This window comes from Onychostoma macrolepis, chromosome 23 (genome assembly GCF_012432095.1).
Source record: "Onychostoma macrolepis isolate SWU-2019 chromosome 23, ASM1243209v1, whole genome shotgun sequence".
NCBI classification, from domain to species: domain Eukaryota; kingdom Metazoa; phylum Chordata; class Actinopteri; order Cypriniformes; family Cyprinidae; genus Onychostoma; species Onychostoma macrolepis.
In genome coordinates, this window is record NC_081177.1 from 1500176 (window position 1) to 1572264 (window position 72089).

General features: G+C 35.8%; 3 protein-coding genes across 3 annotated transcripts in view; 2 read left to right on the forward strand and 1 right to left on the reverse strand.

Annotated features, from left to right (window-relative positions):
* Positions 1-8613: 8613 nt before the first annotated feature.
* LOC131531657 (apolipoprotein L4-like) lies at positions 8614-34897 on the forward strand. The gene is made up of 6 exons (XM_058762588.1): positions 8614-8702; positions 15803-15871; positions 19960-20427; positions 33071-33097; positions 33192-33290; positions 33370-34897. Exons 2-6 carry the CDS (start codon positions 15828-15830, stop codon positions 34316-34318), a joined length of 1587 nt encoding a protein of 528 aa, XP_058618571.1. The 5' UTR covers positions 8614-8702; positions 15803-15827; the 3' UTR covers positions 34319-34897.
* Positions 34898-51365: 16468 nt separating this feature from the next.
* On the forward strand, positions 51366-57720 carry hmgb2b (high mobility group box 2b). The gene is made up of 5 exons (XM_058762627.1): positions 51366-51504; positions 54692-54879; positions 54962-55113; positions 57103-57277; positions 57354-57720. The coding sequence occupies exons 2-5, from the start codon at positions 54730-54732 to the stop codon at positions 57516-57518; spliced, it is 642 nt and encodes a 213-aa protein (XP_058618610.1). The 5' UTR covers positions 51366-51504; positions 54692-54729; the 3' UTR covers positions 57519-57720.
* An 8068-nt stretch (positions 57721-65788) lies between these two features.
* Positions 65789-72089, reverse strand: part of sh3gl2b (SH3 domain containing GRB2 like 2b, endophilin A1) — a 17403-nt gene continuing 11102 nt past the window's right edge. Inside the window, exons 5-9 of the mRNA XM_058762615.1 lie at positions 71141-71274; positions 70903-71061; positions 69107-69210; positions 68367-68491; positions 65789-66830 (exon numbers count right to left, since the gene is read on the reverse strand). Coding sequence (XP_058618598.1) covers positions 66634-66830; positions 68367-68491; positions 69107-69210; positions 70903-71061; positions 71141-71274 — 719 coding nt within the window. The 3' untranslated portion in view covers positions 65789-66633. The remainder of the gene's footprint in view (positions 66831-68366; positions 68492-69106; positions 69211-70902; positions 71062-71140; positions 71275-72089) is intronic.

A 72089-nucleotide genomic window follows, 5' to 3' on the forward strand; every position in this document is an offset into this window, starting at 1 on the left:
CCTATTGTTGCCAAGGTATCTCTTTAAAGTGCTTTGTTATATGGAGCTGTTTGGTAGATAACGATCTACCTAATTCGTTTGTCTAATGCTTCAGTGACAGATCAGATGTATGAAAGTATACAAGTTACACCGTAATTAAAATGTGGCAGACTTTAATGGACAGTAAAACAAAGGCAGAATACCGTATAACTCCAAGCCGGCACTGTAACTTCATATTGACGCGCGGCAAAAAAAAATGGCAGAATGCTGTACCTCAATTTGAGCGTTACAAACAAAGTGAAAGAGCGGTAACTAGTGTTATACGGTGTTCTGCCTTGGTTCCTCCGGGGCTTTTCAAAGTTACGGTTAAGACAACCCATTATTTTCTCTGAAAAACAACTAAATTGACTCAAGATGCTTATGCACATGATAAAGGATGTCTTGAATGTCCCAAAAATATCCATAACTCATTTTCGACCAAAATCGAAGTTACAGTCTTTTGCCTTTGCACGGCAGTACAGCCCTTGTATGTGGCCCAGGGAGGGCTACAGATCCCGAGTCTAGTCCAAAGAGAGCTCCTGTGTTCACGTTCAGCCCCAAGAAGACAGCTGTTCCCGCACATAACCCAGGGAGGGCCCCAGACCTAAGGTCCAGCCCTGAGAGGGCTACAATTCCCACATATGATCCAGAAAAGGCCTCTATTTCTACGAATGGCCCAGGGAGAGCCTCGGACCCCAAGACCAGCTCAGTGAGGGCTCCCGTTCTCATGTCATGCCCAGAGAAGGCTTCCGTCACAGAATTGGGCACAGAGAGAGCCTCCATTCCTGAATTTGTCCCAGAGAGTGTTCACGTCCCCAAATCCAGCCCAGATAGAGACTCAGTTCCCGAGTGCCACCCAGAGAGGGCTTCTGTCCCTGACTCCAGCCCCGAGAGGGCTTCCACCCCCAAGTCCAGTTCAGAGCCCAAGAAAGCCTCCCATTCAATATCGTCCCCGACACTGCGGTCATCTGCCTGCCTCCCTGCCAGTGCTCCTCTGACTCCTTGCCTACGTTTGGCACATCTACGATATCGATACCACGAGATCGCGCCTTCCGGGAGGGGGGAGTACTGTCACCACTGGCAGGGAGTCTCAACTACCTCAGTCACCCCAGTCACCACAGCCATCAGCCCCAGCGCACACCAGATCCCAATGACCAGAATTCTGATGGCCCGCACCTGTCTCAGCTTTTTAAGCTCCCTATATAACTGCACTCCCCCACTGCCTCAGCGTCTGGTCTACAGTTTGCCTTATAGCCTGACTACTTTCCCTGTGTTTCCTTACCCGTAGATGCTCTGCCACTCCACCGTTCTCGTTCTCCACCGCTCCATCAGATCACCTGCAAGAGACATACCTCCGTTACCATTAGCTAAGACATTTCAAACCTTACATTCTCAGATTACTTATCTTCAGTTCAGACTGTCGGTTCTCGGGCCTCATTTATAAAGCAAACAAATAAAGAAAACAAACAGGGTGCACTGTCTGCCGCCTTGGTCGCCGTGATCTTCATTTAGAACACGTCACTAAAATGAACTGAAACTCAGCGAATACTCCACACAAAGACATGACAGACATATCTATAGAAAGCTTGACATGTCTACCTTTATAGCTAGTCTTATCGAAAACAAATATTCCATGATAAAGTAATGCAATTTATTACCAGTCAAAAGTTTTTGAACAGTAAGATTTTTAATGTTTTTGTTAAGAATTCTCTTCTGCTCACCAAGTTTTTTTTTTATTTATTTTCTTCTCATCAAGCCTGCATTTATTTAATCCAGAATACAGCAAAAGCAGAAAATTGTGAAATATTTTTACTATTTAAAATAACTGCTTTCTATTTGAATATATTTTAAATGTAATTTATTCCTGTGATCAAAACTACATTTTCAGCATAATTACTCCAGTCTTACTCCACGTGTAGCAATATACACTACACCATTCAAAGTCAGTATTTTTTGGGAGTGGGGGGGTATAGAAATTAAAACTTTTATTTAGCACAAAAGTGATGATAAAGACATTTATAATGTTACAAAAGGTGATGTTCTGCTGAATTATCTATTCATCAAAGAAACCTGAAAAAAATTGATGTAATGATGCTAAAAATTCAGCTTTGAAATTCAGATTGTTCCTAATAAACTGCACTCGAAAGTGAATCTCAAGTAATTTTTTGTAATAGTTTAATATATTTTATTTTAATTAATAATTAATAATTTCTTTTGTCCTCACATTATTTCTTGATTATTTCTTGGAGCCCTCTCATTCACAAACCTGACTGAAAGGCTCATTATGCAGCTCATTATGTGTGCCTTTGTCTTCTCAGGTGTGAATAACAGCATTATTCATGATCATTCACACCTTCTCGCATATGTCCGTTCGAAACAGTGCATTCGAAAACTTAGTTCACTCTTTCAATTTAGTAATGTATTGTTTTCTTTGAGTGAGTAAACAAGATGATTTTCACATTATTTTGAAGCAAAAACTCTAGGCTACAAGATCAAGTTCTCAAAAGTCTTGTGAACAAATGTTCTGTATGTGTTTTATAGCCTTATTTCAGTGACTTCAACATTTTAGTTTTTCACTAACCACGCATGGTTTCTCAAACACACAATCATGTACATACTGTCACGGTGCACACACGAGGGATGAACGAGGAACACGCAGACGAGGATAAACTCAAATAACACAGTCTTTAATGACATCCAAATAATCCAAACAGGGCAAGACCAGGCAGGGTAGACACACAGGAACACAGAGGAGTAACGAGTACACCAGCCAAAACTGAACAGACCATAAATAAACAGGTAAATCATAGATAATTGACAAACACAGCTGGACAAGAATGAACTCAATCCCACTTAATAAGGACAGGAAACAAACCAAATATGGAAACATGAAGCGGGAACACAAGACACACATGACAGAGGGCTGACAGATACATGCTGCTCACATATTATTGTAGCCCAGTTTGTGCTGAATACAGTGTTTTCAGACTTGATCCATTTATATGTTTATAAGCAACTGAAAAAAGCACAAATGTCAGGGCATGTCAAAACTTCTTCAGGCCCCCAAAACACCCTCAGACCCCAGAGGGTTAAAGGATTTGGACGATGACTGGTGATCTTTTATATGTTAATGACATTAATTAAGAGTCGTTTACAGAGAGCTGAAACCCCTGAGTTGCGCGCAAGTTCAAGATTATTTGTGATTCATAAATTTCAATAAAAGTCAATAAAAAAAAATGCACACTGCGGTGTTCAGTGCGGTACTGAATGAAATTGTGTTTTTTGAACGTGTTTTTGAATCAGTGATTCACTGATTTATCACTTCGACACAAACACCACCAAAACTTTATGTACTAAACAAGCCAATTTGCACATGTTTACATACTGTTTTCAAAACTGTTAAACTTAAATTCAAAACAAAAATGAATAAGACAAATTTGTAACATTTCGACAGTAATATCATATAGAAGAATATTCTGAATGTAAAAAAATCAAATACTATCAAAGCAGTTGCATGTAGCTGAACATCTTCACAAGTGTTACAGTTTTTCCACTTTCATTACCATCTGTACAAATGGGGAAAACTTAGGAATAGTTTTGTACTGTAATGTAAGCATGGACCTTGTAACATATACTGCAATGATTTATAAACAGTAGAGAGTATCATTCTTGTTTTGTAAAGACATTTTACAAAAGAAAACATTGTATAATGCTACCTGGTGTTAGTGTTTTTTAGGTAGTTGTTTTCTGAGTAATAAAGTTGGTTTGTTTTGTGAAAACCCTTGCTAGAGTTATGTAAGAATGCGTTGATTTGAGGCATTAATAAAGTGTTTTGGTAGTTTTAGTGAAATGAACTGCTGTGTCAAGTTGAAAGATGGTTAGTTTTGAAAAAGTGACTTTAGTATTGAGAGATATGCCCTAACGATTGTAAAAAATTGTAATATGCTCTACATGTTTACTGCCATTATACGATATTAGACATGCTCTGTTTTAGACTTTATACAGGCTATTGGAGCACATATAGACTTGTTCAAAAAATAATTATAATAAAAAACTCTAGTAAAATTGACCTTATTTAGCCTCTTTTTTTTTATATTAAACATGCTTCATTAAATTGTTTTGTGCCCCATAGAGATTGCATAATTTACACCAAGTTTAGACAATACAATACATTATACAGTTTATTTCTATAGCACATTTAAAACAATTGCCTTTGACTAAAGTGCTTTCCAGCATCATTACATAGTTACACAAACAAAGTTACAAATTAGAAAATTAAATCCTGATCAATCAATCAATTCTAAAAACTATACATAAAAATATACAATTTCAATCTAGACTTAAAAGCATCCAGAGATGGGGAGGATTTAACTCAGATCATTGCAATTCATTGTTAGCTATAGCACACATGTATGTACTCAAGAGATCATCACTGTATCAGCAACGCCACAGTTACTGTCTTTAAATAAAGCAGCAGAACATCATGTTTGTGGCTCATCATTGACTGAAGCACAGGCTTTACTCTACAGCACAATGGTGACCCACAAAACTAAATTAAACTAACAGATCTCTCTTGTGCAAAAAGATATTAATACTGTTCCGTTAAATGTTTACTCTCCTCATCAGTTCAAGACTTTGCATAACTGTTTTCTGTGGACCTTCACATTTCAGTGAAAATAATGTTTTTACAGTATATTGAAATAACAGGAATTAAGTAACTGTTTTTCTACGGACGCTGTGAATTAATCACAGATTATTGCTGTTAAATCACAATTCATGCTGTTTTTTTGTTTTGTTTTGTTTTTTACATCTTACATCTTTAACCCTTTAGACTCAGCTAGCTGCAGTGAGAGTCCCCCTGGATGCTTCGACGGTGATCTCAAGGAGAAGATTTACCTATAAAAGAGCAAAATATCTCTGAAAGAGCTGACACGGTTTCATTATGCCATTCCATCTGTGTCCTTCTGGTTGCAGTTTCTACCTTTCCCCTAACGATCATTGTCTTCAGTGTTTGAAGCAGCGTTCGCTGAGGGTGGTTGTCCTGCTTGCGAGGACATGCCCTTGGCACACTCTGCTTGCGAGTCGTGCTCTTTATGAAGAAGCCGCGGCTCACTTCAACTGCAGGGGCTGAGTCTCAGTCGATTGCGGACGCTGAAATGGCGGCCGTGCTCGAACGGGTAGCCAAAGAGATCGGGCTTGTGTGGAATTCTTCGCCTCGTCCCGAATGCTCTAGGCTTGACGATTGGTATTTGAGGGATGACCGTGACTCCAGGCCATGCTCTACCCCGGTGCCTTTCTTCCCGGAAGTGCACGAGGAATTGACGAAATCTTGGAAGGCTCCTCTTTCGGCCAGAACACGGTATACAAATTCCTCCTCCCTCACCAAAGCTCATAAATGCAAGCTCTGAGACTCAGGAGACTGGCACGGTGTAGAGCTTGCTACAGCGTTCCCGTACACTCGTGAGAAAGTCTGTGAGCTATTGGTGCTTTCCCTTGGGACTCCTAGTCAAGTCAAGTCAAGTCACCTTTATTTATATAGCGCTTTTACAATACAGATTGTGTCAAAGCACTTAACAGTATCAAATTGGAGGATAGCGTGTCAGTAATGTATAATGATAAGATTAAACACTCAATTTTAAATTTTCAGTTAAAGGCATCTCATTATTGTGTCCTAGTGTCGTACATTCGACACAACGTCGAAGTGGATGATAGAAAGGGAACGTCTCAGTTACGTATGGTAACCCTTGTTCCCTGATGGAGGGAACGGAGATGTTGTGTCCTTCCTGCCACAACTCTGGACTGCCTCTGAGTGGGTTGAGACAATTCTCGACTCCTCAGAACAGAACCAGTGAGCAGATGCCATTCTGAACACCCAATTTCATTGGCCTTTTCTCAAAGATGTCAGAGGTGTCTGGGCTCCCAAGAGAACCCCTATTTTTGTACATTCGACACAACGTCTCCGTTCCCTCCATCAGCGAACAAGGGTTTCCATACGTAACCGAGACGATTTTTTTTTTTTTTTTGTGGACTCTACCATGATGAAGATCAATGTTTGCTTTAGTTGGGCTCTTGAACCTTTGGACTTTTTAACATTGACTTTTCTTTGGCTAACAGTGTGTTTTTCAGCACAACTGGGCCAAAGCACAATATGTTATATTGGTGACTATGTTTTGCTAATGATACAATCCGTTTTAAACACCAGGTTCAGTGGTTTTCAGTGTTACTTCTCTTACCAAAGCAATGCTCTATTTTAGCCATTTTAGCACAAGAGCAGGATATTATGAAAAATCACACACATTACTCATAACAAAAAGCTCTGACATGCTATTAAACACACAAATCAAGAATCAGTGTATGAATCTAAACAATGGTGGCAATCAACAAAATAAACAGATCAACTCTGAAAATCACAAAATATGCTATTAAAAAAAACAAAAGCAAAAATAAAAGCAAATAGTAAGAATTAAAGAAAATAAGGACAATTCAGCAGCATTATTTATTCATGCAGCAATGCATGCTGGGAGTCATGGATGAGTTTTGTACTCTGCTTGTACCCAACATGCATTGCAGCATGAAGCTTTTGAATGTCACCATTGTTGAGATTCAAATGCTGATTCTTGATGTCTGTGTGTGTCTGAGTGACACCGTAGTTTTAAAGGTTTTGTGCATATGATAAACTTTCATAATAGTTTGTCATCTCATAGTGTCATACAGTTATTGTAAATAACATGAAACTAATAGAAAAGCACTCCATGTCATTATAGATTAGCCACTGAATGAGATCAGTGAATCAGGCGACTAGATGATGATTACACCATCATTAATAATTAACCAAAAACATTTAATCAGAATTTTTCTTGCTATAAAAAAACATGCTTTACAAACACAAATACAGCAGCCAGAAAAAAATCTAGTATTAAAAATCAAGGGTCAAGAGCACAAGTGCTCAGAGAAAATTGGGTGGGCCTAGCCTAAAATGCATCTGTTAACAAAATAGGCCAACGCAACTACACCTGCTTGAATACACACCACCGTTTAATCAGAGCAAGCCTATATGTCATCATAAGCAGAGCATAACGATAAGGACAGCATGAGCACGGCGGCCACACCACACACACACGCGCGCACATCTGAAAGACGCAACACAACACCATCTTGCCACAAAGCACTGGCAAAAGTAATTCCAATGCATGTGTCGAGGGGAAATAGTAAAGAGATATTTGAATGATTTTCACCTGTAGAGAGAAATTCATCTTTACGGATTACATAATGAAAGAGTTTTTGTTTTCGATTTGTTTTATTTTAAGTAATAATTTAAAGCTTTATATATATATGTATTTATCATGCATGTATTCGTTGAGTTTCAGTTCATTTTTGTGAATTCAAGTATGAGACTGCAGGAAGCGCATCATGTTTGTTTTCTTTATTTTATAAAAGCACTGTTTGTAAAGTTTTGTTGATATTGTGATATATAAAAGTAGATCCTTTACAGGTCCGAATGATGTATTGCTCTTACCTATGTAAGCAAAAGTGATGGATAATTTTAAATTGTTTTGACTGAAAAAAAAATGCAAGTGATCCCGCTGGTGCCTCCAAGTCCTGCAAAGCGGCTTTAGCTTCCACTCTCCACAAAAATGATTGGATATGCGCCTAATAGCGCACATTTATCTGGGTTTAACGTTTAAACTAACATTATTTTATAGCTACTTGAACTGTTTTATATCTATAGATTTTATTTTAGGCAAGTCGGGATGATTTGAGATGGCAAATTGATCAAACAGATTATGAACAGTCTTCCAATGGCCGCTGTTCGTTACTTTAAAAAACAAAAACGTATATTTAAAGAACAAAAAATGCTACAAACGTTTTTCTAATTTAACTTAATAAAAAAACGAAACAAAATATAATCACTTTGCCATTAAATTCAAAATTGAACTATTTTAATAGCTGTAACAGTAGTATAAGCTACTTTATAAACTATAAAATATATTTTCCTGAATTATTCTGTGATAAAAATGGGTAAAGGGTGTTTGTAGTAGCCTTTATAAACCAATCACAAAACTGTCATTAGGAAAACATTGAACAAACATATTGTAGCCCCTTGCTGCAGCTAACCTTGCTTCCACAGGCTACACACAGCAATATAAACAACAGCTGTGCATGATCTCTTCATGCCGTTCTCGTAAAATAATAATAGTTCAATAATATAATATAAGTTTACAAGCACACCTCTCCGATGAGAACTCCACTTGCCGGCAGCCGTGGACGTTATTGAAGGCATCCTAAAGGGGTCTGAAGGTGAGGGATCATCCCGGATGAGATCGTCAGGTGAAAGGTCATCATGTGGATAATTTAATTTAAGCCTAAACTATTGTTAATTAATTTGACTAATAGTTACATTAGGCAGGCCTTGACAAAAGGGCGTTTAATTACAAAAAGAAATTAAAATTGCCTTGACAAAAGGGCACTTTGGGCATCAAGTGGAAAAGGGGCAGGTGCTCAAGCACCCACCGCACCCCCTCTGAGGGAGGGACATTAACCCAAGGGTCCTGCATAAATACCAGACCATAAATATAAAACTCCCATTTCCCAGATCTTCCAGCTTTCACTTTTTATGCTTTTTGTGATTTCTCAATCTGGATTTGATAATACTAAGGCATGGACTTAGTATTATCATGGACATGGTGAGTTGACAATGTCAATTTGCTATCTGCAGGCAGGCAAGAAGATCTGTCAAGTAAATATTTGTATTATGCTACTTTTAATTTAAATGCTAAAGATAAAATAAGTAAAAATAGACAATTAACAAAACAGAGGCTCTCACTCACTTTCCCTAGCTGATTTCCCTCCAATGAAATAATGTCAGCCATTTGATATGATTTACTTTCTTTTCACCAAATTTCATTTAAAGGGCCAGTAGTAAAATATAATAGGTCTGAATTTGAATGTGGCTACTGTTGAAGCACACCTGATCTCTTCTGGAAAGCAGGTTACAACTATGTGTGGCATAATCGATAAATAGCCAAAAACTTGCGTTTATGTCCCCACCAATGTCAAAAGCAAATATGCCCTTGAGTAATACTACTTTAAAATCAATCCTAAATGTAACTGGAAGGCAATGTAAAGACCTGAGGACTGCTGTGATAGCCTATAGGCTTTATAGATTTTCTAATTCTACTCCGAATAAATCTTTTGCATATAAATAAATATTAATTTCATAAGACTGTTCATCAGAACACAAAAATGTGTTTATTTTCACTGCAATAGGCATAGATTTGACAGAAGGTTTCATGGGATTTAATGCTTTTCAAGTCCTGACTAGTTCTAGCATGGATGGCATGAAAAGGCAAATTTAGTAACTTTGTTTTCTGCTCATGATGAGAGCATTTCAGTTGTTCCTACATTATGTTCAGTAGTTTTTTATTTTAAAATCTCAGACTTCTTAACTTTCACCGTCCCTTTGGTGGGACGCCCAAGTTTACTTACAATATATTACAATTAAATCCTAATCAAATCATGACAAACTATGGTAACACTTTACAATAAGGTGTCATTTGTTAACATTAGTTAATGTATTAACTAACATTAACAAACAAAGGACAATGCATTTATTACACTATTTATTAATATTTGTTAATGTTAGTTAATGAAAATACAGTTGTTCATTGTTTATTCATGTTAGTTCACAGTGCATTAACTAATGTTAACAAACACAGCTTGTGATTTTTATAATGCATTATAGTAAATACTGAAATGAACATTAACTAAGATTAATAAATGCTGTAGAAGTATTGTTCATTCTTAGTTCATGTTTACTAATGTTATTAACTAATATTAACTAATGAACCTTATTGTAAAGTGCTACCCAAACTATATGTCATTGGAAATGCCTAAGACACCTAAATAGATATCGAATGTCACATAGACATTGCATTACCATGGAAATGGTACTTTAGAATCTTTTAGCGGGCTCCTCCCCCTTAGTGGAGGTGTCATATTACAAAATATATTACCTCCTTTTAGAATCAAAACTTTTTATAATCTTCCATATTTGGTAGTTATTGTGTGTTAGATGTAATATTGACAGAGAAATGTATAGATTTGTGTCAGAAAAAATGCATCAAACAAATTCAAAGGAGCAGTGGGGTTGTGGGTTTGTGGTATAAACAAATTTGCATAGGAACCTCAAATTTGTTTTATCAACTTCAAATTTGGAACACATCTATATTCTATTATATAAAATAAAAATAGTACAGTGCATTTTCTTTACAGTAAATTTAAACTTCTGTAACTTTTTTATCCTTTTTAAAAAAAAATGATTTCACTACTGCAAAAATTTGCTGATTGTCTTCTTTAAAAACAGACCAACCCCAGGTCTGTATTCAAAAGCGTTCATGAATTATGACAATTTCAGTTTGAATAGTGCACTTTCACTATGTTAAAAAAGGGGAAGGTGACACTTAAGAGGTTAAAAGTGCAATCCTATAGACAAGCCCTGTGTCCAAAATCGCCTATACTTCCATATATAAGTAGTATTAACATAAAATTAATGTCAAATTTGTTTGACTTATGACCCTATGACATTATTTATGGTATATGGCCCCATGTCAGCCCTGATTGACATATTGGTAAAATTGGATTAATTGTTTACATGTGTGTGTGATGATGTCTGGACAAACCAAAAGATCAAGCAGATGTAGGATTTGACTTTAATTGGTTTTATGACTGGTTTAATAACCTCTAACCTCTCAGTTTGTGGTGATGTTTTTTATGGTGTTGCTGCTTCCTGACCCGGTTTTTCACACCTAAAGACCCTACCTACATCCTGAAATGATATTTAAATAGGATTTGGAATATAGTGATTTGAACACAGAAGACATTCTGCACTCTCTCTGTTACAATTGCTGCCGCTGAAGAGAAGAGTGATGTGTATTTCACCGACAAGAGGCCCTGTTGAAATGAGAAAGGAAAAACAATGAGTTAGTTTGACAAAGTTTCTCCATGAAGATCTGAATATGGTGACTTGTGATTTCGTGTAGGGAGATATGTGTTTGACAAAATGATGTGGACTATAGCCAGGTTTCCATCCAGAGTTGCACATTTAACTTCTGCACAAAATTGAAGTATCGCATAAAACATTTGTAAATAAGCTGTTTCCATCCAATGAGCCAAAGAGAACAAAATCGGCACTTCCTGATAAACTGACACTAAATATCACAAAGAAAAGTAGAAGAAGGCACTGAATATAATAATTTTCATATATAATACATTACTAGCGCTTTATGTCAAGTCAAGTCACCTTTATTTATATAGCGCTTTTAACAATACAGGTTGTATCAAAGCAACTTTACAGTATTAAAAAGGACAATAGTGTGTCAATAATGCAGTATTGTAAACAATCAATTTTCAGTTAAAGGCAGTTCATCATTGAGTTCAGTGATGTCATCATCCAGCTCAGTTCAGTTCAAATAGTATACGATGTCGCTGGAAATTAAGTGTCCCCAACTGAGCAAGCCAGAGGCGACAGCGGCAAGGAACCAAAACTCCACTGGTGACAGAATGGAGAAAAAAACCTTGGGAGAAACCAGGCTCAGTTGGGGGGCCAGTTCTCCTCTGACCAGACGAAACCAGCAGTTTGTTCCATGTTGCAGCAGAGTCAGATTGCAGAGACTTATCAGGTTCCCATGGTCTTGCGCCGATGGCCGTCTAGGTGACGAGTTCCTTACTGATGATCCATCTCTGGGGCTCATCTAGTTGACGTGGTCTCCGCTGACATTCAGGGCTGTAGAGGTCGTCTCTAGGTGCTGATCCACCATCTGGACTGGATACGGACTGGATCCGGGAGACTGCAGTGACCATCTGATCTGGATACAAACTGGATCTGGTGGCTACGGTGACCTCGGAATAAGAAAGAAACAGACTAATATTAGTGTAGATGCCATTCTTCTTACGATGCAACGAGTACATCAGGTGTTATGGGAAGTGTTCCCGGTTCCGGTTGATCTAATTGATGCAGCCTAACAATTTGAATAATAGAAGTATATTAGTGTGTTATGTGTAAGCCAGGATAAAGAGATGGGTCTTTAATCTAGATTTAAACTGACAGAGTGTGTCTGCCTCCCGAACAGTGTTAGGTAGACTGTTCCAGAGTTTGGGTGCTAAATAGGAAAAGGATCTGCCGCCCGCAGTTGATTTTGATATTCTAGGTATTATCAAACGGCCGGAGTTTTGAGAACGCAGTGGACGTGGAGGACTATAATGAGATAAGAGCTCGCTCAAGTACTGAGGAGCTAAACCATTCAGGGCTTTATAAGTAATTAACAAGATTTTAAAATCTATCCGATGTTTGATAGGGAGCCAGTGCAGTGTTGACAGAACCGGGCTAATATGGTCATATTTCCTGGTTCTAGTAAGGACTCTAGCTGCTGCATTTTGGACCAACTGTAGTTTGTTGATCAAGCATGCAGAACAACCACCCAATAAAGCATTACAATAATCTAACCTTGAGGTCATAAACGCATGAATTAACATTTCTGCATTTGACGTTGAGAGCATAGGTTGCAATTTAGATATGTTTTTGAGATGGAAAAACGCAATTTTACAGATGCTAGAAACATAGCTTTTAAACAAAAGATTGCTATCAAACAGCACACCTAGGTTCCTGACTGATGAAGAAGAATTGACAGAGCAGACATCAAGTGTTAGATAGTGTTCTAGGTTATTACATGTGGGGTTTTAGGTCCGATAATAACAACTGTTTTTTCAGAATTTAGCAGTAAGAAGTTACTCGTCATCCAGTTTTTTATATCGACTATGCATTCCGTTAGTTTCTCAATATGGTGTGTTTCACCGGGCCGCGAAGAAATATAGAGCTGAGTATCATCAGCATAACAGTGAAAGCTAACACCATGTCTCCTGATAATATCTCCCAAGGGTAACATGTAAAGCGTGAAAAGTAACGGCCCTAGTACTGAGCCTTGAGGTACTCCATACTGCACTTGTGATCGATATGATACCTCTTCATTCACTGCTACGAACTGATGGCGGTCAGATAAGTACGATTTGTACCATGCTAAGGCACTTCCACTAATGCCAACAAAGTGTTCTAGTCTATTTAAAAGAATATTGTGGTCGATAGTGTCAAACGCAACGCTAAGATCCAGTGGAACTAATAAAGAGATACAACCACGATCAGATGATAGAAGCAGGTCATTTGTAACTCTAATGAGAGCAGTCTCAGTACTATGATACGATCTAAATCCTGACTGGAATTCCTCACAGATATCATTTTTCTCTAGGAAGGAATATAATTGTCAGGATACTACCTTTTTTAGTATCTTTGACAGAAAAGGGAGATTTGAGATCGGTCTGTAATTAACTAGATTTTTGGGGTCAAGTTGTGTTTTTTTAATGAGAGGCTTAATAACAGCCAATTTGAAGGTTTTGGGGACATATCCTAATGACAATGATGAATTAATAATAGCCAAAAGAGGATCTATGACTTCTGGAAGCAGCTCTTTTAGTAGTTTAGATGGAATCGGGTCTAACATACATGTTGTTGGTTTAGATGATTTAACAAATTTATACAATTCTTCCTCTCCTACAGTAGAGAATAAGTGGAATTGTTCCTCAGGGGGTCTATAGTGTGCTATCTGATGCGATACTGTAGCTGACGGCTGCAGGGATACAATTTTATCTCTGATAATATCGATCTTGGAAGTGAAGTAGTTCATAAAGTCATTACTGCTGTGCTCTTGGGAAATGCCAACACCTGTTGATGCTTTATTTTTCGTTAATTTAGTCACTGTATTGAATAAATACCGAGGGTTATGTTTGTTTTCTTCTAGAAGAGACTAAAAGTAATCAGATCTAGCAGTTTTTAATGCTTTTCTGTAGGATAGGGTACTTTCCCGCCAAGCTATACAAAATACCTCTAGTTTTGTTTTCCTCCAACTGCGCTCCATTTTCCGGGCTGCTCTCTTTAGGGCGCGAGTGTGCTCATTATACCACGGTGTTGGACTCTTATCCTTAATCTTCCTTAAGCGTAAAGGAGCAACCGCATCTAGAGTGCTAGAAAAGAGAGAGTCCATAGTTCCTGTTACAGCATCAAGTTGTTCTGAGCTATTGGATATGCTGAGGAACTGAGATAAATCAGGAAGATTACTTACAAAGCAGTCTTTTGTGGTAGAAGTGATGGTTCTACCATATTTGTAACAAGGAGTAGAATTTACAGTTTTAGCTATATGGAATTTACACAAGACTAGATAATAATCTGAGATATCATCGCTTTGCTGTAGAATTTCAACACCACTAACATCAATTCCATGTTACAGTATTAAATCTAGAGTATGATTTCGACAATGAGTAGGTCCTGACACGTGTTGTCTAACCCTAATAGAGTTCAGAATGTCTATGAATGCTGATCCTAATGCATCTTTTTCATTATCGACATGGATATTAAAATCGCCAACAATTAAGACCTTATCTGCAGCCAGCACTAATTCTGATAGAAAATCAGCAAATTCTTTAATAAAGTCTGTATGGTGCCCTGGTGGCCTGTATACAGTAGCCAGTACAAACATCACAGGGGATTTATCATTAACAAGTGTAAGCTGGTAAGTTGCATATTCTCCCTTTTCAGATCTTGAATGTCTAACCTGTGTCTAACAGATGTGAATAAAACCTCATCCTCTTTTATTATAAAGAATTATAATAAACATATATTATAAAGAATACTATTCTTTATAATAATTTATTTATTTAAACATTATTTTTAAGGAATATCATGTTTGTCCATGTCCAGGTACTTCTTGCACATTCCTGCTTATATTATTATTTAAGTCTACAGTATACTGTCCTGCACATTTATTTTATTGCACATTTTATCTTATATTTCATTCTATTTTTTTTTTTTTTTCATACCTATATTTATATACATTCTCTTGTGTTTGTGTTACATATAATTGCACTGTCCAGGAGCGGACCTGACTTACATTTCACTGCTGATTATATTCTGTACAACTGTGTATGTGACGAATAAAAAATCTTGAATCTTGAATGTTTGTTTTAACTTAGTATACCTCTGTTGTGCCAAAAATAAGTTGTTAAATTTTCATTTGATAACATTTTAAAACATTAATTAAAATGATAAATTGTGATATAGATATACATAAGGCTTATAGCTTTATTTTTTATTGTTTTTAATTCTTTTTTTTTTTTTTCAGAAGGGAGACTTCAATACTTTCATTAAAATGGTTTCAAGTTTGTTGCAATAAAGGATTTGTTCACTCAAATAACTTGTTCTTATTCTTTTAAGAGTCATTGTTGCTGATAAGAATTATTGTTTAATATAAACCGTAAAATCGTGATATTTTCAGAGACGATTATCATACTGTAAAAATCGTATACCGTTACAACCCTATGGAAGTGATAATGTTAAGGCAGCGGCTATTTGCACTAAGTTAAAATAACAGGATTTTCTGCTATTTATAATAGTTATTGCAAATAGAGGCAATTATCTCCACCTCAGTATTGTAGTACATAAAACAATATGCAATAATAACGCATTGTGTAAATTATAGTCATAATTAGAATTATTAAATGGATGCTATCTTATTTAGACAATAAACCCTCCCTACACCTACAACCGATACTTTATTTGCACTTAGTATAAATAGACACTCCGTAATGTTAATGTGTTGGTCTCCTTGTGCCCTAGCTTAGCTAATGTTAAAAACCTCTGCAATACAGATGTGTACACCTTTGTCTTTTTATGTGGTTCCAGATCAGTCCTGTGCAAAATACTCCTGATGGTCATATCCAGATCATTCACAACTGCGGTGGCAGACGACAGGTACATCATTTCAGTGTGTTCTATAATAAAAAAGACTGCAACACTTAAAAGAGGAAGAAGAAACCCTCCTTGTTGGTTAATCAACTGTCACTATCTTTTGACTCCGACTTTCTTATCAGCAACGAATTTATTTCACTTATTCTTCTTTTCAGCTTCTGGTATTGCTAATGTGTGAGCGGGATATTACTCTGGGAAACATTAAGAGCTAATTCACACAAACAATAAATTAACTCATCTGTGGCAGCCTGTAAACAGGTCTTTGTTTGGACGTTGCTTTTAATAACTTTAAAAGTGAGTGGTTTCTTAAAAGCCTTGCAGACATTTTTTCTTTTTCTTTTCCCAAATCAGCAGAGTCACTGTCTTTTCTTTTCTTTTTTTTCTGGAGGTATACAACAGGATCAGGGCTTGCAAAATTTCCAAATCCCTGGTAGCCCTTCGGGCAGGTACTCTTCAGATTTTGGTAGCCCGAAAATACATTTAACTAGCCCAAAAAAAGACCATTTATTAATATAGAAAATTAGATAGGAGTTTTTCCAATACACAAATACCAATGAATATGAAAGAAGGAATTTTATTTATTCCATAACCATCGCCACGTTTAGCCTACTTCTCGGTATCGACACTTTTAAATCCAATCTCTCATCAAACTGGACATTATGGTTACTCTGCATTATTTTTTCAGGCTGATTTATAAACTGGTCTAGACCATGATCATCGTCAGCTGACAAAAGCGTGTTAACATCAGTTGTCAAGCTCAACACAGAGCCGTAGTTCACTGACAGGTTATACAAAAAAAAAAAACGCAGATGATATTATTGCGCGTTTATGAAATCGAAAGAAATTGTTCGCGATAATGACAGCTGTTTGTGTAGCTTCTCAGTGAACTACGGCTCTGTGTAGTACATCTGAAAGCATGTGAAAATACCACATTTAACATGTTTTTACTCCAAACTCACTTTATAACATCAATCGAGTGTTTTGAAATAATTCCTTCTGTGTGATGATGTGGCTTCTTACACAGAATGGCACACAACATATTTCACAGTATTCTAAGTAGTGATAAAGGCATTGCATTATAAAATACTTTATTATAATGAAAATTATAATAATAAGAACTCAGATAAACCATATATTGTCGTAGTCGTGTGTTTATTAGTCATGTTGAATCAATGAAAGCAGTTAAATCTTCTGTTTATTCAGCTGCAGTGATCAAACTTTGTCGCTGCATGTACTGTAGATGAGGTTGCTAGCGGGCGTTATCGCTACTGTTTGCCTTGACAGAGAATGAAGATTTACTGCTGATCACAGAACTGTGCTTCACTGAAAGATACATATGACAATCGCAGCTTCTGCCTTATTGCGATTTCATTTAGATTCAGCCCTAATCCCCACCTAATAATCGGAATAACGACATTATTTCAGAAAGTGTGTCGTGTAAGAACTTGGTGTAGGCCGCTAAATCTGTAGAAGATTTTTCCCTCAGATTTACAACACTGTGAATTTCCAGACCATTGAACCGATTTCGGGGGACTACAGTGTAGGCTACCCAGCCACATCGCCACCATCTCTTATAAGAGATTCTATTTCACCTTGTGTGAGACCCATGCTTTAATCCACCTGTGATGCCCACCATCCACTACAACAATAGACAAAAAATTTGGTTCACAGTTCATTAATAATATACCTGCCCACTTGATCGCAAAAGGGAACTTGCAGAGCTCTCAAGCCAGAAAGAAAACAACGTTACTGACTGCACATAGCACAGTTAACATTAAATAATGAGTTAGTGACTTTTGCAGTAGTAGCTGTTGTACTATTGTATGTACTGTGCTATGTGAGTTAAAGTTATATGTGATTATTACTGTATGATTTTATTTGAAAACAATATATATATATATATACTGTATATATATTATAATAAACAATTATTTGCAGTACATTAACTGCTTGGAAGCGAAACCATAAATAACATCACAATTACTTAATAAAGTATATAATAAGCAAAATCATATGATACAGAACACAATAATAAAATATCCAAAAACTACATTTTCAAAATGCAAAATAAAATTAAAGAGTATATTTTCTGTGATAAACACAGAGACGTCATACCATAACTTCTTAACAAAGCTACAGTGCCAGAAGATGTGAGGTGCACAGAGCAAAAAGAGCAGTTAGCATCAATATCCTTCTTAAACTTACTAAGAAAATGTTTAACAGGATAGAATTTGTGAATCAATTTGAAAGACATTTCTTTTACCTTGTTTGTCACAACAAAAAAAACTTATGAGGTAATAACCAAACACTTTCCCACTTAGGGTTTCTAACAAAGTTAGACCAATAAGCAATAGAGCAAGGCTTGGTAGCAACCTCCTTTAAAAACAGAGAGCGAATAGATTTGTTATTTTTAGTCTGTGAAAAACTAATTTTACCACATATTGCATCAGTTAGATTGACTAAGAGCATATCAGCCAATATCACATCTCTGAATAAAGAAACAATACCCGAGAGAACAAGAGAGAATTCCTTGGGAGTCACAGGAAAATTAAAGTGTTCAAGAAACTCCTCATAAGTCATAAGATACCCTTGAATGTTAAACAAATTAGATACTAAAACAATACCCTTATCAAACCAGCTTTTAAAAAAAATACTTTTATGTTTATACAGAATACAGCAATTATTCCAAAATAAAATAACGCTGCGGAGAGAAATTGTGCTTGTAGATCAGTTTCCAAGCCAACAAAGCTTGAGCATGAAAGGCAGATAGTTTCACTGGCAAATTCTCAATCTTATAATCACACATTAGTAGAAAAGAAAGACCCCCGAGTTGGTCAAAAATAAAATTAGGAATAAAATTCCACAAAGAAGGTTTATTCAGACAAAATTTTAACCAATTAATTTTGAGAGTGTTATTTAAACTAGAGTAATCCAAAAAGTCAAGTCCACCGGTTTATATACGACAACAGATTTACAAATATAGTGCACCCGATTCTTCCATAAAAAATTAAATAAAGTCTAATCAATATGTTTAACGGGGCTGACGAGACGTGAGACGTGTGGATCCATATGCAAGCTTTATTGAATCAGAGACGTGGTCTTAACAGGCAGGGTCGAGCAATGGCAGACAGGTATGTAGTATGAGTCATGAATAGTATGTCCGAAACCTCAGCATGCAAAAAACAGTTGGGGGGAAATACCCTGATGGCCAACTGATTACGCTGAGACTGTAAAAAAATAAAATAAATAAATTGAGTTAACTTAAAATAGTTTGTTACCCGCAGGTGCCTTAAAATTTTAAGTTCAGTCAATTCAAATTGTCAAATTGAAATGTTAACTTGTACTAGTGACAACTTTACAATATTTGAGTTGACTAAACTAAAAATTTGCTTTGTTAAACTAAACAGTTTGGTTTCTTACCCAGCTGCTTTAAAATTTTAAGTCAAATCAACTCGAATATCTAAATTGTCACTTAGTACAACTTAACATTTTAAGTTGACTAAACTTTAAGTTGGCTGAACTTAAAACTTTTAAGGCAGCGGGGTAACAAATTATTTTAAGTTGACTCAACAAATTGTTCTTTACAATGTGTGCATTGGATGGACACTATTCTATCCCATGATGCCATGGGAGCTGAGCAATGGTCGAATTCATAAACTAATCAAATAAAAATAGCAGAAAACTTTAAGATGTCTGGTTTTCAAATGTAAGTACTGATAAATTAATTTCTCGTGACTCAATTATGTTAGAATTTGCTCATTATTAATATATAACATCAATACTAGTCACCTTCACCTATGAGGAATAAAGTATAATGAATATGTTACACTTTATTTTAAGGTGTCTTTGTTACAGTATAATTATACATTTAAGTATGAAATAATATTAATTAATTACATGTACTTACTATATGGTTAGGGTAAGGATTAAGGTTTGGCTTAGGGTTACTTACATGTAATTATGGATAATTAATTGTTATTATAATAGTAAGTACATGTAACATGTAACAAGGACACCTTAAAATAAAGTGTTACTTGAATACATTTATTACAATAAATTTGATAATTTTGTAATTTTGTTCTGTGGCACAGGGCACAGTTAGAGGACCGTCTGACAGAGTATGTCAAGGACACACTCGAGTACATTGAGACCATAAGAGACTTCTGTGTCCAAGAACCGAAATGGACATCTGACAGAAGGGCAGAGCGTAAGAAGATGAGAGACATCAGTGAAAAACAGCAGGAGGAGAAGCTCGGCGCCGTCCTCAAAGACACATTAGAGGGTCTGAAGAAACTTGAGCCGTTCCTGGATGCGGTGGAGAAGCTAGCAGTGACCTCAAGCCATGTCTTCAGCGGACAGATCTTCCTTCTGTGGGGAGAGAGTCCTGAAAGAGTGCAGTCCGTCATCACAGATGCCAGAACAGATGCTCCTCTCCTCATCCACTTCAAACGAGATGCAGAAACCTTCTTCAGGCCTCTACTCGATAATGTGAACATCCTGATCTTTCAGCTTAACAACTACGTGCTCAAAACTGAGCAACTTTGTAACAGAATGAGAAGGTGAGTTCTGAAATTCCTGTTAAAAGAAATTGTTTGCTGAAAAGTTACAATTCTGCCATGATTTAATCACCTTCACGTCATTTTAAACTCATATTACTTTTTCTTTGTGCTGCTTGGGATTTTTTTTGTGATGCAAAATCAGTTTTAATTTTCTCAAAAACTAAAATTCCCCAATTCATTTTTTCCCTTTTTAATTATTCTAGATTTCATTTTAATAGGTACATTTTAGTAGTAAAAAAAAAGTCTAATTAACTGAAAATCAATTAATTAAACATCAATTTATTAAAATTTGATCAAAAATAAAAAAATGTAGGTCCTTATGAAATCTGTTATTTTATTTTATTGTATAAATACTGTTACGACATTTTTAATGTCTAGAGTAAGGGAGCCGTAACAAGAAAATGATTCCCTTCCCCTTTCTCTTGCAATTGTGAAAAATAATAGTTACATATTTCCTCATTGTTATGATGCGGCAATAAATGATAAAAACAAACAAATATTCTCAAGAGAGAATTTATTGTGATGTCCAGGAGTAGTCAAACATTGAAGTTCAATACTGAAGTTAAATATAAATATACAAAATAAAGATAAGAAAAAGAGAAAGACAATCTCCGAGTAGTGCCAAAGAAAATAAATAAACAAAAATAGAAAACCAATCTACCTAAAGTAAATAGTTCTTACCTAACTAGAAACAAAAATAAACTAAACATCTTCAGCGTATCACACGCCCTACCTTCCCTACACTGACTAACAAAACAAAACTTACAAAAGATGGCACATACTCACTAAACTAGTGTGTATAATACAATGCAATTAAAACCTACATGTGTTCAATGTACAGTATGTCACGTGACATCATAATCTATCGCTTTCTCTGTTATCCACAAAGATCACATAAACGAGAGACTCACAACACAGCTGTAATGAGAAAAGGCACAACAGATGAAATGTAGATCGATGTCAGTTAGAATCAATCTATTTGAACACATGATAGTCAGAATGCACAACACAACTGTCACGGATCGGCCAGGCCCGACCTTCCACCAATCACAACGCTCCACCTCACCTGAGTACTGATCACGTCCACCTGCACCTCATCAACTCATCACCAGCACTCAAGATATAAACACCATCTCCACACACACTCACCGTCCGATCTCGTCGACACGACCTGGACTCCTCTTCAGCTACCTGTTGAGACAAAGAATAATATCCTTTAAATTCTACCTACCTCGAAAGTCTTACCTTCTGTGTCTGCTCCTTGTGTTCCTCTCATCCTCCTAGATCGTTCTCCCCTGGATCCGTCTGTCTGTCAAGCCCCGGTCTCCGCTCCTGGAACAAGATATAGTGTGTGTGGATTCAAGATCATCTCTACCTCCTTGCCTTTTCCTCTAAAACTCATTGTGTCTAATAAATCTATATTTTTATATACTCATCCCGTGTCCGACCCATACTGTGACAACAACTTAACGTAAACATAAAATGAAAAGCCTTCACCGAACACAATTAGTCATCGCGTAGATGAATCACGCTCGACGCCTCGAGACACTCCAGCTACAATTTGCACGCCAGGACTCTAGTTCTCCATCTCGCTCCACAAGGTATTGTTTGTTGCTGCTGCTGCCACTGCCGCAACTGCGTTGACGAAGCCTTTATACGTCATCAACCTCCTCGTTCCAGTCAGCATTTGATGACGTATTCCACATATTGCATAAAGTTTACATTCAATATAAACTATTACAAAAATAATAATAATAATAATAATGACCATGATATGTAACACCCCCACTAGGCTTGGGCGGTATCCAAATTTTGATACCGTCAAACCTCCTCCCTATTTTATCTCGGTATACGGTATTACCGTGAATAATAAAAAAATTATGACATAAGGCTCAGACAGTGTCACCTTAGGTTCGAGGTATTTCCATCTCTCGCGGTAACCTTTTTGTTGCACAATTTGCAAATTGCCTCGTCCGTATTTACCGCCTCTCCCTTCTCGTTCGGTTGAAACCCGAAATACTGCCAAACTGCAGAAGTTGTGTTCTTTTTCGAGACCCAGGGGCCGGTTGCACGAGCTGAACGTAAGTTACAACCTAGCCTAGTTTTGACGTAAATGGGCACTAAGTTACAACTTACGCACTACTAAATATTTTTTCGTTGCACCATTACACTTAGTTGAAGTGTAACTCTACGTATAAACTAAATATTTACGGACGCGTCTGGTCAGGAGTAACGGTTGGAATAAAATAGCAGACTGAGTGAATTGCATCAATATGCTCTTCTTTTACCTGACAACCTCCAATCCTTTAGGCATATATGATGCTGCTGACATTTACACTCACGTACATATTAAGAGAGAGAACAATATGTGAATAAAAGTACTTTGTTTCTTTTTTAGCCCGTCTTCAACACCCCATCTACAGTGTGCCTCTGTGCACTTCGGTCTGTGTTTGCGCATGTCAGATGAAATAATAAATAAATGGCATTTCTTATGTTTTTTTTTCTTTCAGTATTTATTGATCCTTATTTTTTCAATTACAGTTTCTGAATGTTATTTACATATAAAAATAGCTTACATATAGACTAATGTTATTAATGTATCGTTTTTAATGGAAACTTGTTTTTACCGTTAGTATACGTGAGGCGAAAGAAGTTTGAATGAAGGATTAATTCAAATCAATAACATTTAAACAAGTTCTGCTCGCGTATTTGAAGGTTTCTATTGGATGATTTAGGGTAAACGTCATTTTATGCGACTACGCATTACTTTACGGAGAGCTTAAGAACTACTAGCTACGTCCTGCTTAACGAACAGCTGGTGCAATCGAAGTAAGTACAAATTTAGTTACAAACTAGCAAGTAGTTACTAGCCTCTAGTGTGAACTTAACATTCTAATTTAATTAAGAACTTACGAATGGCTGGTGCAACCCTACCCTGGTCACTTGGTGCGCGACTCGCCATCTTTCCCCCTCTCTCTCTTTCTCCTCCACGCTGTCACGTGATGACAACCAAGCATACGCATTTTTAGGCATTAAATAAATTATATTTAATATTTAATCCTCGTCTCCTATATAAGTGCATTGTTTTTTATGACGGTATAACGGTATTGAAACTGATACCGTTGCTATTTTTAGATCCCGCGGTATACCATATTACCGTATTACCGCCCAAGCCTAACCCCCACACACAAAACAATACTATAACATTTATAACCAAGTAGATTCAATCTACTAATCCACGAGAAAGGGCATCGGCCATTACATTTTCGGAGCCTTTCTTGTGCTTAATTTCCAAGTTATAGTTTTGAACAAGAAGAGACCACCTCATCAATCTTTGATTTTGATTGTACATCCGAGCCAAAAATACCAATGGGTTGTGGTCAGTGTAGACGGTAATGGGGGAGTTACTTGACCCAAGATAAACTTCAAAATGTTGCAAAGAAAGCAACATAGCTAAAGTTTCTTTCTCTATAGTAGAGTAGTTTAACTGGTGTCTGTTAAACTTCCTTGAGAAATACGACACAGGGTGGTCTATCCCATCTCCACCCTCTTGAATAAGAACAGACCCAGCACCCACAGCACTGGCATCAACCTCCAACTTAAAAGGCACTTCAAAATTAGGTGCACAGAGAACAGGTGAACTACAAAGCAATGCCTTGATACTCTCAAATGCATGGTGACAAATATCAGTCCACACAAACTTTTTAGAAGGACTAAGTAAACTGGTCAAGGGATGAGCAACAGTGGAAAAGTTACTGCAAAAATTCCGGTAATATCCAGTCATACCTAAAAATCTACGCAACTCTCGTTTCGTAGTAGGTACTGGGAACTCAACAATAGCGGTCACCTTAGCTTCCACCGGTTTCACCAATCCTCGACCCACCTGCTTTCCTAGATAACTGATAGTGGCTTGTCCAAATTCACACTTTGCCAAGTTAAGAGCAAGGGATGCTTTCTCAAGGCGTAAAAACATCGTTTTCAACAAGGATACATGTTCAGCCCAATCGGATGAATACACCACCAAATCATCCAAATACGCATTACACTTTGGCACCCCAGCCAACACCACATTTACCAACCGCTGGAACGTAGCAGGGGCATTTCGCAGGCCAAAAGCCATCACTGTGTACTGTGCAAATGTATCTGGAGTCACAAAAGCAGATATATTAGAGGCCTCAGTAGTTAACGGAACTTGCCAGTAGCCTTTTAGTAAGTCAAGCTTACTAACAAAATGAGCTGTACCAATATTGTCAATACAGTCCTCCATACGAGGTAAAGGATAACAATCTGGAATGGTAACAGCATTAACCCTTCTATAGTCGGTACAAAACCTGAATGTTCCATCAGGCTTTGGAACAAGAAAGCATGGAGAGCTCCATGCACTACTACTAGGCTTAGCCAGCTCGTTATCTAACAGGTACTTCACTTCCTCTTGCATCACCCTTCTCTTGTTATAATTAACTCTATATGCATGCTGCTTAATTGGAGGACCAGTAACTTTGATATCATGTTGAATAACAGTAGTTTGTGAAGGTACATCCTGGAATAAAGAAGGAAAACTATGAATCAAATCAATAACATCATGTTTTTGTTCATCTTCTAAATGACCAACACAAAGACACAGGTCTTTCAGCATTTCAGAGTTAGACAGTCTAACACATTGCTGTAATGTATTACGCAATACGATTCCATCTTCATCTTCTGGAGTTTTACAATCAGATGGTGACAACTCATTCACAACCATTACAGGTGAAGCAACGGGCCCTGAAGTTTCATCTGTAGGTGCAGCAGAAGAATCATCCCGCTCATAATACCTCTTTAACATGTTGACATGACAAACTCTGGTTTGTCGCTTCCGATCTGGTGTACGAATTACATAATCAGTGTTATTCAGCTTACTCACAACCACATATGGTCCAGCAAAACGTGCAGACAGAGTAGAACCAGGAACAGGTAACAGAACTAAAACTTGGTCACCTGACTGAAATGTTCATATGACAGCTGTCTTATCATGGCGACGTTTCATACTTCCCTGGGCAACCGTTAAGGACTTATGGGCAAAAGATAGTGCCTCATGCAACCGCTCACGAAACTTACTGACATAGTCCAACACACTACTCCGAGGAGTAGTAGTAATCTGCATCATCTGTTCCTTTAAAATTTTTAAGGGACCTCGAACAGAGTGTCCAAACACCAACTCTGCTGGACTAAATTTCAAAGACTCTTGTGTAGCTTCTCTCACAGCAAACAACACCAGTGGAACACCCTCGTCCCACTCCTTACCACTCTCCAAACAGTATTTCCTGAGCATAGATTTCAGTGTTTGATGAAATCTTTCTAAAGCACCTTGACTTTCTGGATGATATGCGGAGGAAACACAATGAGGAAATATGTAACTATTATTTTTCACAATTGCAAGAGAAAGGGGAAGGGAATAATTTTCTTGTTACGGCTCCCTTACTCTAGACATTAAAAACGTTGTAACATTTTATGGGGGCTCGTCCAGATTTATATTTCTTTTGGAGTGAAAATTTTATTCCCTTGTTGTTGTGTTGGTTATATTTGACTTGGTAGTCATATGTATGTTCTCATTGGTCTTGAGTGTACAATAGTTGTAGTATCCACACCCAAAAATGTTTGACTTGCAGGCTTTTGTTGATCATCCCACAGTTGAACAGTTTGAACGATGTAGGAAGGATGATTTGTTGCAGATAGCTGCACATTTTGTGGTGCAAGTATCGCGGCAGTCACGTAAGGAAGACATTTTTTTTTTTTAACATTTATGCATTTAGCAGACGCTTTTATCCAAAGCGACTTACATTGCATTTAAGTTACAGTTTTTACATTTTATCAGCTCTTGCTTTCCCTGGGAATCGAACCCATGATCTTGGCATTGCTAGCGCCATGCTCTACTATTTGAGCTACAGGAAAGCCTGTAGCTCAAAGAAATAAAAAGGTTGTTGAAAGAAAAATTAGTAAGTTTGCAAGTTTTAGTGGTGCCTGTGCAAGATGAGGAAGAATCTGATGGTTCTAGTGTTGGTGCTGAGCCAGAAGTTTTTGAGGAATCGAGTGTTGTGAAGGAGAAAGGGCAACCTGAGATTAAGGCCAGTTTACCACACTTTGACCCGTTTTCTCCTGCATCATCATCATCATCATTGTCTAAAGATGAAGCTCGATTGAAAGTTCGTTTAGCAAGGGTACAAATGGAAGCACAGGATAAAGCATTGGCGCGTCAGGCTGAATGTGACTTGAAACTCTCGATTCGTAAACTTAACTATTCAGACTATTACTTTTACTTTTACGTGAGTAAATATTTCTTCAAGTACTTTTACTTTTACTTGAGTACAGTTTTTGGGTACTCTACCCACCTCTGCGATGATGTGTGTTGCTACACGCTTTCCAGAAGCAATTCCAATGCAAAATGTGACTGCTCCTACTGTTGTAAAAGCACTGACAAAGTTTTTTACTACTTTTGGATTTCCAAGAGTGGTACAGACTGACCAAGGCACCAATTTTATGTCTAGACTCTTTAAACAAATGATGCAGACTTTGGCTATCTCTCATCGTGTTTCCTCCGCATATCATCCAGAAAGTCAAGGTGCTTTAGAAAGATTTCATTCATTATTTTTTAATGAATTTTTTATTTTTTAATTTAATTATTATTATTTTTTAAATAATAATAATAATAGCAACAATAACTTTGATAATAATGCATAGTGTTCCTGTGGCTCAGTGGTAGAGCATTGCGTTAGCAGCGCAAAATGTTGTGGGTTCAACTCCCAGGAAACACATACTGGTAAAAAAAAAAAAATGTTATAGCCTGAATGTACTGTAAGTTGCTTTGGATAAAAGCATCTGCTAAATGCATATTGTTTTATTGCAATGAAAAGACTGGACCGGCTTTTTTAAAATATTGAGGGGTGAATTCACATGCTATTTCAGTGCAAGAGCCTGCGTTATTTTCACAAACCAGTCCAAACAATCTTAACTCTTTTTCCACCAAACAGAATTTTCCGGGTTTCCGGGTTCTCACTGTTATACACTCGGGGCGCTATTTCGTATCTTGTGAATGAGTCTAGATAGACCATCCCGATCAAAAAACTTGAAATAGAAGCAGATAAACAAGTTAGACTGCGGGAGCTGGAACTACAGGCTATGAAGGTGAATGCCAGTTCGGCTGTGCAGGTGAGTGATGCTATTGCTTCTAGTAACAATTCACCAGATAGTGAGTCATCCACTAGGTTTGATGTAAGTCGACATATTGCTTTAGTTCCACAGTTTAGAGAAACTGAAGTTGATACTTATTTTGGTGCGTTTGAGCGCATTGCTGCTTCGCTTCATTGGCCGAAGGAGACTTGGACGTTGCTGTTACAGTGTAGATTGGTGGGGAAGGCTCAGGAGGTATGTGCGTCTCTTTCATTAGAAGAAAGTTTGAATTATGATTTGGTCAAGGCAGCTATTCTTAGGGCCTATGAATTGGTACCGGAAGCATATAGACAACGTTTCCGAAGTCATAAAAAGGGGTCTAGTCAAACTTTCATGGAATTTGCTCGAGAAAAGGGAATCCTTTTTGATAAGTGGTGCTCTGCAAGCAAAGTCCAGGATTTTGTTACTCTACGTGAGTTGGCATTGCTTGAGGACTTTAAGACTTGTCTGTCTGAGAGACTGGTTGTTTATTTGAATGAACAAAAAGTCACTACATTAGCACAAGCAGCTGTGTTAGCTGATGAATTTGTTTTAACCCATAAGAATGTGTTTTCATCAGGACGTTCAGAAAAGGTTTTAGATCTATCCTCACAAGTTTTATCACGATCAAAACCTAAACAAGTACAAGCTAAAGAGATAAGAGAATGTTTCTATTGTCATAAACAAGGACACATTGTTGTTGATTGTCCTATACTGAAGCGTAAGCAACAATCACCAAAAAGTGTTGGTTTTGTTAGAGTGAATAACGAACAGTCTGAGGGTATTCCTGACACAAGTTATAAACCGTTCTTAATGAAGGGTTTTGTGTCTTTAACTGGATTACCTGATGATCAAGTTGAAATTACTATGCTAAGGGATACAGGCTCAGTGCAGTCCTTTCTGTTAGCTGGGGTTATACCTTTGACAGAGGAGACATTTTGTGGTTCAAATATAATTGTTCAGGGAATTGAGATGGGGTTTGTTAAAGTTCCCTTACATAGAGTACACTTGCAAAGTGATCTTGTGTCAGATTTTGTGAAAGTTGGTGTTCGATCTTCACTTCCTATGCAGGGGATTTCATTTATTCTTGGAAATGATTTGGCAGGTGGGAAGGTTATGTCTAGTTTAGAAGTGCTTGAAAAACCAGTACCATGTTCTTCACCTGATGATCTGTCACAAGTTTATCCTAATGTCTTTACAGCCTGTGCTATCACCCGTTCACAGTCGCAGAAAGCTGATGATGTTGACTTGTCTGAGTTGTTTAGTGTTCCAGTGTTGAAAGATGAAAAATGTTCTGTTCAACTTAAAGTAGACAAACAGCTGGAAAGTCAAAATGTACTTAAAAATACAGACGTTAGTGGTATTCCTTTAACTTTGTCTGTATCACGGGAACAGATTTGTAGTGCACAGAGGGAGGATAAGACATTGAATAAGTGTTTTTCCTCTGTTATTCTGACTGAAGTAACTAATGTTAGTGTAGCATATTTTCTTGATAATGGACTGTTGATGCGAAGATGGCGTTCAACTGTGGATATGGAATCCAACTGGAATGATGTATTTCAAGTTGTGGTTCCTGTCCCGTATAGACAACAGGTTTTGATCTTGCCCATGATCATGTGCTTTCTGGACACTTGGGCATTACAAAGACCTATAATCGAATTCTTCGTCACTTTTTTTGGCCAGGTCTACGTAAAGATGTGTCACAATACTGTCAAACTTGTGATACTTGTCAGTTTACTAGTAAACCAAATCAGAAGATTCCCCCTGCTCCATTATGTCCTATTCCAGCAGTGGGAGAGCCTTTTGAACATGTTATCATAGACTGTGTTGGTCCTTTGCCAAAGTCCAAAACAGGGAATCAGTTTTTACTTACGATGATGCAGAGGTGGGTAGTAACGAGTTACATTTACTTCGTTACATTTACTTGAGTAAATTTTTTGGGTAACTAATACTTTTAGAGTATATTTAAAAATAGGTACTTTTACTCTTACTCAAGTACATTTTTAGGGAAAAAACGGTACTTTTACTTCGTTACTGTGGGCGACGCTCCTCTCGTTACTTTATCTTAATGCAAGTTAAAAATCCTTCAATTTATTCCAAGCGCGCAGTCTACTTTTTTTTCTGGGCAATGAGCGATGCCCGTTCGCGAATGATTCATTCTTTTGAGTCAATTCTTTTCGAAGGCTTGATCAAACCAGTTGGCAGACCAGTGAATCGGTTCGCGAATCAGTTTGAATGATTCGTTCACTTCCCTGCCGCACGCGCTGAGTCGTCTGAAGCGGTTGTAACATCAAGAGCGATGAATACGTGACTTTGGATCTACAGTCAGTTGAAAGCAAATCTGCAAAGGCTATGGTTTGCTAGCTATGAAGATCTTTATTAGATGAACACCGCATGTGCTGTCGGTTCCACAGGTATACATTCGATTACAGTACACGGTAGCACTATGACATTACAGTTTGTTGTACATGTACCTTACACATTAAATACAATGTATGATTTATTCATTAAATAAGCTGTCACATAGTATGAAATAAACACCCGCCAAACCCGCGTTAGTTAGAGGAGGAATGCCTTTCCTAGACACAATTAATATTGATATTTTCACAATATTTACGCTTGCAGAAATAAAGGCTACATTTGTTTACATTTTGCAGAACAGACGTAAGAAGATCCGTCAATGTGCATTTGTTTCGATATGTTCAGATGTTCTGTAGCAGTCATGTGAGGAGTTTTCACTCTTCTCCGTGTCAGAGGTTATATACATTTATAATACATAATTAAACATTAAAATATAATTTAATTTAACTCAGTGATGCAAATCAGAATTTGTATCAGCTGTTACTCCAGTTTTCAGAGTCATATTATCCTTCAGAAATCATTCAAATATATTGATTTATAACCAGTGTTGTTGAAAAAAAACAAAAACAAAAAAACAGCATATTCTGGTTAGGTATGTTTTGAAGCTGGGATGCTGTTTATGCTGGTCATGTGCTGGTCTTGAGCTGGTCGGACCAGCATAAACCAGCAAAGGACCAGCTTAAATCAGCTCAAACCAGTATCCCATGCTTCAAAACAGAGAACAGTTTTGCTGCTTAATATTTTTTGGAACCTGTGACATTTTGTTCAGGGTTCTTTTATGAATAGAAAGCTAAAAAAGAACAGCATTGATAATAAATCAGGCTGATACAAATTCTGATTTGCATCACTGAAATAAATTACATTTAAAAAAAACATTAAAAGTATTTTACACAGCAGTGTGTGTGTGTGTGTGTGTGTGTGTATGTATATATATATGTATATGTATGTGTGTATATATATATATATATATATATATATATGTATGTGTGTGTGTGTGTGTGTGTGTGTGTGTGTGTGTGTGTGTGTGTGTATATGTATGTATATATATGTATATGTATGTGTTTATATATATATATATATGTGTGTGTGTGTATATATGTATGTATATATATGTATATGTATGTGTGTATATATATATATATATATGTATATGTGTGTGTGTGTGTATATATGCATGTATATATATGTATATGTATGTGTTTATATATATATATGTGTGTGTGTGTGTGTGTGTGTGTGTGTGTGTGTGTGTGTGTGTGTGTGTATATATGTATGTATATAAAATTGTATCTAAATATCTATATATCTAAATAAAAATGTACTATATTCAGTATATGATCCAAAGTAACTAGTAACTAACTACTTGAGTAGTTTTTTTATCCGATACTTTTTTACTCTTACTCAAGTAACTATTCAGACTATTACTTTTACTTTTACGTGAGTAAATATTTCTTCAAGTACTTTTACTTTTACTTGAGTACAGTTTTTGGGTACTCTACCCACCTCTGCGATGATGCGTGTTGCTACACGCTTTCCAGAAGCAATTCAATGCAAAATGTGACTGCTCCTACTGTTGTAAAAGCACTGACAAAGTTTTTTACTACTTTTGGATTTCCAAGAGTGGTACAGACTGACCAAGGCACCAATTTTATGTCTAGACTCTTTAAACAAATGATGCAGACTTTGGCTATCTCTCATCGTGTTTCCTCCGCATATCATCCAGAAAGTCAAGGTGCTTTAGAAAGATTTCATTCATTATTTTTAATGAATTTTTATTTTTAATTTAATTATTATTATTTTTAAATAATAATAATAGCAACAATAACTTTGATAATAATGCATAGTGTTCCTGTGGCTCAGTGGTAGAGCATTGCGTTAGCAGCGCAAAATGTTGTGGGTTCAACTCCCAGGAAACACATACTGGTAAAAAAAAAAAATGTTATAGCCTGAATGTACTGTAAGTTGCTTTGGATAAAAGCATCTGCTAAATGCATATTGTTTTATTGCAATGAAAAGACTGGACCGGCTTTTTTAAAATATTGAGGGGTGAATTCACATGCTATTTCAGTGCAAGAGCCTGCGTTATTTTCACAAACCAGTCCAAACAATCTTAACTCTTTTTCCACCAAACAGAATTTTCCGGGTTTCCGGGTTCTCACTGTTATACACTCGGGGCGCTATTTCGTATCTTGTGAATGAGTCTAGATAGACCATCCCGATCAAAAACACAGGCAAGGAAGATGCAGAAACGAGCGATCTCCTATGCAAGCATATGTATATGAAAAATAATGCAATCATCAAAAATAAACAGCATATAAATGAAAACTGCCTAATGTTACTAAGTAAAATGTCGATCCAGGCAGTTGTTAAAGGACTGTGAAATCTTTGGGAGTGCTGATGGAAGCCACCTACTGCATCCATGCTTTGATCGTTGTACTGAATATGATTCAGATATAGTATTTGAAAAAAAAAACATGATTTTCTCAGCTTTTTGCTAATTTTTTTTCTTTTTTATTAAACATATCTACATTCAAGTGATGATTAAAAAAAGAATGCTTAAAGACTTTGTTTGTTTGTCTCATTCAGATTTTTTTTTTTTTTTCAATGTATTGCATGTTCAGATATTCATACAACAAAAGTATTCTGAGGGCCATGAAATTTTTGTAAAATGCTGGCGGTGACTGGCAAATTATTCGGGTTTTTTTTTTAAACGCTGGTGGGGAAAGAGCATGTGCCAAATGCACTGGAATAGCACTGTCCCATGAGTATTTGTATGAGTAAACATGCATATTTAAATGGAGTTGTTCAGTTTAGCAATACGGTGCTTAAGACAAGATTTGCACCAGATTTGATGTCAATGCAGGACAGGAACAGGAACAATCATATATGGGCACATGAGGGAGAAACCAACACAAACAGTCCAGGGGTGTGACAACCATATTGAATGAACACAAAATTCTTGAGAGCTATGAAGAAGTGTAAGATTTTACAACTTAAATTTCTGTCTTTTCTTACCCAAAACAGCATTAAATCACCTTTTTACTGAATACCATAATGAGATTAACATTCTTAAATTTTTCTCTTGTTTTTTCAACAGTTCAGTTTTGCGTGGAACCATCTATAAGTAAGTATATATGTTTCCCACCTCATTCAAGATTGAGATGAAGGGAAAAAAAACGGCGACAAGTCTTTGTTAATTACACTGAAATTCTTCACAGACGTAAAACGGATCAACCTTCAGTGCGGCTCATTTTGAACACAAGCGTGAACGACATGAATCAAATGCTTCATCATTTGAAGCAGTTGTGTGAAATCAGGTGAGACCTCAAACTCAGACAATATTAAATCACGTGGTGGATTGTGAACTATATGACCAACTCTGTCTTCTTTCTCCAGGAGGAACGAGGACACCCGGCTGGCGTTCCTCTTTCAGGACAATGCTCAGAAATTCACTAAAGTGTTCAGTGAACGTCACACTCGAATGTGGCAGCTCCTGTCAGATCTGGAGGACACTGCAGTTCATCTGGACAGAATGAAGAAGGGGGCCATTATATCCACCGTGGCTGGTAGTTCACTGGGGATAGTAGGGGGTGTCTTGTCTATTCTTGGAATTGTTCTTGTCCCCATCAGTGCAGGGACATCACTGGGTCTTACTGTGGCAGGGGCCAGTCTGGGGGGTGTTGGTGCAGTCGATGCTCTTGTAACAGATAGCACTGAAATGGTAATCAACAGTAAGCTTGAGCAGAAAGCACAAAGCAATGCAACGAGTTACATGGATGATATGATAGAGATTGAAGACTGTTTGACAGAAGCGGTCAACAGTGAAGGACCTTTAGTGAAGCCTAGTTCAGTTGATCCTCACAAAATTACACACTTAACTTTTGAAGGGATTAGAGGGTCTGTGAATGTGCTGGATACAGTTGCAGCTATTCCAGTGTATAAAAGTGAAACAGCCATTCAAGCAGCAGCGGTGGAGTTACGAAGGGCTCATGACGTACCAGAGGTGGCTGTTTACCTGTCTACGACAGAGCGGCTGGCAACAGCTAAAATATTGAAGTTTGCAACGGTTGCTAGACGTATGACTGGCATCATAAATTTTCTCTCTATTGGCCTAGATGGCTATTCTATTTACAAAGAAAGTAAAAGTCTTGCAAAAGGGAGCGAGAGCGCGGTCTCTAAGCTCATCCGCTCCAGAGCAGCTCTGTGGAAATCTGAGCTGGAGGCCTGGGAGAAAATACACGATTCCTTACGCATAGGAATAGAGACGATTAATGAGACCCGGGATACTTTAGAGAAACCATTTCTACATTTATTAAATTATTACCGTAGTTGTTTTCCTTGTTGAAGGATTAAATCAAGCACAGCACATTACACGTGTTTCTGCATGTAAAATACAGAATTAACAGGGTTATCAGATAAATTGAAAAGATTACTATTAATATTAAGACTAAAAATGATTGATACATTCATGCGTTTCATTCCTTAATTATTCCTTCAGAAATATGAACTAATAACATACTATAATATGTAAATGATCAGGTATATAGTAGCTAACGTTAGCTGAATGCTGCTGATGGCTTTCTACTAGTTTGTTAGCTACACATATACACTAGTTATACACTTGTGAAAATAATTGAGAGAACCACTGAATACGGGCTAACTTTGGCATTTTTAACCCATTAATATGCCTGCATGAGGTTTTTGGATTATTAGTCAAAAACGAATGTATCTTGACAAAGTGATTTATCATTGAAATGTCTGAGACTGATTCGATTTTCGATCACTTTGTAGTGTAATACTCCTGTTTACATGTAACTACTATTCTATGATAAAACGATTAAAAAATTAAATAATTATGCCGCAGTGTAAACATAATGCTTTCTAGACCCGTCAGAGAAGATAAATGACATTAAACACACATTAACACCACCAAAATGTCCAATTATGTCTGTATTGACAGTAAATTTGGTTACATGAATGAAATTGTTTTTTTGTTTGTTTGTTTGTTTGTTTATTTGCATTACAATAAAATTTGTTCAGACAACATTTCAGTTTTCCTATTTATGGAAAGGTCATATATTGTAGACAGTGTACATGGTAAGAGATGGACACACCTGAGCGTCAGACTCACCTGTAGCTGACAGGTCAATCAGCGGCGTCTGACCCGACGGCCGTCTGAACCTTCGTCACCACAGAAAGAGACAGACGAGACACAGACAGATCCAGAGACGCGTCGATCAGAGGATGAAGCTGCTGTTTAACAGCCTCAAACACCACAGACAGCCAGAAACACACACAACACACACACATATACATATGCACAGCTATATTTGTAGCAATAGCCAACAATACATTGAATAGGTCAAAATTATCCATTTTTCTTTTATGCCAAAATCATTAGGATATTAAGTAAAGATCATGTTCCATGAAGATATTTTGTAAATTTACTACTGTAAATATATCAAAATGTAATTTTGATTAGTAATATGCATTGCTAAGAACTTCATTTGAACAACTTTAAAGGTGATTTTCTCAATATTTAGATTTTTTTGCTCCCTCAGATTCCAGATTTACAAATAGTTGTATCTCAGACAAATATTGTCCGATCCTAACAAACCATACATCAATGGAAAGATTATTTATCCAGCTTTAAGATTTAAAAAAAAGACCCTTATGACTGGTTTTGTGCTCCAGGGTCACAAATACGTCAGACATTTAAATGTCCGCACCACAAGAAATTTTACAAAAGTGATTTTAAATACATAGAAAGCACATTAAATGCAAGCAAAGTCTACTTTTAAGGTTTCAAATACGTTTTGGGAGAATCAATTGTCGAAAAGTGGGTGAAATAATGTTCCATTGTCATTCAGTGTAACACTTACAGTATATTTATGTAAAAATTAAAACTTATTCTGACCTGTACGTATTAAAATATATAAAGAATAAGTGAGCATACTAAATTTAATTGCATTTTAAATGAGTAAAAAAATATTGCTGACAAATGGCCAAAATGGGATCTTGCTAAAGTTTAAAAATGTAAAATCAGAAGTAAGTAGTATTTGGGGTAAAATTAATCATAAACTGATTCTTGTGGTAAATATTCCTGAAAAGATTATTACACTGAATGAGATTTTACTGACTGTTTTCTGTAACTCATGGTTAAAAAAAAAAAAAAAAAAAAAGTAGAATATTTACTTTTTGCACAGAAAAATATTAGGTATAATTGATGCACATATAATTAGTAATAAAACAATTAATCTTAACATAATTAAAAAGTATATAAACTGCACTAATACACACACACTTTTATATTACTATATTGCAATTACTATTAACGTATTTAAAAATTATAATAAAATCATATTTACAGTACGCACACGTGCGCGTGTGTTTAAATATATAAACACATTAGGTGCGAGCGAGAGTCCTCTTACTGGTTCTGTTCTCTTACTCTTGCTGGTTCTGGTTTAGTTGTTAATAAAAACAAATCATGCCAATTTCCATATATTTAGGTTTTCTTGACCAACATGATGTTTCTAGTATTCTTGGAGAGAAACAAATAAATAAACAACCAAACAAGCTCCATAAACTACAGTATCGTTCTGCGTCGGCTGGTTCTGAGCAGACACAGCTAAGGTGAAACTAAGTCAAGTTCAGTCTCTTAACTGTGTCCTTATGAGCATGAGACAGTGTGGACAGTAATATAAGGGACAGCAGGACAGCATCATTTAATATGTAAAAATGTACAACTTTCACTTTTTCATTTTTATACCTTCAGGATTGATCCATCTGTGGGTTAGTAAAACTAAAATGTCAAATTTTAAAGACATAGGAAACAAAAAAAAAAATGATACAAAATATTTTAAAGGTAAGTGGTTGCAAACAATTTATTTTAGCTACATATAAATAAAAAAAATGATGTTGAAAGTTAGTCAACTAAATTTGTTTATTTAAATGTAGCTAAAATAAATTGATTGCAACCACTTACCTTAAAAAAAGTTAGTAAATTCAATTTATTTATTTTTTTTTCAGTGTACGTGATATGGATCATTAGCCTAGTCAAAAACAATAACAATGCTATAGGAAAGCTCACGCTTGCTAATGCATTTCTGATATAAGTTGGATATTAAAGAATCATAATAGCATCAATTAAGAATCACATATGACCGGATAAACCAAAATTCTAATAAAACAAGACAAAAAATCCAATCCAGCTGTGGTTAATTCATAGAGGATTTTTCTTCAGGATTGGTTTAATGTGCTCTTACTGTTACTTTCAGTACATGTATATGAGACATGCTCTGTTCTAGTCTTTATACAGGCTATTGGAGCACATCTAAACTTGGTCAAAAAATTTATGATAATAAAAAAAGATTTTGTAAATTTTACCTTGTTTTGAAAAAAAAACACGTTAAGCATGCTTCATTTTATTTTTGCACCCCATAGAGACTGTATAATAATTTACACCAAAGTCAAAAATGTCTTGGCATCTCATCCTTCAGTCTTTAAAACAAAACAAATTCGCCCTGTGGGTTCAAAAAAACATCCTCAGAGCAAAAACAAAAGCAAAACAATATAAATCAGATTGATTGAGCCACTGAACTCTTTTCTCTTCGTGTTGTATTTGGTAGACGGTCCCTATCTTCATCCCTGTCTGGACTGGATGACTGTGTTTTTTCCTTCTTTAACATCTTGCTGCAGAAGCGCTGTTCACGTGTATCTCTAGTGATTTCTATGAGACATCCAGCACCGCAGGGAGGGAGGGACATTAACCCAAGAGCAGATCGTGAATATAAAACTCACATTTAGATCCTCTAGCTTTTACTTTCTATGCTTTTTGATTTCTCAATCCGGATTTGATCAAACTAAGGCATGGACATCAGGTGAGTTGATCATGTCAATTTTTGCAGGCTTGCATTAGGACTTGATTGTATTTTGTAATGACCTTTGCATGGAAAATATATAAAACAAAAGGATTCAGCCTGATTTTAGTAACGTTACAGATGTTACTTGCACCACGTAACTGCATCATCATCAGATGACTGAAAGATGTTCAGCTTTCTCCAATATGTAGAGTTCATAAATAATGCAAAAATACTGCTAAACGTGGAAATGTCATGTTGAAATGTATTACAGTATGTTACATTCAGTAGCCTAGATCCATAAATTATGAGTAATTGTGCACATGAATACATAAATAACATGTATTCGTGTAATAAATAAAAAAGTAACTGTAGTCTGACTACGAGTATTTTAAAATGTCATTTATAATACTTAATTTTTGGAATCTGTTAATTACAGTGATGGGCAGCAGCGTAGCTACAAGTAGTGACGCTACTAGTTTAATTACATTTCTCAGCAGCCTATCTGTAGGCCTATACATTTATATGGTAACACTATACAATAAGATTTCATTAATGTATTAACTAACAGCGAACAATGAACAATAGGCCTACATTTATTACAGTATTTATTCATCTTTGTTTTGGAAATACAGTCGTTCATTGGTAGTTCACTTTAGTTCACAGTGCATTAAACTAATGTCAACAAACACAACTTTTGATTTTAATAATGCATTAGTAAATGTTGAAATTAACATTAAGATTAATAAATGCTGCAGAAGTATTGTTCATTCTTAGTTCATGTTAACTACACTAGTTAGCTAATGTTAACTAATGAACCTTATTGTTAAGTGTTACCCTTTGTATCAATGTATCTGTACACACATAAAGCCACAATCACTGTAAAAAATGACCGTGATTTTAACGGTAAAAACTGTGAAAAAGCTACGGTAAAAACCTGTTAAATGGTTAACGGTAAGACAATTTTACGGTGAAATACCGCTTTTGGAAGTAAAAAAGAATGTAAAATTTACAGGGAAAAAACGTAAATTGACATTCCCAGAATTCCCTGCGTTGCATTTTGTTTGAATTTGATGTTTTTTCTTTGAAATAACTAGGTTTCTTCTCAGTTTTTTCTTATCAGTTATGTTTATTAGGGTTGTATGTTACATCTAATGTTGTTAAATTAATGTTTATTGCATATTTCAGTTTAATGAGTCTCACCATGATGGTGTTTAGTGCTTGTGTGAATGGCACTGTGCACCTTCTATATATGTTATTATTTAAAGCTGCTTGTGACGGGCTTTGGTTCATCATGTGACTCTCTCATCAACACCTGCATCTGGTGGCTATCAGTGTATTTCAAAGGTACAGGTTGGTATATTAACATTATATCAGTTAATGAAATTACAGTATTTAACTGTAAATTTAAGTTAAAAACGTAAAACTACCATATATTTTACGGTAGAATTCCGGCAACCACAGCTACCGTTTTTTTTTACCATACATTTTACGGAATTTTTTTTACAGTGTACTTCCAGCCAACAGTAAAAATTTATTTTGCCTATGTCGCACAATATGAGGTAAATCCAGCCCTGTACATGATACTGATTTTTGTTGACAAATTGGTTTGTAACAGTTGTTGAATAAACAGTTAACCTGGGGCCTGTACCATGAAGCCGGATTAGCTGGCTAGCCATGTAAGTTTCAGTTTAGTTTGCACCAATCCTGGGTTTTAGGTACCATGAAAGTGGCTTGGCTTTTAGCTGCGTACATTGCCATAATAACTTACACTCCGGGGCAGCTTATGTTCTGTGTTAGGGATCTCAAAGTGAAATTGGACCAATCAGATGTGAGCAAAGTGACACATGTCTGACAGAAAAAAGTCACTCCCCCAGTTTCTCTTCCTACAAATTAAAGGTCACTATAAAGTACCTTATTAAAAATACCTTGCAAATTACAATTCACATATGATTTATATAATTATAATATGATTTATATTATTATTAATCCATTACAAACAAGCAGTTTTAGTTTAACAATTATTATAAAGCATTTATTTTAAATGAACATTAATATATATATAGATAATATGTAATATAAATAAGTGGTAGAATCAATCAGAAGTGAATCACACTTGTTCTGTGTTGTGATTGGCTGTTCACCGCTGATGTCACACATTCATGTGCACGCACTCCACAAACTCAGGATCAAAGCCTGAGTTGACAAAGAAGGCTCACGATCAGCATCATGGTACCAATAAAGCCAGACTGGAGTGGTTTGGCTTTGTCAAGTCAAAACTAATCCTATAACTCTGAATTTGTTCATCTGCCATCATGGTACAGGCCCCTGGACTGACAGTTTTATTGAACACTGAGAGAGCATTGACTTGGTATGATGTTGGTTCAATATAAAAATGAATTTTTAAAAAATAGCTTAGATGTAGTAAACTACTTTTGCCATGTTGCTGTAGCTTAGCTTGCTACATTTCCCAGGGCTGTAGCTTTAGTTTAATGAAGAGTAACTGTTTGCTTAGCTCACTACATTTTCCAAGTAGCTTAACCAACACTGGTTAATTACTAGTAATCAGTTACTACCCAGCTCTGTTCATTAATATATAACATCCATACTAGCCTTTCACCTGCATAGGAAAATGGAGGTGAATACGAAGAATAAAAAGTATAATGAATACATTTATTACAATAAATTCATTCGGCGCAGGGCACAGTTAGAGGACCGTCTGACAGCGTATGTCAAGGACACACTCGAGTACATTGAGACCATAAGAGACTTCTGTGACCAGGAACAGAAATGGACCTCTGAGAGAAAGGCAGAGCTTGAGAAGATGAGAGACATCAGTGAAAATCAGGAGCAGAAGGAGCTCGACGCCGTCCTCAAAGACACATTAGAGGGTCTGAAGAAACTTGAGCCGTTCCTGGATGCGGTGGAGAAGCTAGCAGTGACCTCAAGCCATGTCTTCAGCGGACAGATCTTCCTTCTGTGGGGAGAGAGTCCTGAAAGAGTGCAGTCCGTCATCACAGATGCCAGAACAGATGCTCCTCTCCTCATCCACTTCAAACGAGATGCAGAAACCTTCTTCAGGCCTCTACTCGATAATGTGAACATCCTGATCTTTCAGCTTAACAACTACGTACTCGAAACTGAGCAACTTTGTAGGAGAGTAAGACGAAAGTGAGTTCTGATATTCCTGTTAAAAGTTACAATTCTGCCATCATTTAATCACCTTCATGTCATGTTAAAGTCGTATGACATTCTTTTATCCTGCTTGTTTTGGGGGTTTTTGCGATGAAAAGACTGAGGACTGGCATTATTGAACATTGAGGGGTGAATTCACTATAGAGTTACGCCAGTTTAGCACATGCTATTTCAGCGTCCGGGTTATTTTTTCACAAACCAGCCGCAATCCAACTTAACTCTTTCCCTGCCAAACACAGAATTATGGCAAACAGGTATGGCAGGGACAAGACAAAGAGTAATCGTAGGGCAAGCGTGGGTCGACAATCGGTGAACAGTATCCAATGGGGCAAGGCAGAGAGATAATCCAGGTACACGAGCTAGAATCCGAGAGAGGTGCAAACAGTGTCCAAACGGCAAGGCAAGGGTAAATCCAGGGAGCACAGGCTAGAAACAAACACAGGAAAAACAGGCAAGACTAAGACAACTCAGTGGGCTCCGTAGTAGCTATCGCTAGGAGAGGGATAAGTGCATACAATACTCAGCAGTGAGGGAGAGAAAGTCCATGGCTTAAATAGGGTGTGTGATCAGTGTGATCAGTGCAATCAGCTGTGTGTGCAATCAGTGCAATGGATGATGGGAAATGGAGTCCAGTGTGATGTGTGCTGTGAGAGTCAATGTGGTGAGCGAGTGACCTCTGGTGGTGAGTGAATGGAAGTTCATAGACCAGATTCGTGACAGGGATACTGATGATCTTTGCTTTGATAATATTACTGAATATGATCCTGAGTAGCATTTGATAAAAACATGATTCTCCCAGCTTTTTGCTCAAAATGTTGCTTTTTTATGAAACCTACATTTTAGTGTTTACTAATACTACCTACATTGAAGTGTTTAAAAAAAAAGAATACTTGAATAGAATAAAACTGATTTATTTTTTTAAGTAGAGACTCTTTATTTTGATGTATTGCATGTTCAGATATTCATACAATAAAATATTCTGAGGGCTATGAAATATTAGTGAAAATCATCAAAAATACTGCTGGCAACTTTTTTCAAAAACGCTGGCGGGGAAAGAGTTAAGCATGTGCCAAATGCATTGGAATAGCACTGTGCCATGAGTACTTCATTGACAACATGCGGATTTAAATGGAGTCGTACAGCAATATGGTGCTCAAGACAAGATTTGCACCAGATTTGATGTCAATGCATCAGACGGTGCAATGGGTCTTAAATATGGACGAGGATTAGGGCCAAGCTATAATAAATCGATCACAAGACCACTAAACGGCGCTGTGAGAAGTGTTTGCATTTGGAGCAGAGCTCTCTGATACAAACCACAGAATCCACGGAGATTTAAACAAGTTTAAAGGCAGATGAAACCGTGCTGCCATCCTCAACAACACTGACGCACAAAACAGGTGAAACACTGTGTGACAACAATCAGATAGAATACTTTTCAATCCACAAATTAATATTTACAATGGAGTTACTGTAGTAACACTAAACCTACCCAATTAATACGTTATTATTAAATTATTATTATGCCAGATGCTGTTTAACGCCATCCAACGAGATAAAATGAACATGACATGAGTGTGTTTATTCTCCGCATTTTAAATTTACTTTTTTTCTTGAAATTTAATGACTTTCTTCTCGTAATTTAACAAGTTTATTCTCAACATTTTATTAGCATTTTTTTCTCGAAATTTAACAAGCTTTTCTCTCTGAATTTACCAACTTTTTTCTCGTAATTTAACGAATTTATTTGCAAAATTTTATTCCGACTTTTTTCTCGAAATGTATTGAGTTTTTTCCTCAAAATTTAATGACTTTTTTCTAAATTTAATGAGTTTATTCTCAACATTTTATTTAGACTTTTTTTCTCTAAACTTACCAAAAAATTTTCTCGAAATTTAATGAATTTTTTCTCTGAATTTAACGAGTTTATTCTCAACATTTTATTTAGATTTTTTTCTCGAAATTCAACAAGCTTTTTTCTCTGAATTTACCAACTTTTATCTTGTAATTTAACGAATTTATTCGCAGCATTTTATTACGACTTTTTTCTCTGAATTTAACGAGTTTATTTTCAAAATGTATTTTGACATTTTTCTCAAAACTTAACGACTTTTATTATTGCTTGGCCCTAATCCTCCTCCGTATTTAGGGCACCATATTGAATGAACACAAATTTCTTGAGAGCTATGATGAAGGGTAAGATTTTACAACTTAAAGTTTGGTCTGTTTCTTACCCAAAGCAGCATCGTTTCACTTTTTTATCACAGATTTTTACTGAATACGATAATTAGATCAAAATAAATAATGTATAAACATTTTTCTCTTCATGTTTTCTCAACAGTTCAGTTTTGTGTGGAGACATCTATAAGTAAGTATATACATTCAAGGCTGAGATGAAAAACGGTGACGAGTCTTTGTTAATTACACTGCAATTCTTTACAGATGTAAAACAGTTCAACCTTCAGTGCGGCTCATTTTGAACACGAGTGAGAACGCCATGCATCAAATGCTTGATCATTTGAAGCAGTTTTGTGAAATCAGGTGAGACTTCAAGCTATTTTTAATCAGATGGTTTGATGAAAAGAAGCAGAGAGGTGGATTGCCAACTATAAGATCATCTCTGTCTTCTCTCTCCTTGTCCAGGAGGAACGAACACACCCGGCTGGCGTTCCTCTTTCAGGAAAATGCTCAGAAATTCATTGATGTGTTCAGTGAACGTCGCTCTAGAATGTGGCTGTTCCTGTCAGATCTGGAGGAGACGGCGGTTAAGCTGGACTCCATGAAGTTCAGGGGCAGTATATTCACTGTGACTAGTAGTTTAGTGGGGATTTTAGGGGGTGTCTTGTCTATTACTGGAATCATTCTTGCCCCGTTCACTGCAGGAGCATCATTGGCTTTCACTGTGGCAGGGGCAGTTGGGGGGGGCATTAGTGCAGCCAGTACCGTTGCTACAGAGATCACTGAAACGGCAATCAACAGTCACCATGAGCGCAATGCACAAAGTTATTTAAAGAGTTACAAGGATGATATGATAAAGATTGAAGACTGTTTGAAAGAAGCGGCCAACAGTGAAAGGCCTTTAGTTCAGCCTAGTGCAGATTATGCACCGATCGTGTTACACGGTGCTGGAGAAGTGTTGAAAGAGGCTGCAAACGTGGTGGATGCAGTTGCAGGGCATAAAAGTGAAAAAGTAGGCCTAACTAATGTAAAACTATCCGAGATCACTACGGAGGAATTAAATACGGCTCGTGGCACAAGTGTGGTAAGACTGTCTAAGACAGGGTCTGTATTCAAGCTCGCAAATATTTCTAAAGTTGTATCTGGCATCACAAATGTATTCTTTATTGGCCTGGATGGCTATTTCATTGTCAAAGAGAGTATAAGTCTTCACAACGGGAGCAAGAGCGAGGTCTCTAAGCTCATCCGCTCCAGAGCAGCTCTGTGGAAATCTGAGCTGGAGGCCTGGGAGAAAATACACGATTCCTTATGCATAGGAATAGAGACGATTAACGAGAGCCAGGATACTTTGGAGAAACCCTTTCTTCCTTAGTTCTATCATGACAACTCTAGGGAGATTTTAGCATGGTAATGGATATGACAATGTTAATATCGATACGGTGCTGTGAGTATTTAAGACATACTGCTGCTGCACAAATACCGTATTGTCCCGAATATAAGACGATGTTTTTTTCTTGGAAATACATCTGAAAAAACGCGGTCGTCTTATATTCGGGGTCTAGACTTTGACATGTCAGTAATACACCCACAACAATAGGTGGCGCCAAAAACGCATAAAACGAGTGTGCCATGAAATATGTAATATGTCGTGACTGTCATGTTAGTCTGATGGGACCAAACTTCCTCTGTAAGTGATTTTAAAACATAAGACTACACCCAGATTTGAAGACTACAATAAGATTTCACTTCTACTGATATAATACAATTTTGGTTGGCTACTATGTGATGGATAGCCTAAATGTTATATAATTCAGATGGGCTACCTGTTATTTCAATGGTATATCAAAAAGTGTATATTTTTCAATGTGATTGTTGGTATATTTTACCAGTATTTACCATACTTTCAAAACAAAAATTAAAATAGGAAAAATATGCAATTTGAAAATAATTTAAGAAAAAATGTGTTTTACAGAGAAAAACAAAAAAACAAAACAAGATTTGGTTTTCAAAAAGCCTTTTTCCAAAAGGTACATCTGGAAAAAGGGGGGTCGTCTTATATTCGGGACAATACGGTAGCATATAAAATAACCCCCCAACAAAGCTGGAACGAGAAGATAACAAAACAGCTATGTATGCCGCTGTCAGCATGAAAGAGTACTACTGCTATACAATAATATGCTTGAAATAATCCCTGTAAGGCAGAAGAGAGATGAAAAGATAAAACCCCCAGAACAAGCAGATCTATTGCCAAGACATATGTACTGCTGCGGCTCCGGAGAGCCGTGAGACCATGTGTTTGCTATCTATGTGACTATTGCTGTGTGTACCTGATCGGTTGACCAGATATCTTAAACTAGTGGCTTAAGCTAAGTGTGTTTCTGGGCTGGTGAAGTCCAGAGAAATTAACTAATAACTGTGTATCTGAGCCAATATAGCTCAGAAATGTGCACTGTGTGTGTCATTACAAACAAGCTGATAGATGAAGTACCTCACAGCAACCACCTGACTCAGGTTCACCTGAGCAAATAGTTTTAAATTTTGTCATTCAATAGTTTTCATAGTCATTGTCCTCTTACCTTTTTTTTTGCATTAATGTTCATCAGCGTTACTGCAAATGGAATTATACTTACTTTTAACCTATTAATAAGCTAACTACAGTGACTTTATTTTACTGCAGTCTCTGCTTTGCATGTCACTTTGCTGTAATATTATTCGCTACATTGCCATCTGATTTTACTGTACATCCTTCTGCTGTTTATATTAATTTACTCCTTACAAATATGTATACAAACACATATACCTCATGATGACTATTTTCCAGGAGTACAAACTTTTTTTTTTGTATTATATTTGCACTTATTGTATTGCACTAATGTAGAATCAGCCAACACATTTCAATGTGCCAATTGTCACTGACATTGTACATATGATAAATAAACTTGAAATTGAAAAACTGAATTGAAATTGAAGTACTAGAATTGCTATAAACGCACCTGAACAAACAAAATAAGTATGTGCATGAAATTATATTTATTAAAATGTTACATACACTGCTGCTCAAAAATTTGGGATCATTAAGATTTTTTTTAAAGAAGTTTGTTCTGCTCATCAAGGCTGTATCTATTTGATCAAAAATACAGAAAAAAACGGTTATTTCGTGAAATATTATTGCAATTTAAAATAACAGTTTTCTATTTTAATAAACTTTAAAATATAATTTATTTCTGTGACGCAGCTGTATTTTCAGCATCATTACTCCAGTCTTCAGTGTCACATGATCTTCAGAAATCATTCTAATATGCTGATTTATAATCGATGTTGAAACCATTGTGCTGCTTCATTTTTGGGGCTGTGATATATATATATATATAGATAGATATATAGATATATTTTAGGATTCTCTGATTAATAAAAAGTTTAAAAGAACAGCATTTATTTAAAAAGAAATTTTGTGTTACAATATACGATGCTATTCAAAAGTTTGGGGTCAGTAAATTTTTTTTTTTTTTTTTTAAGAATACTTTTATTCAGGAGGGATGTGTTAAATGAATAAAAAGTCATAGTAAAGACTTATATTGCTAGAAAAGATTTCTATTTTGAACAAATTCTGCTCTTTTTAACTTTATATTCATCAAAGAATCAAAGAAAAAAGTATCACGTTCCAAAAAACAATATGAAGCAGCACAACAGTTTCAACACTCATAATAAATCAGCATTTTAGAATGATTTTTTTTTCAGCGCTGCGTCACAGAAATAAATTCTATTTTAAAGTATATTAAAATAGGAAACCAATATTAGAAATTGCAATAAGATTTCACAATATTACTGTTTTTTCTGTATTTTTGATCGAATAAATACAGCTTCGATGAGCAGAAGATACTCCCTTAAAAACATTAAAAAATCTTACTGATCCCAAGCTTTTGAGCGGCAGTGTATAACGTGACACTCAAATCCAAAAGTAGTTTCAAGCAGGTATTCATTTATTTTATTCAGATGGTTTATTATTTTTGTGTAATCATATTTTTGCACAAGAACAATGTTCAACTCTCATCACTTGTTGTTGTTTTTTTGCACAGAACTGGTGTCTTAAATGATTGCGTCCATTATATCAATATAAATAGGCTACTCAATCATTTTTTTGACTGTGGAAATAAGAAAAAAAATTATAAAAATCAGGCACTGATAAACTGCAAAAAAAAAAAAAAAAAAAAAGAGAGATTTGTTTGAAAATGTCTCTCCCTGTATTCTATTCAAAAGTAAATTCTGTTTGCTATTTGTACCACTAGAGTTCACACTCTTACCAAGTTTTACAAATTAAATAAAAAGTGTGGAGAGTAAAATTGCTTGATTTATTCATTTTTTTATTATAATATGATTATTCCACTTTACAAATGTTTATATTCCTGGTGCAAAATTTCCATTCTTTGATCACAGAATACAAGTTGAAAATGCGAGGGCATCCCATCCTCTGGTCTTTAACACAAAACAAATGTACATTGTACAATTAAAATAATGTCCTTGGAGCAAGAAAAAAAACCCAGGAGCTCAGCAGCGCCACCTGATGCTTTGGAGAGTAACTGCAGGCTGCCAGATGAACAGCAGAAATATCAAACAACTTCAACAAGTCTGTTATTTTTTCAGCCCATCCAGCTGAACATAGGAATGGACAAAAAATATATACAAATTTACAAATGCAAACACATTAATTCCAGATCTGAAAGTTATATAAAAAATTATAAATAAATAAAACATAAATTGTGAAAAATACTTATTGCTGCATATTAAATAAGCTAAATGCATGATTTCTATTTTTGGTGGTGGCACAGGGGTCTTTAATAATACTTAACGTCCACTATACCCCTGCCATAATTATTATTATTATTATGCAAGTCAAGAAAGTGACAATATTTACATGTGTCAAATCCAGGAACTGCCATAATTCTGATATATTAACTTAATTGTTTTCACCGTTGAAAGATTAAATCAAGCACAGCACATTACCCGTGTTTCTGCATGAAAAATACTGAATTAACAGGTTTATCAGTTAAATTAAAAAGATAGTCCAAAACTACTATATCTTGACACAATTATTTATCTTTGAAACATCTAAGAATGATTTGATTTTTGGTCACAATTGTAGTGTAATACTCTTGTGTAAAACTACTATTCTACATCTCTACATTACACCAAATACAGCTACAAAAACAGCTTCTTGTATAGTTTTTCTTTTGATAAGAATCAAAAGTGTGTTAATTAAATCGATTAACTTAAATTAAAGTGACAACCATCATTAATATGTAAAGTGTGTTTATAAAGCATTTACAGACGTTCAGTGTGGAAGAGCTTAAAGAGGAGCAGCAACAATTTTTAATACATTTCATGTAATGTTTATTAAAATGACAGGATTTGTGCTAAATATATAGTCTAGGTCATGTATTAAGTTCATACATATTTTAATATGAACAACTATTATTAACAATATCTATGAAATTATACTTCTTCTTGCTGATGTCACACTGAAGCTGTGATTTTCATAGTCGTGCACCTTTAAGCTCATCTTACAATAATATGAAATCTTTAAAAATTACAGCACTGTAAAACCACAGACCAGCAATAAACTGTAGATTTATAATATTATGGATGTAAAAGTACAAGCCAGTAATGCCTGTGAAGTAATACGTTAGCGTAGCACACGATCTTATACAGCTAGTCAGCTAACTGTGTTCATCTGCGCTGTGTTGATAAAACTATCTTTTGAATCTAATGTCTAATGGTTATAATATGCAAAACATTAATCTCTTAACTTTACAATAAAATAAAGGCTTAAACGTCTAAATAATGCACATTTAAGGGGCTCCTTTTTTGGTGAAGGTTTTTAGTGTGCAATGATCTGATTAACTTGAAATTATAGGAGGTATATAGTAACAAACATATCAACTGGTTAAGACATCAAGTAGGATAATAAATATGTTTTTCTTTTTATAATCTGATCTCAAAAATGGAAGTGTGCTTAACGTTTACCCTAAATGATGGCTTTTAGTTCTTGTGGATTTAACTGATGTCTGAAAGCAAGCATGCAGCTTTTGTTAGAAAGTTTCAGTCAACCGTGTCATTATCGTCCTTCAGATGTAGTAAGTTTTTTCTATTTATTAAAGTCTAGTCAGCAAAAAAATAAATAATAATGCATTAAATATTTTGACATATTTTTAGATTTAAAACCCACAGCACAACATACTTATTCTGACCTGTATGTTTTAAAACATATAAAGAATAAGTGAGCATACTAAATTTGATTGCATTTTAAATTAGTAAAAAAATATTGCTGATAAATGGCCAAAATGGGATCTTGCTAAAGTTTAAAAATGTAAAATCAGAAATATTTGGGGTAAAATTGATTATTGAAGTAAATATGCCTGAAAAGATTGTTACACTGAATGACATTTTACTGGCTGTTTTCTATAAATCATGGTAAAAAAAAATTATAATATTTACTTTTTGCGCAGAAAAACATTAGGTGTAATTGATGTACATATAATTAGTAATAAAAAAATTAATCTTAACATAATTAGAAGGTATATAAACTGCACTAATACACACACACTTATATATTACTACATTGCAATTATTATTAACGTATTTCAAAGTATAATAAAACATTCACGTATACAGTACACACACGTGTGTGTTTAAATATATAAACATATCAGGATAAATTGATATTTTTCTAATTAAAAAGTGAGAGAAAGCTGAAGTAAAAGTACCGCTCTGCTGTGGTTTTTAAAGTGCTTTAGAAACTCCTCCATCCGTCTGGACACGAACACACTTCCGCTGTCGCTGTCACGTTTATATTTATTACAATATGAGCTCAAATATGAAATATTATTATCGCCGATCTGTGAGACGCGCGCACTGAACGATTCCGCTCTTCTTCTGCGCGTGTTTGTGTGTGACGTCACGAGCGCCGAGCGCGAGTCCTCTTACGCCGCCGAGCGGAGCGGAGGAGAATCACACCAATCTTCTTCTTCTTTTTGATGTTTTGGTGCATATTCCGCACCACATATTCTGATTTCAAGACCTCAGGAGAGAGAAATACAATTATCATACAATTTAGATTTTTCAAGAAATTTATAAGAGCTTCATGGGTTTTATAAGAACTATTTAATATACTCTGCAAAGTAAAATAATTTATGCCAGAATTCTTTAATTCCTTTTTTAAATTTTTTTTTTTTTAATGAAATATTTCACTTTCAAATGCCCTGCAATTTATCAACACAATTTTTCAGGAAGTCCACAATGATTACATGTTTTCCTATCCTCCAGAGTGATTTATTAAGAGCAGAGAGTCCAGTTCTCATCCTAGATCATATTACTATATCCTCCCTTCTATTCCCATAATAAGCAGTCCTTTGTTTGCTTTATCTCATCTCTCTTGTCACATTTTCCTAATAGAAATTTTAATTAAACTTTTGATTTCCAATTTACTTAATTGTACCTGTATATCAATATTCATATGCTTAAGAATCACACAAATCAAATTATTTTCGACCTTTATGCACAGAGTTTGCTGATTTGGGCATGGACAAAAGCAAAAGGATTTTTTTATTTTTTTTTTAAATTCCGTTGTATGGTTATGATTTTATATAATCTATTACTTTTAAGTAGATTAAAATTTATTTTATTATAATGAATAATCATAATAATTCATATTATAGTTTAAAAACAATTGTAATTCCCCTGTATGACTTTCATTGATGCTTATTTTCGCCACGGAATAAAAATATAAAAAGGCAACTGCACTTTTTTTTTTCTTTCTTTCTTTTTTTTTTCATCTAACAATTCGTATTTTTCGCAATTGCAAATTTATATTTCGTGAATGAAATTAATAATTGCGAGAAAAAAGTCCCAACAAGCGAGCAAAAGCGAATCGGTTAAAAAAAAAAACATTATACGATTCATGTGGTTTATATTGCAGTTGATATAATTATTTTAATGTCATTTGCATTATAATTATTAAATATCACAATAAATTGCATTGTATTTTATATTGTTATTATCGTTGGGAGTTGAGTTTACAAACATTCGAACCACACCAAGGGCTCCAGTCCGCCAATCAGCTCAGCGGATTCCTCTGTGCGCGCTCGCTGATTGGACGTCCCCGAACACGAGCAGAGCCAATCAGAAGCCGAGTCCAGGCTGCCTTCCGTTCTTCGCTTCACGCACGCGCAGCACAAGCGATCACGTGAGAGCCACAGTACTGAGGAGAGTCGTGCGTTGGTCTGCGGAGAATAAAGAACAGGTTTGTCGGATTTCAAAAACTATATTTTATATAATTGTAAACACGCGTTTGGTGATTTAACCGTACACGGTTGTGTAGTTGCGGACGCGCGATGTTAGCGCGAGCGCCATTTAAAACGGTTTTTGCTGGTTTACGTGAGGCCGCGCCGCACCGGATCGCAGTTAACGCGTTTTAACGAGGAATCGGTGCGATAACGGCGCTTTGCGGTCCGTTTCACGCGTGTATCGCGTTAATTTGTCGTTTCTGGAGGATATAACGTGCGTAGACGGAGAGATGGGGGAGGGTGGCGATGAGGGAATTAGGCGGGAAGGAAAAATGGAGGAATCTTTGTTCAACAAAAGCCTTCGCCCAACTACAAAAAAAGTGCTTTCAAAACCGAGAATAAACGCTTGAATTAGTGGGGTTTCTCTGAGTCGGAACTCGTTTATGTGTTCGTGCAATTCAATACAATCATTTTAATTCGTTTTTGGTGAATTGCAATCGCAGTTATATATTTAGAAACGTTAAAATTAAGTAATTTTCGAGTACTTAAGCGTTGTATTGTGTCGTGTTTGAGCTTTTAATGGCTGATATATTGCATTCATGTCGGAAGATGAATTATTTTATTTACATATTATTTGAAAACAAAACACTCTGAGATCAGCTGATTAACAAAACGATGCGCACTCTAGAGTGGGGGAGCTGTGACGTCACTCTGTAGGCGGAGCCGCTGTTAGCATGAAACTGGTTCCTCGACGGAAAGCCAATGGGATTTTTCCATAGGCTTTTGGATTATCGCAAAAAATAAGCTCTGTGTTAGATCATAGTTCATGAAACTTACATGATTTGTCCATCAAGATAATCTTAACAAAATAAATATAACTTTGGCGAATTTTGAAGCCTAAATAAAAGCGCCAGAACTTTAAAGCTAAACTTAGGCTATAAACGAACTACAGCAGCACGGTCGCGCGCCTTCAGCATCATCACGACCAGCGCGCTCCCGACAACTTTCTCAAACTTATTTTTAACATGTTCAGTGAAAAGGATTTACTCTGTATATGAGTTTTAATCCACGCTACATGAACCTTTTCATATAAACCGGAAATAAATACAAAACTAGAGACAAACTGAAATTAGTAATAAATAGTATAGTGAATAAATTTAATAATCTTAACTAAAGGACATTTGAAAACATGTATTTCTGTACGTTTCGAAATAAGGTGCATTAAAAGTCAATAAATCCTTGATTAATATGAATATATTAATAAAAAATGTATGCCCACATACTTTTCAATAAAATTCTAGTGCATTTAATCTATTAAATAACAGCAGAGTGAGCGAGTTTTTGGATATGGTAAGATTAAACTTATTTTAGTGAATAAAGTACCACATTTCAGCTATCGTTTTGTTAGGATTGGTACACAAAATGTTATTTTATCCTTGCTTCTAGGAAATCCTCAGTCTATACGTTTTCTAACAGCTTCTTGTGGCCGTAAACATTTAATTTTAACATGGTTTTAAGCACTATGCATCGTTAAAGTTTAATTTTCGCCGTGACCGAGCTGGTAAATGTGGTGTTTACATGAAATAATCATGAGTTTATCTTATGGTCTGAATCCAGAGTCTCCGCATCAGTGAGCGATAAACTTGTTGCGTTTCGGGTCAAAGCAAAAAAAAAAAACATTGTCGAACAACAATATAAAATGTGGGAAACTATTCATTGGTTATTCTACAATTAATTGTACTATAAATTATACTACAACTGGAAAATACTGTAAATTAGGGCTGGACTATATGGCCAAAATTTATATCACGATATATTTCTTAATTTCGGTCGATATGAACACTATTTAAAAAAAAAAAAAAAAAAAGCCTCATTAAAAACTGCCAAGAATGCCCACAACAGATGTCTGTACCTACAAACTTATGAAAAATGAATTTGCCAAGTCTATGAACTCCTCCTATAAAACTATATAATATTTTAGGAGGGGGGAAAAAAGCACAAATAAATTAATGTTCACCTTTTATTTGTATTTAGCCTTCATACAAACAAGAAATGTGAAATCACTGTCAAATAAACATCTCAGACTCACCTTATTAATATCTTTAACTTCAAACTATAGGCTAACATACACTACCAGGCATTTATTTGATCCAAAATACAGCAAAAACGGTAACATTTTGAAATATTTACCATTTAAAATAACTGTTTTCTATTTGAAAATATTTTAAAATGCAAGTTATTCCTATGATTTCTAAGCTGAATTTTTAGCATCATTTCTCCAGTCACATGATCCTTCAGAAATCATTCTAATATTCTGATTTGCTGATTTGGAGTAAAATCTGATCTCTGCCAGTAGGAGGCGCTCTGAGAGCGGCAGAACTAGCGGTTTCCCCGGTAACAGCTGTAATCTAAGCAGCTCCGCTCATGAACGCTACTTTATCAGATAAAATTAAAATAACATCAAAACTATTCTGAAGACAGTATGTTCCCTTCAGAGATACATTCATATAAATCACCCGCTTTTTGAAACGTGCAGTGCTCATGTTTATTCAACGAAGTCAAATGCCACAAATAAACCAATGTATGGGAAACACTGGTAATGTATATCGGAAATGTTAAAAAATCATATCACCGTTATTGAGAAATTATATCGCGATGCATATTGAATTATTGTCCAGCCCTACTGTAAATTGATAAACTGTTCGGCGTGATGACGTTGAATGTCTCCGACAGCATCTGTAGTCCCATTTAGCAACTTGTTAGCAACCATCAAAAAATCAGGAGTGGGGTGTAACTGGTGTGTTTTATGTCGCAGAATAAAACGTGAAAGTATCTTAAGCTCGTGTGAACCACGGACCTTAATTAAGGGATTTAACCAAAATCCCATTCAAAAAACCCATTGACTAAAATTAAGTGCTAAAATACTAACTCGCTTTAACCTACAAACAGACATCATAGTTCCCCCACTCTATTAATCACACACACATATTATATATGTTTCAAACATTTTCTGTATACATTTTGTTTAATGTATAAAATTGTTTAATGTACTTATTCATATATTTGTTTATATATGCACATACGAAACATTAAAATATACAAATATGTAATTAACTAAAATTTGAAGTAACTGTGTGCAAATGTTTTAAGTGTGTGTATGCACGCATTGTTTTTTAACACGTGTATCTGGTTGTGTGTTGTCAGGTTTGAGTGTGTGTGGTGATTTCTGTCAGGTGATCAACATGGTGAAAGGAGACGTGAACAAACCCAAGGGCAAGACATCTGCGTACGCGTACTTCGTGCAGACGTATCGCGATGAGCATAAGCGCAAGAGTCCCGACGTTCCCGTCAACTTCTCCGAGTTCTCCAAGAAGTGCTCTGTGCAGTGGAAGGTGAGTGACCGTCACACTGATGATGATGATGATGATGAAGATGAAGGTGCCGTCACTAACCGCTGCTCTTCTGTCCCTCCAGTCCCTGACCGCTTCAGAGAAGACCAAGTTTGAAGACATGGCCAAAGTGGATAAAGTTCGCTACGACAAGGAGATGAAGAATTATGTGCCGCCCAAAGGCGTCGGCAAGATGAGCAGGAAGAAGAAAGACCCGAACGCCCCAAAACGCCCGCCGTAAGTCTCACACACACATCAGTCTACAGCTCAAAGAGTTTAACATCTTCATCATATATATATATATATATTAGTGCTGTTGATCGATTTAAAAAAAAAAAAACCTTATTAATCTCACATTTTTTCCTGAAATTAATTGCGATTAATCCCACCTAACATTTAACTTTTTAAATATACTTCTATATTACAATAATTCCACATTCAAATTTTAAATTAATGTACAAACAACACATTTTTACTATTTGTTTAACGGCTTCTTTTTTTATGACTGGACTTCAGTATCACTGAGACAAAGTAATACTGATTTCCCTGTAAAAAAATGTTCCCCTAATATTTAACCATTGACTGTAGCCATTAAACATTACATTATAATTTGAGCTATCAATTTTAACATTTAGTAGACTTAACTTCTAATTTAAGTGAACTTAAAACAGTCTTCACCTAAACCCATTATAATAAATGTCATGTTTATCTGCCTGTGCCCTTCAGCAGAAATATACAGAAATTGAATCAAGTTATCAAACACTAAATTCTAAACTAAATACAGATAAATACTTACAGCTATATAAAAGTTATAGATTTCCTTTTTTTTTTTCTTTTGTTCTTGATGAACAGTCATCACGGCAGCTGGTTATTAGGTTGTTTTGGCTGTGACGCAGATCTGACACGCATCGTGTTTTCACTCAACACACTTACTTATTCTGACCCATTTCAGTCTCTTCTAATGAGCTGACGAGTTGAATCGGGTGTGTTAGATGAGGGAGACGTTCTTAATGTAACTCATATATAACATTACATGCACACACAGTTTTAAGGCAGCTTTAATCGCCTTTTTGGTAACTTCATGCCTTAACTGACCATGAACAGTAGTTTTTCACACTTTGATAAGAATTGATACAGGCTACAGCGCGCGTCTGAAACGTCTCCGGATTGATGTGATCGTAAAGACGTTCTGCGACTGAATAAATGCACTTTTCGTTTAAATTAACGATTGATTAATCGCTAACCTTAATACTGTGAAATGTGTCTATTGCAGTGGCATATATTCACCGGCAGATGTGCATATGCCACTCAAAACGCAGGCTTTCTCCGAATTAAAGGGGTTTTAGTCTAAATAAAAGGTTAGTTGCAGGACTGTAAAATGAATAGATGCTGTTCGATAACTGTACATTTAAATCCATGCACGGCTTTGTTCTGTTCTGCCGGTTGGTCACGAGTTTCCAGGAATTTTACAATATTTATTGTTTCTTTTCCCAAATCCTCGTCCGTCTCACCCTCTAATTTTGCAGGTTTATTTGATTGTCGTTCACTTTTAATCAGTTTTCGCATCTCTTACTGTGGTAAACATGCGAGGAAATGAAAGATTTCATGACCATGAATTAAGAATTATTTCCTATGACTTAATTCCTTCCCCTTAATCCCTTAGAAACAAACTAAATTACTAATTATAGCCTAAGCCTATATAGCTCATATATATCTCTGTCCTGCTCGTGTCCCACAGCCCTGTCAATATATATAAGTATATTATATTTTATTGGGAAAAGTAAAAAAACTGGTTTGAACATCTAGTGTCATTAAAAAAAATACTGAAATAAAATTCATGGTAGATAAATGTACTTATAAAATATAATTATAATGTATATAATATATAAAATTTTAACTTTATACATAATATATCCAATATATTTACTTTGTATTTGTATTTTACAAATTGCAATATTTCTGTTGTGTAAAATTGCTTTGAATTTTTGAATTTAATAATAAATATTAGGAATTTAAGACTTTCACTCTTAAAAATGTACATTATAGGATTCATGTGGTGTATATTACAGTTTATATAAGTTATGTTTGTTTTTATGTGTATGTATATAAATTGACCATTTTGACTGGTTTTGTGGTCCAATGGTTTTTTTTCACATTTCTGGTCTAATAATTTCTGTCATGCATAACTGCAGATGTGAGTGATTTTAACGGTTTTCCTCTGCGCAGATCTGCGTTCTTCGTCTTTTGCTCTGAGTTCCGGCCAACGGTGAAGAGCGAGAACCCGAGTCTGTCCATCGGAGAGACTGCGAAGAAGCTGGGCGAGTTGTGGTCAAAGCAGAGCATCAAAGATCGCGTGCCGTTCGAGCAGAAAGCCATGAAACTGCGTGAGAAATACGAGAAGGTGAGTCGTGGATCCACATTCATGTTTATGTGATGGTGTGGGCGTGGCCTGAGTCTGACTGCTCTGTGATTGGCAGGAGGTGGCGGCGTACCGCGCAGGAGGCGCAGCCTCTAAGAGGGCACCGGGCCGACCAACGGGTTCAACTAAAAAGGCCCAGGCTGACGACGATGGTGATGACGATGATGAAGATGAGGACGAGGATGAGGAAGATGATGATGAGGATGATGATGATGACGAGTAGAGTGTTTCACTGATGTGAGACGGCGGAGGGTTATCTTGAGTTTTTCTTTATGTACATGTTTAACGACTCCAGCAATAACGCAAGTGTTCTGTTCTGTTTTTTTGTTTGGGTTTTTTTAGATTTCTTTTTATTTTTGTACACATTTAGCTGTTGATTCAAAAGTGTAGAGGTGCTTTTTTTATAATAAATTTTTAAAAGTTCAGATATTGTGCGTTTGCTGTGGTCTTTCTGATTTAACTGAATGTTTGATGGTTTTACTGTATATTACAAAAGGAAATAAATTGCATTTCAAAAATAATTTGGCCTCCATCCAAGAATTTTCAACAGAGATTCATTATTTTTCAGGATGTTTGACCATTTCTACCTAACTTGATCTGTGACATTTTACACAGTAACACAAGTGTGTGTGTGTGTGTGTGTGTGTATATACACACAATATATATTGCAAAGATTGTTGTGGAAATTTTTACAGTACTTGTTTTATTTTCATATGAAAATGTTATAAATTGAAGAAAAACTGGTTTGAACACCCATTATCTCATGGAAAGTGACTAGGAAAAAAAAAAAAATATATATACATACAGTTGTGCTCAATTATTCATACCCTTGGTAAATATCAAAGAAGGCTGTGAAAATAATGTTTATCCATTTAATCTTTCATTTAAATATTGCAGGTTTTACATTAAATTTATTGAAGATGTTATGCATTTAGAATAACTCCTAATGGCCTGGATACTATATTTACTATAATATACCAATATAATGTATATGCATTATTTCTAAACGTTTCTGAATCCATTTCATTTCATGTGGAATCTGATCATTAAGGAATGAATATAAGCCTTAAACCCTTTAAAAAGTCCATTACAGGATTCGTGTGGTTTATATTATGTATTATAATTATTTTCATTTATTGGCATTGATGGTCCCACTTAGAACATTAACATCCATGGAATCTTTCCATTCAACGAAATGTTCTTTATAATATTTATTTTAGGGTTAAGGAGGCAACAGTGAAGCGTGACTTACAGCTGAAGCTCGTCTCGTCTCTTCATGATGTTCCTGCAGCAGAACCTGTTGAATCTCAGCTGAAACCTGAAAAGAGCCGTTCATTTCCAGCAGAATCTGAAGTTTGAGAAACAATGTGTGAGCCGCCGCAGTGACAATGTGTTTATTCTCATTATATTCTCACATCAAGCGGTACAGATTTGTCGTCCAGCACAGGAAAAGAGCAAAATAAATACAAACGTACACCATCATAACCAATTCATAACAGTGAATCTCTAACATCACGTGCAAAACACACATGGACTCACTCACGCTTTCACTCACACACACATTACAGGTTTGTGTCGTGGAGCGATGATTCAAGTGTTATACTGCCATTCAAACGTACATTTACATTATATATGTATATATATATATATATATTCATATAGAGCTCAAAGAGTGTGATTTCAGAGTTATTGCCCATATCAGATGTGACTGACCGGAAATCTGTGATAATACTATCAATAATAACACTGTCTGATTTCATCATAAGATGCGTGTCTCAACCTCATGAATCCTGCAAAGAAACGCCCAGCTTAGATTATTACTGTCAAGTGTAATCTACTCTGCTTTTTTTTTACCATTAACTGACAATATTTTCAGGCCAATTTAACAGATTTACATTTTACATTTAAAAAAAAAAAAAATCACAATCATGAGCTGATGAAAAGCCAATAATAAATTACATCATAAAAATGTAAAATTCAAATAAATAAATTTAAAACAGAAAAACTAAACACTTAGTAAAAATGCTTAAAAATAAAATTCATTTATAATATAAATTATAATTGTAATTACTATTAATAATTATCAATCATAAAAATCTCAAAACGCTTACTAAAATATATGAAATTCTATTTAGCTGATCACTACTTGTCATCAGAGAACTTTCTTATTTTCTCTTTAAGAATTATACACACTGTATATATATATATATATATATATATATACACACACACAGTTTCCTCCAAAAGTATTGGAACAGTGAAGACAAAATTGTTCTGTTGGCTGTGGAGTCAAGACATTTGCAAATATGATGAAAAGATGAATATGAGACAAAACTACAGAATGTCACATTTTATTGTTAGCCGTTTCAACACATACATTTACATTTAATCATTTAGCAGACGCTTTTATCCAAAGCGACGTACAATATGAGAACAATAGAAGCAATGAGACCAGCAGTATACAAGTGCCATGAAAAGTTTCAGTTAGCCCAGCACAGTACACATAGCTAGGGTTTTTTTTTTTAAATTGATAGAATAGGTAAGTGTTAGTATTAGTTGGTCAGGTGCTGGCGAAAAAGATGCGTCTTTAGATGTTTCTTGAAAATGGATAAAGATTCAGCTGTTCGAATTGAGATCGGGAGGTCATTCCACCAGCTGGGCACAGTCCAGGAAAAGGTCCGTGAGAGGGATTTGGTACCTCTTTGTGATGGCACCACAAGGCGTCATTCACTTGCAGAACGCAAGCTTCTGGAGGGTGCATAAGTTTGAACTAGTGAGTTTAGATATATTGGTGCAGTCCTAGTTGTCGTCTTGTAGGCAAACATCAGTACCTTGAATTTGATCAGTTGCAGAGGCTTGATAGTACATGTGGGAAGGCCCGCCAAGAGAGCATTACAATAGTCCAGTCTGGAGAGAACAAGAGCTTGGACGAGGAGTTGTGCGGCATGCTCGGACAGGAAGGGTCTAATCTTCCTAATGTTGTATAAGGCAAATCTGCAGGACCGGGCCGTTGTAGCAATATGGTCTGTGAAGCTTAACTGATCATCGATCACAACTCCAAGGTTCATGGCCGTCCTGGAAGGAGTTATGGTTGACGAACCTAGCTTTATAGAGAAGTTGTGGTGGAGTGATGGGTTGGCTGAGACCACGAGCAGTTCTGTCTTGGCAAGGTTGAGCTGAAGGTGATGGTCTTTCATCCAGCTAGAGATGTCACTCAGACAGGCTGCAATGCGGGCAGCTACCGTCGGATCATCTGGTTGGAATGAGAAGTAGAGTTGAGTGTCATCAGCATAGCAGTGATAAGAAAAGCCATGCTTCTGAATGACCGATCCTAATGACGACATGTAGATGGAGAAGAGAAGTGGCCCAAGCACTGAGCCTTGAGGAACCCCAGTAGCAAGAATTTGTGACTTTGAAACCTCACTCCTCAAAGACACCCTGAAGGACCTATCTGAGAGGTAAGACTTGAACCACAGGAGCGTGGTTCCTGAGATGCCCATCTTTCTGAGGGTAGACAGGAGGATCTGATGGTTAACTGTGTCAAAAGCAGCAGACAGGTCCAGTAAGATGAGTACAGAGGATTTGGAAGCCGCTCTTGCCAGTCTCAGGGCCTCAGTAACCGAGAGTAGGGCAGTCTCAGTAGAGTGGCCGCTTCTGAAGCCAGATTGGTTGTTGTCCAGAAGATTGTTCTGTGCAAGAAACAAAGAGTTGGTTGAACACAACTCGCTCGGGTGTCTTTGCAATGAATGGAAGAAGGGATACCGGTCTGTAGTGTTCTAAAAGTGCTGGATTTAGAGAGGGTTTTTTAAGCAGTGGGGTTACCCGAGCCTGCTTAAATGCTGTGGGAAATGTACCAGTGTGAAGAGAGGTGTTGATCATGTGAGTAAGCGCAGGTATGACTGAAGAAGAAATGGCCTGAAGGAGGTGAGTGGGGATGGGATCTAGCAGACAAGTAGTGGGATGATTGGAAAGGATGAGTTTGGAGACGCCTCCGAGAGAGGAGAGAAGGAGGTGAGAGAGTGTGTGTTAGTCAGTATGAAGTTATCAGTTTGTGGTGTGAGGAATTGGTCACTGATGGTTCTTGTTTTATTTGTGAAGAAAATTGCAAAGTCATCAGCTGTAAGAGTTGATGAAGGAGGAGGGGGAGGAGGACAGAGAAGAGAAGAGAAAGTTTTGAAAAGTGTGCGAGAGTCAGAACAGTTGTTGATTTTGTTGTGGTAGTATGTCGATTTAGCCGTGGAGACGTTTGCAGAGAAGGAAGAGAGGAGTGACTGATACGCACTAAGGTCAGCAGAGTTTTTTTGATTTGTGCCATTTCCTCTCTGCAGCCCTTAGTTTAGTGCAATGTTCACGGAGAACATCAGACAGCCAGGGGGCAGAGGGGTAGAGCGTGCTGGTCTGGATGAAAGGGGGCAAAAGTTGTCTAAGCAAGATGTTAGAGTGGAGCAAAGAGTGTCAGTAGCACTGTTTGTGTCCAGTGCTGAAAACTGAGAGGGTGAAGGAAGTGCAGATGAAACCATTGAGGAAAGGCAAGAGGGAGAGAGAGAGCGTAGGTTATGGCGAAAGGTGACCTGTGGGGGAGTATGTGCTGTGTCCGGAGTTAGTGTGAGGTTAGAAGTGATGAGGAAGTGGTCTGAGGTGTGCAGTGGAGTAACATGTATGTTTATTTGGTAAAACATACATGTTTTACCAAATAAAACAGAACAGCACTTTTAGAGTTCATCCCACTCATTGATGTGAGCATAAGTATTGGGACAGTTGAACATAAGGCAGATATAAAAGATTAAAAGCTGTTATTTAGTTGCAGATCACTTGCGCACAATCACAGCAGTGAGTCTGGGACCCATAGACATCACCAGACTCTTGCTCTCATGCTTTGAAATGCTTTTCCCAGCCTTTAATGCAGCCAATTGCAACTGTTGCTTGTTTTGGAGAGTTTCTGCCTTTACTCTCCTCTTCAGCTGCTGAAATTCAGGTTCAGTCTGATTTAAATCTGGAGATTGACTTGGGCAACCTAAGACTTTCCATTTCTTTGCCCTGATAAACTCCTTGACTGAACTGGCAGGTGTTTTGGGTCATTGTCCTGATGCAATATGAAGCACTTCCCAATGACTCTGGTGGCATTTTCTTGAATATTGGTAGGCAAGATGGTTTTGTACCCTTCCAAATTCATTCTGCTACTGTCATCATACATTAAGTCATCAGTAAAGTTGAGAGGGTCTGTTCCAGAGGCAGCCACGACACCACCTCCACCACGCTTTACAGATGAGGCTGTATGCTTGGGATCATTGCATCCCTTTTTTTCTCCACATTTTTGCTTTTCCATCACTTCGATAAAGGTTCCTCTTTGTCTCATCAGTCCATAAACACAGTTCCAAAACTCTTCTGGCTCACCTTTGTGCTTTTTTGCAAACTCCAATCTTGCCTTTCTATTTTTGGAGCTGGTCAGAGGTTTGTATCTTGCTGTGTAGCATCTGTAATTCTGTGTCAAAGTCTCCTGAGGACAGTAGATTGTCAGAGCATCACCCAGCTTTCTGGATGAAACTCTAAAAGTGCTGAACTTCTGAGCTGGTAAAACACCATGTGTTGAATCACCCAATAATAAATGTAACATTCTGTAGTTTTGTCTCATATTCATCTTTTCATCATATTTGTAAATGTCTTGACTCCACAGCCAACAGAGCAATTTTGTCTTTACTGTTCCAATATCTTTGGAGGGCACTGTGTGTATATATATATATATATATATATATATATATGAAGAGTTCATTTGCAAAAACAGATAACTCTGTTTTTAACAATTTTCCGAAATCATGTTTTTTTTGTGCATTCCAATTAATCTCAATCAAACTGCAGTTGGCTTATTTTGATTACATTAAAAAATAACATTTTATTTGTTCTCTATAAATATACTTTACAACTGACAATAACTTGTTTGCATTTGTATTTTCTCATATTTCCATCAATGTAAACATACAGTATTTAATTGTCATAAAAATAATGACAGTGCAAAAATGATTGCACATTAATTATCTTAAAAAAGTCAAACATAATTGAGTTTTGGGGTGAAATATGAGCTGGACATGATCTTCTTCACAGGTTTCATGAGATTCACCAAACCAGGTGCGATGCGGCGCATATTTGATGTGAAACAGCCGCAGCCAATCAGAACAGAGGTGAAGCCACATGGGCGGAGCTACACAGTATGACACACCAGAAATCAAAACAAAACATCTCATTGTGTGTCGCTTGTGTGTTCACGGCTATTCAGAACAAAAGCTCAATGACCATGAAGGAGATGTGATGCATACTGTAACGTCGCACCTGATTCAGACACAGATGGCACAAAACACACGCTCACATTAAGAAATCTGCTGTCCTCCAGAACAGATGCGTTTCTTCAGCTACCAGCCCTGAATAAAATCATGACAAAAAGAAGAATCTCTCCGCTACGCTTCTAAACACTTATTGAAGCTTATGTCCACCATGGAATAAAAAAGATTTTATATCACAATTCTGACTTGTTTTCAGTTCTGAGAAAAAGTAAGTCAGAATTGCAAAGGAAAATGAGATATAAACTCGCAATTGTGAGGAAAAAAGTCACAATTATTCTTTATTAAATTATATGGCAAAAAAAAAAAAAATGAATTGTGAGATTTAAACTCAAAATTTAAAAAAAGTCAGAATTCCGAGAAGAAAAAAAAAAGAAAAAAAAAGTCAGAATAGTGAGATAAAAACTCAAAATTCCAAGAGAAAAGTGAGAATTCAGAGGGGAAAAAATCAGAATTGCCAGATGTAAACTTAGAATTTTGAAAAAAGCCAGAATTCTGAGAAAAAGGCAGAACTGTGAGATATAAACTTAAAATTCCAAGAGAAAAGTCAGAATTCCAAGAAAAATACTGCAATTGAGAGATATAACCTCAAAGTTCCCAGAAAAAGTCATTACTGCAAGATGTAAACTTAAAATTGCAAAAAAAAGAGAATCCTGAGAAAAAGTTTAGAATTTTGAGATATAAACTCTGAATCGCGAAAAAAAGTCAGAATTGTGAAAAAAAAGTCCAAATTGCAACATAGTTTCAACTACTTTTTAAAATTTTGTTGCAAAAACAAGAAAAAAAAAAAAAGGAATTGTGAAATGTAAACTCAAAATTCTAATAAAATATAACTTGCAAGTGCTAGATATAAACTTGCAATTGTGAGAAAAGTCATAATTGTGAGATAAAAATTCCATTTATTTTTTATTCTGTGGTGGAAATAGCTTCCATAGTCACTGGTCTGGCCGCGAGCAGCGGTCGACATACGGCACGGGTTTCAAACGAAAGTTGAAGGCATCATACGACACACAGCACGAGCTGTGCTGAAGAACATGGTCCATCAACCACTAAAACAACAAACGCTGCTACACTTCAGTCTGTTAGACGCTATAAATATTCATTAGCTGCAATCAATCCATCAGTTTAACATTAAAAATAGTCTTTCTCAAACCACATGTGCTTACAAACATCACGGCACTAACGACTAACCACTAACACTACGGTAGTAACTAGCATTATATTCTATGTGGATACGATCACACACACACACACAATAACCAGCGCACTCCGGTAACACAATCTTGGCATTTGTGGAAATACCACTTGTTTAAAAAATAAGACTTTATATGCTGCTTTAGGAAACATCTTCCATCAGGCTGAGAAAGGAAAACCCAGTTTAACTAGCTTATGATGGCTGCACATTGCTGGTCATTCACTAGTCTAGATGGTTTATCAGCTGAACTGTTAGCTCAAGTTGATCTGGTCGACCATCTTGGTTAAACGGGTTTTAGGACTGGTTGACCACTTTGGACCGATAACAAACCAGCTACCATGTTCCAAAATACGTCATGTGAACATGTGTGTGCTCTTTGTTCAATATCCTTATTGCATTTTCATATTTCACTGGAAATTATGAACAATATGTAGTTCTTAAACAAGCAAACGAAGAGAAAGCTTCCCAACCACACAGCAAAAATTATTTTCTTTCTTAGTATTTTAGGTAACACTACAATATTCCATGTGTTAACATGAACTAACAATGAAAAATAAATCTTAAGCACTTATTAATCTTAGGTCATGTTAATTTCAATATTTACTAATACAAAAATGCACCTGTTAATATTATTTAATGAACCTGAGCCAACATGAACTAACAAGGAACGGTTGTAATTTTATAAACAAAGATTAATAAAGACTTTAAAAAATTGTTAGTTAATGTTAGTTAACTTATTGTAAAGTGTTACCCTTTTTGTCTTGTTTTCCATTATAAATTTCTACAAAAATCTTAAATGAAGATATATATATATATATATATATATATATATATTCTATGTGGATTATTTATATGCATAGTAAATATAATATTTTATATATGTATATATATATATATATAGCATTTATATATATATATATATATTAAATATATAATATTATATTTACTATGCATTTAGAAAATAAAACTCTTAAAATATGAAGTCTTATTTAATGAAAAAAAGATTTAAAAATTTGTTTTTACTTAAAAAAAAGAAAAAATATCTGTCAGTGGGGTCAGAAAAATAAACTTAATTCAAAGTGATTTTTTTTAGATTCCATTGTCAGATATTTTTTTATTGCTTTAAGCATAAACTCACTTCATTTTGATAATTTTTTCATAAAACACGACTTTAAGTATATTTTAAGTAATTTATGTATCTTGATTTAAGAACAGTTAGATATTTGTACTGGAAACAAGACAAAAACACTGAGAAAAACATCACTTTTGCAGTGCAGGAGCAACATTTCTATTCAGAGCCAAAGCCAAAATGCATCAGCAAGCAAAAAAATTAACCAATCGGAACATCTTGTTGTTCGCTGCTTAGCTAGGAGAAAAATATTTAACGTGTGCGACAAACAGAGAGCAGCGACGCAATCAAACACACATCTGGAGATCCAGAACTTTCCTATAAGCATGCTGGGATAGAGCTGGACTAAGTGAGGTTTATCAGAAGAGTGAAGCGCTAGTTCCCTTATGTCAATCAAGGCAAAGTACAAATAAATAACCTGAAACACGAGGAAAACAATATAAACAGACTCGTGATTCACCGTAAACCACAAGTCCTGGAGCGCAAACACTCACACACACTCACACTGAGCACTTGAACTGTTTCTCCACTCAGACGTGACTCCGTAATGTCTATAATCCTCCTCAACATCATCATAATCCTCCGAGTCACTGATCGACAGGAACAGGAAGTGAAGCTGTAGCACAGATGCACGATAAAGGCGGCTGTCAGGTTGCTAGGCAACAGAGGGGGTGGGCGGTGCCTAGTGAGGCAGAGGCACTAGGATGTCCACGTAGTTGATGGGGAAGAACCCTGATTGGCCGTGGATCATGCCTTCGTACCAGTTGTCGTCGATCTGATTGGTCAGAGTGATGATGTCACCCTCCTTGAAGCCGAGCTCGCCCTCGTTCTCCGGCTCGAAGTCGTACAGCGCGCGACAGCACGGCTGATCCAACGGAGCTGAGCGACAGACAGAACGAAAGCTCTTTAAAAAGTACTTAATAGAATGTGAAGTTATTATCATTAACAGAAACAAGAACTATGTTTAAACTACTGCTGTCCAAATACAGAATAGTAAAACACTGGTCAGTTTTGAGATTTTGGGCTGTTTGGCATTTCATTAAGTGTTGTTTCAGACTGGCATAAAGAAAAAATCCAAAAAACACATCTAAGTGTTTATTTTATTGCACGTTATCTATTTGCATCTGTAGATTTCAATTCCAGTTCACATCTTTAAAGAGTTTTTTCTCCACTTCAGCAGCACTTACAAACACCAAACTTTGCAGTTTTATTCGTCTCTATATTCTTACGTTTTTTACTGAGGGATTTGTTCATATTTCAGTCACATGGATTTATACAATATTTTATTCCTAAAAACATGGCCAAAATGCATATATTTAAAGGCTATGAGTTTGTTTCTCCACTTCAGCATTACTTTCATACACCAAAACTTACAGTTTTATTTCTCTCTATATTCTGAAGGTTTTTACTGAGGGGTTTGTTCATATTTCATTCGCACTGATTTATACAACATTTTATTTCTTAAAAATATGGCAAAAATGCACATATTTAAAGGCTATGAGTTTGTTTCTCCACTTCAGCATTACTTTCATACACCAAATCTTACAGTTTTATTTCTCTCTATATTCTGAAGGTTTTTACTGAGGGGTTTGTTCATATTTCATTCGCACTGATTTATACAACATTTTATTTCTTAAAAATATGGCAAAAATGCACATATTTAAAGGCTATGAGTTTGTTTCTCCACTTCAGCATTACTTTCATACACCAAATCTTACAGTTTTATTTCTCTCTATATTCTGAAGGTTTTTACTGAGGGGTTTGTTCATATTTCATTCGCACTGATTCATACAACATTTTACTTCTTAAAAACATGGCAAAAATGCACATATTTAAAGGTTTGTTTCTCCACTTCAGCATTACTTTCATACATATTTCTCTCTATAGTCTGAGGGTTTTTACTGATGGATTCATATTTCATTCACACTGATTTAGACAACATTTTATTCATAAAAACACGGTGAAAATGTATTTGTTTTCTGTCTGCTGACAGTATTTTCTGGTTTATGGAGCAATAAAAAGAGAAATCTAAAATTCCCTCTGGAGAAATATTTGTCAACAAAATCAAAACAATAATTTTGAACCCGACTTCATATTTCTGTTCTGGACATTGCTCTGAAAGTGATTCTAACAATATTGTTATTCTGTGCTGTTATCGTTATAGTTGTACATTGAAAAAAAATGCTGTAGGATTTACTTTGAAACAATTTTCACTCAGAAATTGCTAGTAAATTTAAATTAAACTTAAAATTCTTAAGCAGAAAGACTGAAATAGTATTTTCTTGTAAAATGTAACTTTGAATCTTTTGGGGGTGAAATATGAGCTGAATACACCTGTTTGTGCGTGTTTTTCCGCTTTAGTCACATTCGTCTGTATGTCAGTGGGTTTTTTTGTATTTGTGTGTGTGTTTGTACCTGGTGAGCGTGCAGGTGATTTTGCAGAGTTTATTCCTCCGTTGTAATTCTCACTGGGCAGTTGAAGCTCCATGCGGGGTTTGGGAAAGTACTCCTTCCGGGGTTTGTTGGACATGTCCTTTATCCTGTAACACACACACAAACACACATTTTAATCAACAGCACATATTTATAATTATTCAAGAATATAATCTCATTAATCTCCACTGTAAAATTTTAAATATATACTTCAGTATTTATTGGCATGTAATTATATCTTTAAAGACAATTTTGTTTTATTTTATAAACATGTTTCTGCTAAATCCGATAAACTACAGTGTTGTTTTAAGGTACAGTGCTGTCAAACGATTAATCGCATACAAAAGTTTTTGTTTACATAATAAATATACACAGTATACACACATATTATGTATATATAAATACACACACATACAGTATATATTTTGAAAATATTTCCTTGTATATATTTATATTCATATAATTGATATTATATATAAATATTTTAAATGTATAAACTTAACATAATTTTCTTAAATATATACATGTATGTGTGTATGTATATATACATAATAAATATACACAGTACACACATATAGTATGTATACAAAAACTTTCATTATGCATGCGATTAATCGCGATTAATCGTTTGACAGCACTAGACTTAATGTCTCTCCCAGTGGATGTACTGTGTGTGTCATGTGAAGAACCCAGGTGCATGATGGGAGTTTTCAGCATCTGACCTGTCTTCTACCTTGCTGGAGAGCTGCTGCAGGATCTCAGCAGCCTGCTGATGATACTCCACCTGAGCCTGAACCAGAGCCGCCAGCTGACTCACCTGCTCGATCTACAAACACACACACATGCTAATGTACTATATACTGACACAAAGAGATTCACAAATGTTTTTTTGTCAGCTGAACAACTTTGAAAACAACTAATTTAATGACACATTTGCATGCTGACGGTTCTCTGATGTCAGCTACTCAAGACATGCAGTTGAACAAATAATTCATATTTTGCAGTGTGTTTTATTTGAGAGTTTCTATTTTAATATTATTTATTTATTTAAACCTGCAGTCCATAACTTTTTTTGTGTTCAAAATGTACAAAATTCATGTAATAAGCGAGTACATCATGAATCCATTTTCCAAAACGTGTTTTTGGCTTATCCTGAATCACTACGCTACACCTATAATAAGTGTTTATATTCTGACTATTTCAGATTGGTACTGGTGGAACTGCTGCGGAGTAGCCCAGTACCTGTGTGATTCATCATAGACATAAACAGAGAGAAGTAGCTCCGGCTACAGCGTTCTTCCGCAAGACGCACGCAGTTCTGATTATTAACCGCTAGAGCACCAAAAGTTATGGACTGCAGCTTTAATTTTACATATTATGATTTTGTTCATATTTAGTAAGTGTTTATTTTTTTTTTTTATTTATTCATTTTAATATTACATTTTTATGATTTAATTATTAGATTTTCAACTCACAGACCCCAGTCTGTCAAAACCTCAGGTAACACAATTTCACATACTATTTAAAAAATAAACAGTGCACACAAGTTTCTTCTAGGTTATTATCAATAAAACCAAAAGAAATCTTTGTAACATGAAATAATTAACAAATATATTATAAAACTAGATGAAATATTTCGGCTAGTTGTCAAGACAACATTTATCATTCTTATTTAATTTCATGTAGTAAAGTAACTAAAACTGAATTAAAAATGAACACAAACTATATAAACATTAAAAAACTAATAAAAACAACAAACATACAACATTTTTAAAACTGTTTTATAATAGTAAAAATGTTTTGGTAATTTTTGTTTATGTTTGTTGTTTTTATTAGTTTTTGTTCAAATTAAAAATATAAAAATAAAAACTAACTCGCAATGTTAATTAAAAACTATAATTGTAAATCTAGGATACTAAAATAACACTGGCTTCTGAACTGTATAGTATGCACAATATGTGAATTTTATATATATTGTATGAGTCAAAATTATCCATTTTTCTTTTATGTCAAAAATCATTAGGATATTAAGTAAAGATCATGTTCCATGAAGATATTTAGTAAATTTCTTACCGTAAATATATAAAAACTTAATTTTTGATTAGTAATATGCATTGCTAAGAACTTCATTTGAACAACTTTAAAGGCGATTTTCTCAATATTTAGATTTTTTTGCACCCTCAGATTCCAGATTTACAAATATTGTCCAAACCATACATCAATGGAAAGCTCATTTATTCAGCTTCCAGATGATGTATAAATCTCAATTCCAAAAAATTGACTGGTTTTGTGCTCCAGGGTCACATATGGCTTACATTTGCCAAAATGTGCAGTGCACACTGAGATACTGTATCCCACAATGCAATGGGCTCAACTTCCATTTCCAGAGTGACGAATAAGATTTAGATCTATAATTTGGATTGAAAATGCAAAAAAAAAAGGTATTTTAAAGATTTCTGAGCTTTGCATTGTGGGATACATAATTGTACAATGAATGTTAGTTAGTACAACACCGTACGTCGTTCTCCAGCAGGTTAAACATGCTCTGCTCCGCGATCTCTTTAGACTCGTCGAATTTCTCCAGCGCTTGTTTGATCTCATCTTCCGTCACTTTCCCCTGACGCTTCTTCTTATAATCAAAGTCCAGACGGCGGCCTTCCATCTTCTTCAGATGGTGCTGCGGGAGGAACACACACATTTACACGCGTCTGTCTGTCAGCGCTCAGCTCTCTCACAGTGACGCCAGTCAAACTCACCTGAATCTCTTTGAGATCTTTGTCGTGCAGGTTCTGCAGCGGGTCTATGAAGTTCTGTTTGACGTTTATATCTAAAGCGTCTTTCACCTCACCGAGCTCACGCATGGATTCACCGGCATCCAGCAGAGCCAGACCTGAGACACACAGATACCATTTTTCCAACTTTCAATGTGATATAAATTCCACTAAACCAACAAATCTGCAACTCTGACATCATTTTCTAAAAGCACATGTTACACAATAATGCTTCACAACTCTTCGGCTCACCAAGGCTGCATTTATTTAATCAGAAACACAGTAAAATTTGTGAAATATAATTTTAATTTAAAATAGCTGTTTTCAATGTTTGAATATGTGTTTAACTGTAATTTATTTCTGTGATCAAAGCTGTATTTTCAGCATCATTACTGCAGTCTTCAGTGTCACATGATCTTCAGAAATCATTCTAATATGCTGATTTGCTCTCAAGAAACATTTCTGATTATTATCAATGTTGAAAACAGTTGTGCTGCACAATATTTTTGTGGAAACCGTGATATATTTTATTTTTCAGGATTCACAGATGAATAGAAAGTTCAAAAGAACAGCATTTATTTGAAATAGAAATCTTTTGTAACATAAATGTCTTTACTGTCACTTTTGATCAATTTAATTTAACATTAATTCTTGTTAAATAAAAGTATTAATTTATTTACATTTTTTAAAATTTATTTAATTTAAAAAAATGTATTGCTGTTGCAGTGCAAAAATATTAATATAGAAGGACACGTAAAATTATAAGTAAAAACTTTGGAAATTAACTGCATGTGTGTGTGTGTGTGTGTGTGTGTTTTTGTGAAAAGTCAGGACATAGATGTGTATAATGACAAAGGTATGACAGGTATTACAAGCTGAAGGTGACATCTCAGGACATTGACTCATGTCCCCACTTTTCAAAACGCTTATAAAT

What these genes read in the sequence shown, in the direction of transcription:
- LOC131531657 (XM_058762588.1), top strand. Translation starts at nt 15,828, where the DNA reads ATGGTCATATCCAGATCATTCACAACTGCGGTGGCAGACGACAG. An exon ending in CTTTGTAACAGAATGAGAAG is followed by an intron (nt 20,428 to 33,070) that starts GTGAGTTCTGAA and finishes TTTTTTCAACAG; the next exon opens with TTCAGTTTTGCGTGGAACCA. An exon ending in TTGCGTGGAACCATCTATAA is followed by an intron (nt 33,098 to 33,191) that starts GTAAGTATATAT and finishes AATTCTTCACAG; the next exon opens with ACGTAAAACGGATCAACCTT.
- hmgb2b (XM_058762627.1), top strand. Translation starts at nt 54,730, where the DNA reads ATGGTGAAAGGAGACGTGAACAAACCCAAGGGCAAGACATCTGCGTAC. An exon ending in AGTGCTCTGTGCAGTGGAAG is followed by an intron (nt 54,880 to 54,961) that starts GTGAGTGACCGT and finishes CTGTCCCTCCAG; the next exon opens with TCCCTGACCGCTTCAGAGAA. An exon ending in AACGCCCCAAAACGCCCGCC is followed by an intron (nt 55,114 to 57,102) that starts GTAAGTCTCACA and finishes TCCTCTGCGCAG; the next exon opens with ATCTGCGTTCTTCGTCTTTT.